At 46.9% G+C, this 71,453-nt stretch overlaps 1 protein-coding gene across 4 annotated transcripts; it reads left to right on the top strand.

Moving 5' to 3' along the window:
• Window positions 1-29,338: 29,338 nt before the first annotated feature.
• CXCL12 (C-X-C motif chemokine ligand 12) lies at window positions 29,339-57,492 on the top strand. Of its 4 annotated transcripts, none has more exons than XM_081560367.1 (4): window positions 29,339-29,471; window positions 33,478-33,595; window positions 35,699-35,785; window positions 57,164-57,492. In XM_081560367.1, the coding sequence occupies exons 1-4, from the start codon at window positions 29,411-29,413 to the stop codon at window positions 57,246-57,248; spliced, it is 351 nt and encodes a 116-aa protein (XP_081416493.1). In that variant the 5' UTR covers window positions 29,339-29,410; the 3' UTR covers window positions 57,249-57,492. The 4 variants fall into 4 exon arrangements, with proteins under 4 accessions (XP_081416493.1, XP_081416497.1, XP_081416484.1 ...); XM_081560371.1 differs by lacking the exon at window positions 57,164-57,492 and adding an exon at window positions 41,046-44,272; XM_081560358.1 differs by lacking the exon at window positions 57,164-57,492 and adding an exon at window positions 38,400-44,272.
• Window positions 57,493-71,453: the final 13,961 nt, after the last annotated feature.

The raw sequence follows: 71,453 nt of genomic DNA, 5'->3' as shown, positions 1-71,453 counted from the left end.
GGTCAGTAGGTGCCCAATATGCTACTGGAGATCAGTGGAGAAACAACTCCAGAAAGAATGATGGGATGGGGCCAAAGCAAAAAAGATACCCAGCTGTGGATGTGACTGGTGATAGAAGCAAAGTCCGATGCTGTAAAGAGCAATATTGTATAGGAACCTGGAATGTTAGGTCCATGAATCAAGGCAAATTGGAAGTGGTCAAACAGGAGATGGCAAGAGTGAACGTTCACATTCTAGGAATCAGCGAACTAAGATGGACTGGAATGGGTGAACTTAACTCAGATGACCATTATATCTACTACTGTGGGCAGAAATCCCATAGGGATGGTATGGGCTCCCCACCCCAGCATTCTGATCAGCCCCGAATCAAAACACCAGTAGGACATAGAAAACTCTAAAGATAGTATCAGAAAATTACTAGAGCTAATCAGTGAATTTAGCAAAGTTGCAGGATACAAAATCAATACACAGAAAGCACTTGCATTTCTATATACTAACAATGAAAATTCAGAAATAGAAATTAAGGAGTCAATCCCATTCACCATTGCAACAAAAAGAATTAATTATCTAGGAATAAACTTACCTAAGGAGACAAAAGAACTGTACACAGAAAATTATAAGACACTAATGAAAGAAATCAAAGATGACCTAAACAGATGGAGAGATATTCCATGTTCCTGGATAGGAAGAATCAATATTGTGAAAATAACTATACTACCAAATGCAATCTACAGATTCAATGTGGTCCCTATCAAATTACCAGTGGCATTTTACACAGAACTAGAACGAAAAAATTCACAATTCATATGGAAACACAAAAGACCCTGAATAGCTAAAGTAGTCTTGAGAAAGAAGAATGGAGCTGGAGGAATCAAGCTTCCTGACTTCAGATTATACTACAAAGCTCAGTCATCAAGACAGTATGGTACTGGCACAAAAAGAGAAATATAGACCAACGGAACAAGATAGAAAGCCCAGAAATAAACCCATGCACCTATGGGTACCTTATTTTTGACAAAGGAGGCAAGAATATACAATGGGGCAAAGACAGCCTCTTCAATAAATGGTGCTGGGAAAACTGAACAGCTACATGTCAAAGAATGAAATTAGAATGCTTCCTAACACCATACACCAAGATAAACTCAAAATGGATTAAAGACCTAAATGTAAGACCAGAAACTATAAAACTCTTAAAGGAAAACATAGGCAGACCACTCGATAACATAAATCAAAGCAAGATCCTCTCTGACCCACCTCCTAGAGTAATGGAAATAAAAGCCAAAGTAAACAAGTGGGACCTGATTAAATTTAAAAGCTTTTGCACAGCAAAGGAAAGTATAAACAAGGTGAAAAGACAGCCCTCAGAATGGGAGAAAATGATAACAAATGAAACAACTGACAAAGGATTAATTTCCAAAATATACAAGCAGCTCATACAACTCAATATCAGAAAAACAAACAACCCAATCAAAAAGTGGGAAAAAGACCTAAAGAGACATTTCTCCAAAGAAGACGTACAGATGGCTAACAAACACATGAAAAGATGCTCAACAACACTCATTATTAGAGAAATGCAAATCAAAACTATGGTGAGATTATCACCTCACACCAGTCAGGATGGCCCTCATCAAAAAGTCTACAAACAATAAATGCTGGAGCGGGTGTGGAGAAAAGGGAATGCTCTTGCACTGTTGGTGGGAATGTAAACTGATACAGCCACTATGGAAGACGGTATGGAGATTCCTTTAAAAACTAAGAATAAAACTACCATATGACCCAGCAATCCCACCCCTAGGCATATACCCTGAGGAACCAAAATTGAAAAAGACACACGTATCCCATTGTTCATTGCAGCACTATGTACAACAGCTAGAACACAGAAGCAACCTAGATGTCCGTCAACAGATGAATGGATAAAGCAGATGTGGTATACATACACAATTGAATATTACTCAACCATAAAAAGAAATGAATTTGAATCAGTTCTGATGAGGTGGATGAACCTAGAGTCTATTATACAGAGTGACGTGAGTCAGAAACTAAAAGATAAATATTGTATTCTAATGCATATATATATACAGAATCTAGAAAAATGGCACTGAGGAATTTATTTACAGGGCAGTAATGGAGAAACAGACATAGAGAATAGACTTATGGACATGGGGAGAGTGGAGGAGAGGGTGAGATGTATGGAAGGAGTAGCATGGAAACTTACATTACCATGTGTAAAATAGATGACCAAAGGTAATTTGCTGTATGGCTCAGGAATCTCAAACAGGGCTCTGTGTCAATCTGGAGGGTTGGGATGGGGCGAGAGATATGAGGGAAGTTCAGGGGGAAGAGGATATGTGTATACCTGTGGTTGATTCTTGTTGAGGTTTGACAGAAAACAACAAAATTCTGTAAAGCAATTATCCTTCAATAAAAAAAATAAATAATATTCAAAATGATGACTAATATGTAAAAGGTTCTAGTGGAACAAGTACAACATACAAAAACAGATGGGCAATATCAGAAAGGAGATAGACATTTTAAGAAAAAATTCAATAGAGATGCTAGAAATGCAAAATACAGTAAAACATGAAGAATGCCTTCAGTGGGAGTATGATACCAGTGGATATGAGATAACTGAAGAATTAATCAATGAATTTGGAGATAAGCTGATAGAAGTCAGCTAACCTTAAATACAAAGAGAAAGAAAGAATAAAAAACAAAACAAAACACAAACACAGTATATTAGAGTGCTGTCATACAATATCAAATATTTTAAGACACACACAGTTGCAATGCCAGGAGAAGAGAGGCAATGGAGTAGAAGAAATATTTGAAGAAATAGTATCAAGAACAAGAATTTTCCCAAATTAATGGCAGACACCAAACAACAGATCCAGGAAGCTCACAGAACACCAAACAGGATAAACATCAAAACAACGCACAAGAAACAAACAAACAAAAAACACATAAACTTATATGCAGATCACTAAAAACCAAATACAGAGAGAAAATCTTAAAGGTTATCAGAATAAAAGTCATTTTACTTACAGAAGAGCAAGAATAAAAATTAAAACAAACTTCTCATTAGAAACTGTTGCCATGAAGTGATATTTTTAAAACCCTTCTAGAAAATGAAAGCTCTTCACTAAGGAGGAATATGACATTGGTTAGAAAACAGAATCTACACAAGAAATGAAGAGCATTAGAAATAGAATAAATGAGAGATAAAATTCATTAGTTTTAATTGTGCTAAAGGATAATGGAATATCTCTAAAGTAATATGTATAGTGTATTTATAGCTTATGAAAAAGTAAATTATATGACAATAATAGCACTAAAGATGGGAGGGAAATTGGGAATAAAGATCCTTATACAACATGTGAGGTAGCATATTATTGGAAAGTGAACTCAGGTTATTTTAAATGAACTCTAATGCAACTACTAGGATCCCGGGTGGCACTAGTGGTAAAGAACCTGCCTGCCAATGCAGGAGACAGATGAGACAAGGGTTTGATCTCTGGGTAGGGAAGATCCTCTGGAGAAGGAAATGGCAGCCCACTCCAGTATTCTTGACTGGAGAATCCCATAGACAGAGGAGCCTGGCTATAGACTATAGTCCAAAGGGTCACAAACAGTCGGACACAACTGGAGTGATTTAGCATTGCAATGCAATGACTAATCAATTTTTAAAGGGTATGGATGTAGATGTACTTAGATCAAAAACATGAACTAGAAACAGATTAGGTGAGGATTTCTTTCAACTGAGTTAGGCACGGAGGGAACTAGAGTTGGAAGGAGGTGGAGTCGTGGGTAGAGGGATGATCATTTGGTTAAAAACAAGCATAATGCTTGAAACCTAGTGTCCACAACTGCCATTTTCCCCTTAGTTTATGCAAAAATGAGTACTTCCTTTTGTTACTAGACAAGTTTTCCATTCACAGAATGATTGTACTGAATAATTTTCTTTATCTTTCAGTTTTGTATCTAGTCCTGTATGTTAAAAATGGCCAAGGGATTACAACAAAAATGAGACATGTTTGACAAAACTTTATTGATAAAAACAAAACCCATATAATGTGGCATACTTATTAATAGCAAGATACACTGTTTCTAATATTCTATGTTAGACTGGTAGTTTTTATATTTTTATCTATCTTTCACTTCTAAACAATGAAAAATTACCAAATAGGGACAAAGCCATGTACCCAATTATCTTGTTACTCCTACAACATCAAATCCTTTAAATTGAGTAATTCATGGATCACTCATGACCACAAAAACAGAGAGACGAGAGGGAAGAAGAAGGGACGAGGGAAAAGAAGGAAAGTGATTTCTATACCAGCATTTGTCCATGCTATTGAAATAGAATCTGGAAATAGTCAATTTAATTTGACTACTTTAGAACAGCAATTTACTTTAGAAAAAATAGACATCCATTTTCAGATTAAATTCCATCAAAAGAAGGGAAAACTACATATAGACAAGGCATTGACTCTCTTATAATGAGAATCTAAAACTATGGCCATCACGCAAGCCATATCAAAATTCAAATAACGTCACCAAAAGGAAATTTCTCAAGAGAAGCCAAACTAAAAGCACTAAAATGTAATCAAGCAACTGTAAATTTTTACATGGAAACCACTTCTCCAGATGGTTAAGACTCTTGAGGACAGCATTGTTGCTCCAGAGGCTAATTTACTGCCTATATGAACTTGATAATGGTTCTTCTTCAATGAAAGTTAAACTTTCCATTAACTTTGGCTGTTAATTATTTTTCCCAAGGAATTTCTGGACTTTTTTTTTTTATAACAAATCAAGATCATGAGAAAAAGCAGCCTAAAATTTTTTTAATGCTTGTTTAAACAGTAGATCTTTCCTTTTCAAAAAAGAAAGCTTTCTTTTTTCTGGTGTATTTGGAATTCTCTAGTTATTTTAAAATTTAAAAAAATGTATATGTTTAAGGTCTAATATGTGATATTTTGATATACCTATACATAGTGAAATGATACAGTCAAGCTAATTAACATATCCAACTTCCTCGTCTAGTTATCATTTTTTATGTGCGTGGTAAGAACACCTGAGATCTACTGTCTTAGCAAACTTCAAGTATCCATCACTATATTATTAACCAGTCACCATAGTATGAGTTATAGCTCTAGCATCTATGCATCCCTCAAAACTGAAACTTTGTACTCTTTGACCAACATCTCCGCATTCTCCCCACCTCCCCAGCTTATGGCAGCTACCATTTTCCCTTCTACTTTCATGAATTTGACTTAAAAAAAAATTCCACATATGGTATTTGTCCTTGTGCCTGGCTTATTTCACTTAATATAATGCACTTGAGTTCTTATCTCAAAACAGTACAATTAGCTACAATAAAGATAAGAGTGAGACAAAGGGTCACATTGTCCAAATTGGGAAATTGGGTTTTTATAACAAAGGGAGGGCATATGGCCTGGCTGGTAGCAACTGTGGTGGGAATCAACCTGACCATCAGTTGTCTGTGCAGCAGACTAGAAGCTTGTGTTGGCCAGTCCAACCTACACACCACCAAGGTACAGGCTCCACAAACACTCCTCGAGCCCTGCGTGCCAGGAGCTAAATGAGGTGCTAGAATCCCAAATGTGATAAAGATATTTCCTTTCTCTAAGAGTCACAGCCTAGAGAAGAAGACAGATGGACTTAGATGGCATTAAAAAGGCATTTCAAGAAAATGTAGCCAAGCCTCCTGCTCAGTAACTTCTCAAATGAACCAAAAGAACTCAATCTAGGTAAAAGGAAAAATAATCTTCAATACGAAACCAGTTAATCCTGCCTCATTCCACATTCTCTGCAAATTAGCCTCAGTCTTGTTGAGTCAGTTCAGTCCCTCAGTCATGTCCGACTCTTTGCGACCCCATGGACTGCAGCATACCAGGCCTACCTGTCCATCACCAACTTCCGGAGTTTACTTAAACTCATGTCCATTGAGTCGATGATGCCATCCAACCATCTCATCCTCTGTCATCTCCTTCTCCTCCTGCCTTCAATCTTTCCCAGCATCAGGGTCTTTTCAAATGAGTCAGCTCTTTGCATCAGGTGGCCAAACTATTGGAGTTTCAGCTTCAGCATCAGTCTTTTCAATGACTGATTTCCTGACTGATTTCCTTTAGAATGGACTGGTTTGATCTCCTTGCAGTCCAAGGGACTCTCAAGAGTCTTCTCCAACACCACAGTTCAAAAGCATCAATTCTTTGGCGCTCAGCTTTTTTTAATAGTCCAACTCTCACATCCATACATGACTACTGAAAAAGCCATAGCCTTGACTAGACCAACTTTTGTTGGCAAAGTAATGGCTCTGCTTTTTAATATGCTGTCTAGGTTGGTCACAACTTTCCTTTCAAAGAGTAAGCGTCTTTTAATTTCATGGCTTCAGTCATCATCTGCAGTCTGCCACTGTTTCCCCATCTATTTGCCATGAAGTGATGGGACAGGATGCCATGATCTTAGTTTTCTGAATACTGAGTTTTAAGCTAACTTTTTCACTATCCTCTTTTTTTTCTGGAACTCTCTTGTTTTTTTCGATGATCCAGCGGATGTTGGCAATTTGATCTCTGGTTCCTCTGCCTTTTCTAAATCCAGCTTGAACGTCTGGAAGTTCATGGTTCATGTATTGTTGAAACCTGGATTGGAGAATTTTGAGCATTATTGTACCAGCTTGTGAGATGAGTGCAATTGTGCAGTAGTTTGAGCATTCTTTGGCCTTGCCTTTCTTTGGGATTGGAATGAAAACTGACCTTTTCCAGTCCTGTGGCCACTGCTGAGTTTTCCAAATTTGCTGGCATATTGAGTGCAGCACTTTCACAGCATCAACTTTTAGGATTTGAAATAGCTCAACTGGAATTCCATCACCTCCACTAGCTTTGTTCATAGTGATGCTTCCTAAGGCCCACTTGACTTCACATTCCAGGATATCTGACTCTAGGTGAGTGATCACACCATCGTGATCATCTGGGTCATGAAGATCTTTTTTGTACAGGTCTTCTGTGTATTCTTGCTACCTCTTCTTAATATCTTCTGCTTCTGTTAGGTCCATACCATTTCTGTCCTTTATCGAGCCCATCTTTGCATGAAATTTTCCCTTGGTATCTCTAATTTTCTGGAAGAGATCTCTAGTCTTTCCCATTCTGTTGTTTTCCTCTATTTCTTTGCGTTGATAGCTGAGGAAGGCTTTCTTATCTCTCCTTGCTATTCTTTGGAACTCTGCATTCAGATGGGAATATTTTTCCTTTTCTCCTTTGCTTTTCGTTTCTCTTCTTTTCACAGCTATTTGTAAGGCCTCCTCAGACAGCCATTTTGCTTTTTTTGCATTTCTTTTCCATGGGGTTAGTCTTGATCCCTGTCTCCTGTACAATGTCACGAACCTCTGTCCATAGTTCATCAGGTATTCTGTCGGTCAAATCTAGTCCCTTAAATCTATTTCTCACTTCCACTGTATAATCATAAGGGATTTGATTTAGGTCATACCTGAATGGTCTAGTGGTTTTCTCCACTTTCTTCAATTTAAGTCTGAATTTGGCAATAAGGAGTTAATGATCTGAGCCACAGTCAGCTCCTGGTGTTGTTTTTGCTGACTGTATAGAGCTTCTCCATCTTTGCCTGCAAAGAATATAATCAATCTGATTTCGGTGTTAATCATCTGATGATGTCCATGTGTAGAGTCTTCTCTTGTGTTGTTGGAAGAGGGTGTGTGCTATGCTCAGTGTGTTCTCTTGGCAAAACTCTATTAGCCTTTGCTGTGCTTCATTCTGTACTCCAAGGCCAAATTTGCCTGTTACGCCAGGTGTTTCTTGACTTTCTACTTTTGCATTCTAGTTCACTATAATGAAAAGGACATCTTTTTTAGGTGTTAATTCTAAAAGGTCTTGTAGGTCTTCATAGAACCATTCAACTTCAGCTTCTTCAGCATTACTTATTGGGGCATAGATTTGGATTACTGTGATATTGAATGGTTTGCCTTGGAAATGAACAGAGATCATTCTGTCGTTTTTGAGATTGCATCCAAGTACTGCATTTCAGACTCTTTTGTTGACTATGATGGCTACTCCATTTCTTCTAAGGGATTCTTGCCCACAGTAGTAGATATAATGGTCATCTGTGTTAAATTCACTCATTCCAGGAGATTTTAGTTTGCTGATTCCTAAAATGTCGACATTCACTTTTGCCATCTCCTATTTGACCACTTCCAATTTGCCTTGATTCATGGACCTAACATTCCAGGTTCCTATGCAATATTGTTCTTTACAGCATTGGACCTTGCTTCCATCACCAGTCACATCCACAACTGGGTGTTGTTTTTGTTTTTGCTCTATCTCTTCATTCTTTCTGGAGTTATTTCTCCACTGATTTCCAGTAGCATATTGGGCACCTACCGATCTGGGGAGTTCATCTTTCAATGTCCTATCTTTTTGCCTTTTCATACTGTTCATGAGGTTCTCAAGGAAAGAATACTGAAGTGGTTTGCCATTCCCTTCTTCAGTGGACCACATTTTGTCAGAACTCTCCACTATGACCCGTCCTTCTTGGGTGTTCCTACATGGCATGGCTCATAGTTTCATTGAGTTAGACAAGGCTGTGGTCCATGTGATTAGATGCGGCAACCGTGTGGCACTGGAGTGGTGGCTGAATGGCGCTGGAGCAGCATAGAGGAGATACCCCATGTCCAAGGTGAGAAGCGGTAGCTGTGCTTGGCTAGACCAGCCATGAGGAAATACCCCACATCCAAGATCAGAGAAACCCAGTAAGATTGAGTGGCTGTGAGGAGATACCCTACATCCAAGGGCAAAGGAAAAGCCCCAGCAAGACGGTAGAAGGGTTGAATTTGTGTTTAGAATCAATCCCCGTTCCTGCCAGAGATGCTCAGAGGACTCAAACAAACCTTGTGTGCACCAGGACCCTGGGATCCCACAGAGACTGAGACAGAACTGTGTTTGAGCATCTCCTATGGAGGTACAGGTCAGCAGTGGACTGCCACAGGACAGGGGCTCTGGGTGCAGCAGACTTGGGTATGGCATAAGCCCTCTTGGAGGAGGTCACCGTTAACCCCACCATAGAGCTTCCAGAACTTGACAGGACTGGGAAATAGACTCTTGGAGGGCACAAACAGAACCTTGTGCACCAGGACCCAGGAGAAAGGAGCAGTGACCCCCACAAGAGACTGACCCAGACTTGCCTGTGAGTGTCCAGGAGTCTCCAGCAGAGGTGTGGGGTGGTGGTGGCCTGCTGTAGGGTTGGAGGCACTGAGTGTAGCAATACGTGCATGGGATTTTTTGAAGGAGGTCACCTTTATCTTCATTCACTTGAGTTCAGTTCACTCAGTCGTGTCCGACTCTTTGCGACCTCATGAACTGAAGCATGCCAGGCCTCCCTGTCCATCACCAACTCCCGGAGTTCACCCAAACTCATGTCCATTGCGGAGAAGGCAATGGCACCCCACAACAGTACTCTTGCCTGGAAAATCCCACGGACAGAGGAGCCGGGTAGGCTGCAGTCCATGAGGTTGCTAAAAGTCAGACACAACTGAGCGACTTCACTTTCACTTATCACTTTCATGCACTGGAAAAGGAAATGGCAACCCACTCCAGGGTTCTTGCCTGGAGAATCCTGGGGAAGGGGGAGCCTGGTAGGCTGCCGTCTATGGGGTCGCACAGAGTCGGACACGACTGAAGTGACTTAGCAGCAGCAGCAGCATGTCCATTGAGTCGGTGATGCCATCCAACCATCTCATCCTCTGTCGTCCCCTTCTCCTCCTGCCCTCAACCTTTCCCAGCATCAGGGTCTTTTCAAATGAGTCAGCTCTTTGCATCAGGTGGCCAAATTATTGGAGTTTCAGCTTCAGCATCAGTCCTTTCAATGAATAATCAGGACTGATTTCCTTTAGAATGGACTGGTTTGATCTCCTTGCAGTCCAAGGGACTCTCAAGAGTCTTCTCCAACACCACAGTTCAAAAGCATCAATTCTTTAGTGCTCAGCTTTCTTATGGTCAAACTCTCGCATCCATACATGACCACTGGAAAAACCATAGCCTTGACTAGACAGACCTTTGTTGATAAAGTAATGTCTCTACTTTTTAATATGCTGTCTAGGTTGGTCATAACTTTGCTTTCAAAGATTAAGTGTCTTTTAATTTTATGGCTGCAGTCACCAACTGCAGTGATTTTGGAGTCCCAAAAAATAAAGTCAGCCACTGTTTCCATTGTTTCCTCATCTATTTGCCATGAAGTGATAGGACTGGATGGGATCTTAGTTTTCTGAATGTTGAGCTTTAAGACAGCGTTTTCACTCTCCTCTTTCACTTTCATCAAGAGGCTCTTTAGTTCTTCACTTTCTGCCATAAGGGTGGTGTCATCTGCATATCTGAAGTTATTGATATTTCTCCTGGCAATCTTGATTCCAGCTTGTGCTTCTTCCAGCCCAGCATTTCTCATGATGTACTCTGCATATAAGTTAAATAAGCAGGGTGACAATATACAGCCTTGATGTACTCCTTTCCCAATTTGGAACCAGTCTGTTGTTCCATGTCCAGTTCTAACTGTTGCTTCTTGACATGCATACAGATTTCTCAAGAGGCAGGTAAGGTGATATGGTATTCCCATCTCTTTCAGAATTTTCCACAGTTTGTTGTGATCCACACAGTCAAAGGCTTTGGCATAGTCAATAAAGCAGAAATAGATGTTTTTCTGGAACTCTCTTGTTTTTTCAATGATCCAGCAGATGTTGTCAATTTGATCTCTGGTTCCTCTGCCTTTTCTAAGACCAGCTTGAACGTTTGGATGTTCATGGTTCATGTATTCCTGAAGCCTGGATTGAAGAATTTTGAGCATTACTTTACTAGCGTGTGAGATGAGTGCAATTGTGCAGTAGTTTGAGCATTCTTTGGCATTGCCTTTCTTTGGGATTGGAATGAAAACTGACCTTTTCCAGTCCTGTGGCCACTGCTGAGTTTTCCAAATTTCTTATTATCTTCATTCTTATTCTTATTAGTCTTCATTTCTTAATATCTTATTTCTCATTATTTTCATTACCTCCACCATAGTTTGGCCCCAGGTAAATAGCAGGGAGGGGACACAGTCCCACCCATCAGCAGAAAAGATTTACTGAGCATGGTCCTGCCCATCAGAACAAGACCCATTTTCTCCCTAAGTCAGTCTCTCCCATCAGGAAGCTCCCATAAGCCTCTTACCCTTCTCCATCAGAGGGCAGACAGACTGAAAACTAGCCTCAGACACACCGCAATTGAGACTGAGCTCAGAGACAGAGGGTGTCACATCACAAGATGAGCAACCCCAGGACAGTGCTGTCTGGCTGAGGGAGTGTCCCAGTGCCCTCCAGTGAGGAGGGTGAAGGCCAGTGGCTGGTGTGCCCTTGAGACTAGAGGGTCAACCCTAATTAGCTTTTCCCAACCAGGGCTGGTGAGCATGGGCAGAAGGACTAGAGAAGCATGTTACCAAATAGGGTTTTTACTGTCTGTGACCATGTTTCACAGGAGGTGTGAGGTGAGAAGATGAGAAGACATCTGACTTTATAACAAGAAACTCTGTAGAGAAAAAAGCAAACAAAACACTGAAGTCAAATCATGGAAAGTTCTCTAGCCAAAGTACGTTTTTCCAAACTGACTTTGTACTAACATATCAAGTCTTACAATAGGGTAATTTATCTAATTTTTTTTTTATTTTTAAGTTATACAATAAAACTAAAAATCAACTATATCCCTTCCAAATTCCTGACGATGATTTTGGAGGTGGAAGAAAAGCCAGAGCTCAAAGGACAGAAAAGAATTAAAAACACCAAGGAAGCATTAAAATGGAACCCCAAAGTCATGTCTTACAGCATCTATCTTCAGCAATAAATACAAATGTATAAACCTAACTCATAAAAGAAAGGCTTATCTCAGTCAGGACCAAAAGAAATCTCAGGCATTCTAGAAAAATATGCAATTAAAATAAAGAAAATTAGGAAGGTTGAAAGTAAAGAGAAGAGCAAAAATATCCTAGTCCACTGTACATAAATAGAAGCCTGGCTGTTAGTATTATACATAGTTAACATTAAAGGCCAAAAAAGAGGACTATGTCATAATAATATTAAACTCTATTCAATATAAAAATATTGTACTCAGCATAAATATTCACATAAAAATATTTTTGTTAATATTTATAATGATTTTTATTAAATAGCATAGCACTAATAAACACAGCAAAAGCCAGAGTAAACAGAAGTATAAATTTGACAAAACACAAAATCTTTAGAAGATTTTAATATAGCTCTCTCTTTCAAACCACAAAGTCAAGAAGTTAAGGATGAGTAAAATACTAAGAATCTAAATAATATAACTAATTAGATTGATCATACACATAACACAGACATATATTTATATAAACATATGTTTATTTCCCTGGAGGAGTGCATGGCCACCCACTCCAGTATTCTTGCCTGGAAAACTCCATGGACAGAGTGGGCCTGGCAGGCTATACAGTCCACGGGGTCGCAGAGTCAGACACGACTGAAGTGACTGAGCACACACATGTGTTCATCTATGTGAATGGGTCTCCATGCATTGCAGACAGAAAGTTTACATCCTTTTCTATAGTCCATTTTTTTATATTATTTCATGAAGATCTCAGATTAAAAAATAAAATGAAAAAATAGCAGAAATTATTTCTATAACATCAATAGAGTCAAACTAGAAATACATAACAAAGGTTAGTCATTGCCAATAATAACAAGGAACAATTTTGCAATTTCAGAAACACTTTCCCAAACAATACTTTGGTCAAGAAAACTTAAGATAGCTCACAGAACTTTCTTAAAACAAAACTCCTTATAAAATTTTTGGGATTTTGTTTATAACTGTAATCTTGAGAAAATGGACAGCCATTAATATTTTAGTAATAAATAGGACAAAACAAAAACAAGTGAATTGAGAATTCTATTCAATAATTTTAAAAAATTAAATTTGCTAAAAAAAGATATTAAACAAAGTATAAGCAAATTGAGAAGTTAACACAGAAAAGCACCATACAATTAGTTAATCATGATACAAAAGGTGTTTCTTTGGGAGAGGAAGGAGAATAGAACAGACTAGAATAGAATATTTATTAGTCTAGTCAAGAAAAACAAAAATAAATTAATAAAAGAGAAAAACAAAGAAGAAAGGAAGGTGGGGTAAAAATAGAGTAAGAGAAAGTACAAGTATCCAAACTTGAGTATTAAAAAGAAGAAACAGAATTATGCCAACATATTAATGACTCTGAAAGCCTGACTAAAAATGTCCTCTTTTCTAGGAAAATACAAATGATCAAAATAGACTCAAGAAGAGATAGGAAAGCCTAAAGAGAAAACACAGTTTTCAAAGCACTACACCCTGTAAAACATCTGATCCAAACTTTTTTCTAGATGAACTTTTTTCAAACACTGAATTTAAGCTGATCCAGAGTTCAGAAATGGCAGGCGGGGAAGTCTCTCAATTATTGTTTGGAAAGCTAACACAATTCTGACACAGAAACTAAAAGAGATAGCACAGAAAAAAGAAAAGTACAGAAAACTCTCCCAGATACTGATGCACAAATCCTGTTAAATATTAGCTTAAGTAAGGATGCATAAATGAGAAGTGGGGCAACGTGGCAAGGGTGGTCAATTTGTGAGTACCTTGCTTGGTCACTGGGATCCAAATATGTTTCTGAGGCTGAAAGCTGGGTCTCATCTAAAGGGAATGGAAGGTCCCACTCAGCGTCATGAAGCAGGAGTGAATATGGGACAGAGCACTTGGACCCAGGTCCTTCGGTGTGTGGCCAAGCTAGGGATGTTTGTAGAGGACCGGGCTGGAGCAAGATGCAAGTGCCAGGCAGAGACTCTAGACGGGTCTGAGACTGAGAGGAACCTGCAGCTTCTCTGTGAACTGTTCTAGGACTGCTGGAAAGTAGCGGGGAGACACCTGGTCTCAGAGGCTTGGTGGGGAATGAGGGTTGGGCTTCCACTCCAGGACAGAGGTGCAGGAGTGCGGCATGCCCACGGTGGCCTCTGGGAGATAGAACTCTCCTCCAAGTGGGAACAGGGTCTCATGTAAGACAGGAACCTGGAGCCCAGAGCCAGGGGACTCACAGTTTCTGGGCACACAGGAGATTAATCTCAGATGGCAGGGAGGAACTTTGAGAAAAATAAAAGTATAAAAAGTGAAAACATCAAAGTAGCATCAAAAGACAAAGAGAACTGAGCCATGTTTCACAGCTTACCAAGCCTCTTTGCAGCTTTTAGCCTGTTGCTTATCAAGGTATGGGCAATGATCATTCCCAGCCAGGCTGAGAAGTTAGGAAGAATATCCCTCCTCTCCAACTATGATGAGTCACAAAATAAGCCACAAGTCAGCCCCAGCCACCCATCCAGTCCAAGTCCTCCCCACTGTTGGGGCTTTCCAGTCTGAAGTCCAGCCCAGCTTGGAACACCCCAGGGTCTTCTGAACCCATGAAGCTTATCCCTCTGCCCTTTGCCACGTTTAACTCCATGGATTCCACATCCTCCTTGAGGCCCTGGAGAAAGTGATGTGTGTGAATGATGAGGTAAAGTGAGAAGGTTACATGGCAGAGCATGATTGATTCCCTGGAGCTTTGTTATAATAACTTTAATCTTCTGGAACTCATCTGGTACGAATTTAGGACCTGTGCGGCATTTCGCTGAAATTCCCCCTTTTAATGCAGCCCTCGCTCTGCTGGCCTCGGTGCTTATGGAGTTTGCCATGTTTATGATCTGGCCCCAGGCTTCTTATTAATAGGCCTTGAGAAGAGGGTGTGGAATGCATTGGCGCCTTTCATTGTGCTTTTCTTGGGGGAAGAAGCAAATAGAAATATCTACCCTGAAGCACGCCTGGGCTCTGCCTTCCTTGAACAAGAAGAGCTCCCCAGGCCACATTGAGGTGGAGGAACTTCGCGCACCTATGTCGTCTCTGAGAGCTTGGTGTTTGCAGATCAATGGGGAGAAGGAGTGGGCTTGCTGAGATCTTTGTAATAAGGAACTCAGGTCCTTTCACTGCTGGGCCCACCAGGATTAATTAAAAAAAAAAAAAAAACTGTTTGGGGGCTCAACTCCCTCTATTTTGACAGCTCTCCTGGTCAAACCTGCCCACATGGGCCATCAGGAGACTTGGGGTCAGATCCCCAGGCTTACTGATTTAGGACAGGTCACCTAACCTCTCTTCCCATCAATCTCTCAGTCCGTTTATCAAGCACTTCCTGGAACAGCCTCGCAGAAGGGTCCTCAGTGCTTTGCATCCACGGGGTATCAGGGTCCCAAGATCGGGAAAGCAGAGACTGATGATCTCAGTGACTTTGAGGCCTAGTGCACCTTCTGAGGTTCACATTTAGCCCCTGACTGCAGAAAACAACAGGCCGAGGACTTGAGTTAATGGAATGAGGAATCAGTGTTCCTGTTACCCTCTGAGGCTTTTGTAAATCAACAGAAAGCAAATAAACAGATGTGCCCTTGTAAACTTGATAGAGCTGTGTTGTGACCAGATGAGAGGGTAAGAATTGTGACATCTTGAGGTGCAATGTTCATACCACTTCACAGTTTACAAAGCACTTTCATATAAACTTATTCATTGCAGCCAAAGGCTTCGGTCAACCCTATTTGCAAGTGCGGATGCTAGCGTAGAGGCTCAGCACTGTGAAACTGCTGAAAGTGCTCAGCATTGTGAAAGTGACTTTCCCTAGAACACAGGAGAGTGTTGCCTGATACAGACAGGCAGTGTGGCCTTCCCAGGCTTCAATCAGACGGCCCGGATTTTAGTCCTGGCCACTCACTAGTTCTAGGGTTGGGAAAGTTATCCTATGTCTGTATTTTTCCTAGGTTAACAAATGGCAAAAGATGGCCTGTTTGTAGAATTTCTGTGTCAACTAAAAATCTGACATACGTCTATTTCCCAGGAACAGGGCAACATTTAGTAGATGCTCTCTAGACCTATGTTCACCTCCTTGCTTCTCTCACTACTGTGCTTCCTGAACTGGAGGTATTGCACAGATATTAACAGATAGTAACCAGAAGAGAATGGTCAATTCGTGCACTTGCTGGCACATCTGTTTGAATGCTAGCGATGCCCAGGCCCAGCTCTTGGGCCACCTGCTGGCTGGTGTCCTCCACGCTCTCCTTGTCTGGCACTATCTACTGTGAACTCAGGATCAAGGGACCTGTGCGGGCCAAACCCCTCAAAGCATCCTTGTGAGCCCCTACAATGTCGCTTCTCACCCACTTAGGGTCTTGCCAGGCCATAGGACTCAGAGGAAGGGTTATTATTGCCTCAGACCACATGTTCTGAGTATCCTACTAGAGTTTGAAAGAAACTCCAGCAGTAAGAAATAAAGAAGGAAAAAGCCAGCTGTAAGAGTCTAGTGGAATTCCAAGTCCTGCCAACCCCTGCTTCTAGCTCCTGCTAGTTCCCCATTCTGGGCCTGGCCTCATCTGTACCCCAGCAGCTGGGGAGGAAAGGGAGTGGAGGGGAGTTAAGACGCAAGAACCCTCCACCAGGATAGGACGGCAGCCACAAGCCCCAGATCTATGGCACCTCTGGCTGAACCGCTGGGGCTGGGCCACCTGGGCTCTCCAGGGAGCACTTCCAGGCCTCCTCTGCCCTGATCCTACCTCTCCCTGCTCAGGGCCCCACTGAGCCTCCCACCCCCACCCCTGCCCCAAGCCTCAGGACCAAGCCCAGGCGTGAAAGACTGGAGGGGCACTGCATCCACTTCTCTGGAGCAAATGCTCATTCTCCACTTTAAGTATGCAAAGGGGGAGAGAACCTGAGATCTAATCTTCCCAGAGGCAGGTCCACTCTTCCTTTCCTCTGCCTATTTATGAGAAATAGTAAATTTCCCCTCCCCGGCCTGAGTTTACTCAGTTGGGTTTTAGTCACTTGTGACTGTAAAAATTGGCTGATACAAGAACCCTTGCAGAAGGTTTGTAGACATTCTGTTCTTACAAGCTGGTGGAATTTTTATGTCTCTGCTGTTTCCATTATAAAAGTTTCTTAAAATTACACTTCATCTGAAACCAAGCCAAACCGCTACTCTGAAAGGTGACCCATGAAACTCCAATCAGGCACCCTGAGATTTCAGAGAACTTGTCCACCTGGCTTGTCCAAACAGACCACCCACACCCAAGAGCCTCCTGTATGTGTGGGTTCTTATCATTGTCTAAGTCTAGCACCTTAACTGGCCAGGTCCCCTTCTAACAGAAAACTCTCCCTGAAAGACAGGGCTTGGCAAGGCAAGGGATGGACTGTAGTAGATGCTGTGATGTGTGATGGGCCACCACATTGCCTTTCTGACCTGAAGCACTGTTTCTTCCAAATGCTGGGAGTGCCATTGGCTGAAGGCCACCCTGCAGCCACTCCATCAGAAGCTGTCCTCTACTGAGGGGAGCAGCTTCACCCACAGGCATACCCTTCCTTGGGCTGCAGCACCACCAACACCAAGGTGGGAGCATGAGGGACACTTTTTTTCAGAGTCAGGGCTCTTAACTGGAACCTTTTTAAGGCCATGTTGTTGGATGCATGCTCAGACGTGTTTGATTCTTTGTGACACCACAGAGGACCAGGCTCCTCTGTCCATGGGATTCTCCAGGCAAGAATACTGGAGTGGGTTGTCATTTCCTCCTCCAGGGGATCTTACTGACCCAGGGATTGAACCCATGTCTCCTGCATCTTTTGCATTGGCAGGTGGATTCTTTACCATCAAGCCACCTGGGAATCCTTTTAAGGCTACACCACAACCTAATGTCTTCCTCTGCTCAATCCTGCTTCCTTCCCTCCCCTTCCACAGGTATCAACCCTGGGAGCACTCCAGAATAAATTCGCTGTGTATTAATATAGTACACAGATAAAGACATCGACTCTGATCCCAATAGTTCTGAGCTCAAACGTTTTGGGGGACTCCCTTTATCCTCCAGAGCTCTGCAGTAATCCCAGCCATGGTTCGATGAGGCCACTCATGGGGTTCAGGTCATCCTGGGTGTGTCTTGCCAGGGATGGATAGGCTGGACTCAGATGGCTGAGAAGGCATCTGGAGAGAAAAACAGCGATGTGAAATTGTAGGTGGCAGGACAGGAGGGCATTCTGGCCCCTGGTCAAGTCCCCTGAGGAGGTCTGAGACGGTTGAGGATGGACTGTGGGCAGATGGGACCTCTGTGTGGTGGAGTGTGGTGCAGTGGACAAACAGGGGCTGCTGCAGCCAGCACAGAGAGGAGTACTGCCTTCACCTCGGCAGCCGGAGCTGGGGGCTCGCTCAGGCTCACTCAGTGGACCCACTGTGGCTTTAGGTCAGTCCCAGCAGTAGGGCCAATGTCAGCGTGTTCTCAAATAGCTGTGTGGGCTGGACATGAGATAACTGGCTGCAGTCATTTACTCTGGGAGCAGGGGCTTTGTGAGGGCAGGGGCTCCAGTGAAAGGGGGAAGAGTGACTTTTCCTGCCAATGAAGCCCATTTGTGCCCACAGGCTGGAAAAGGTGGGAAAACTTGGTTAGGCACTCGAGGTCTTTGTGACCTGGTCACAACCTGTCCTCCCTGTTTAGCCCTGTGATATCCTCTCACACACCTGATACCGCCCTCCCCCCATCATGCTCCCTGATGCCCTCTACATGCCCCCAGCATCCTCACCCTCTTTTTTGCTTGCCTAACCCTCTCCTTCCACCTGCCTCATCTTTAGTTTTTAGATCTCTTCAATCTTCAGCACTTAGCTCAAAAACCCCCTCCTTCATCCAACTTCTCAAATTTCCCCCACAACACGTTTCTCTTCTGCCCTCACCCCTCCTTGTTGTAGCTCAAGACCCCAGGCCTATCTTGATGAGATACCCCCTTCCTCCTGCCCCAAGAGGGTGTGTACAGCAAACAGGAAGGGAGAATCTGGGGTTTGTGGTTAAGTGTGAGTTCAGATCCCTTCTTTCCCATTTACTTGAGACCAATTCCCTGAGCCTCAGTTGCCTTGTTTGCAACGAGGGAAGAACAACAATGTGTAGGCACCTGGTAAGCCCCAAAGACTCCTCCTCCAGGCAGCAGAGGGCTTCTGGCGAGTTTGGGTTGCTCACTCAGTTTCTGCCTGAAGGCCATACCCTTGGGAATCAGCCTCCACCAGGCTCTCCAGTCTCCCCCTATGAAAGGGATGGAGGAAGAAGAGTCCAGGGGACCCCAGGGGAGGGGTCGCCCTCACCACTGCAGGGCAGGCTGGAAGCCAGGAATATCCACGGGCAGTGCTGGGTACCCAGGAGGGTGAGTGCCATGCTCAGGTGTGACTGTGGGTCTTGGAGGTGTGGCATTGCTGAGATGACTCGGTTTGTTGGTCACTTGGGAAAAGCAACTCAGGGTCATGCAGAGAGTGGGGAGACGGGCCAGGAGGCTGTTGAGCACCCAGGGACAGGAGTAGAGGTGCCTTTCCAGATTCTTTCCCCAAATGGATCCCAGGAGGCAGGGGGCTTATTGGGCAGGAACACAGAGCCTTCATGGCTGCTGGCTAGCGTTCTTAACATTAACTCACCCTCCCTGAGCCGACCTGCCAGAGGCGGAAAGTGTGGGGCTCACACCCATGCTAAGCTGCAAAGCATCCCAATCTGCAGCTACCCAAGCCAAATGGGTTCTGTCCAAGGTGCCTGGGTGTGGGTGGAGACTCCGGCTGCCTGCAGTGTTGAATGCATCTCTTCCCTCCTCCGCTGTGATCTGAGTTGAACTTAGCCTTGGCTGAGCAGTTCACAGGGTCCTATGGTGGACTTTGCGGGTGGGGCTGGGAAGGTGGATGGGCCAGGTTAGGGAGGTTAAGGCTCTTTCCTGGGACACATTGGATCATTCCACCTACTGGTGCCCCTCCTTACTGGGCACAGACTAAGGGGAGCCTGAAGTGGGCAACAGGCCACAGAGAAGCCTGACAGATAATTCTCCATCCAGTCCAGTTTCTGCCTTTATCTTATCTGCAAACTAAACACATCTACCATCTGGCAACCTGGAGAGGGGAGATGGAGGTTAAATTTTACACACACAAAGCATTTCCGCCTAAATAAACAAGTTTTTTTCCCCCCCTCTTGGTCTAGGGTCATTCTCAGAATCGATCCAGCTGTTCTCAGCCTGGGCCACTTCCTGGCCCCAGAAGTACTCTGGGTAAGGACACACCTGGCCTGGACACACCTGAATGAGAGGAGGGAAAAAGCAGGTCTTAACTCTGTTGCCTGGGCGGAAAATGCCTGCTCTTGTTCAGGGTGGAGGGTAGACAGGTGGGTGGCAGCCCACCCCAGCCTGGCCCTGTGCTCACTGCTCTTTCTGGGATCCTGGAACTGGAGGCTTGCTCCAGAGAGGATGACTGACAGGTCCACATGGGCACCCTCTTCCTCCCACCAAGATGCCACTCCTGGGAAGTGCCCTCTCTCCTGGGACCTCAGTACAGCTCTCTTTTCCCGCCTTCCTTCTGTTTCCTTCCACCTCCCCCTCCCCTTCCCCAATGCTGATGGGGAGCTGGCCCTGGGTAAAGGGATCAATTTATCTTCACTCCCATTTCCTATCAGTTCCTAGGCTGCAGCCAACTGGTTTTCCCAGAAACCACGATTGCCCAAATTCCAGGGGCTGGAGCTTGCAGAAAATAAGCTCCCACTTAAGAGCGTGTTTAGGACCAGGATGAAAGCAGCAAGGGGGCAGGGATTAGGGGTGGGAGCTTAAAACCTGTTTTTCTTGCTACCAGGTCTGATCCAGGAAGCAGTCCTGTGCAGATACCTGCCTGAGAAGCCTCCTGTTAGGACTGCGGTGGCGGTAGTAACTATGGGCAATGAATTGTTTTCCCAACATCTTGCTAAGGTCAAATCTGCTGAAGCAGGTGTACCTTCACCCTGCATGAGCTGCTTCTGCCTGACAGCGCTTCCCAATCATCCTTAAGCGTGCTGCAGCTGAGGGCATGGCACCCCCCGGGAATCTGCATCTCTACCCATCACCTGAGCGACCTCCCTCAAGTGTTTAAATCCTGGATTCATTCCTTGTTAGCAAAATGGGGATGAGAACCGCTAGTTTGGTGGGAGAGATAAATGCATGTGAGAACTGCCTCATAAAACAAGAGATGTAAACTGGGAAGATATAAATAAGATTATGTGCTGGCACTCCCTGCACATACAGAATGGAAGAGCGTCACTCTCCCAGCTTCCGGCTGCACCGGAAGGGAAGAGCAGATCCCACCCCCTCTTCCAGCCCCGGTAACAGCTGCTCTGTCCTAAGAAGCTGGTTCCTGGGCATGACCTTAGTCATGAGGATTTCAGATCTGCTAGGGCAGGGATGAGGGGGCGCCTCTTCAGGACCCCTTGAGTCCCCCGGGAGGAGTCAGTGGGGTATGAAACAGGGGACCCCATGGCCCACACTGGGGCTCCCAGCCAGCGTGGGCCTCTGAGGCTCTGGAGACCCCATGGCAGGTGTCAGACACAGACCAAAGACATCATTCTGGTCTTCGACGTCAGCTATTGTTAGATTTATTAAGCTGCATCCTCTTGGCTGTAGGGTAGAGCCTAACTGTGAGGCTTCAGAACCTACTGCACACCAGTCAGTGCTCCCTGAAAGGGGCTTTAGGTCAGGGGGAAGCTGATCTTCTAAGTCCAAAGTGACCAAAGGCTGGGCACCTCCACACCCAGACTGGAGCGTGATGGGAACACAGGGGCCATCACAGGAGCTCTGGGCAGAGTCTGGTCTTCACTGCCAGCTTGGCAGGTGGTGAGAAGTCCCTTTACTCTCTGGGCATTAGTGGTTACACCTGAAGTCCGGGACAAGCATGCTTACCCTGCCATGCTGCTGTCAGATGGCGTTGTGACCCATCTCTGGAATTGTCAGGATCTGTCTGACTCTCAGTTATACTGCAGTTGTCACCACACAAGACCTACAGGCTAAGTGCAGCCTCACAAGGCAGCTTGGTGCTTGGACCCTACGGTAGGATTCCTGTTCTTATAAGTTTAAGTTTTGCTTTGACTTCAGACTTTAAGATCTGCGCAAAGTCTAGTGGGATCTTTCTACCAAACCATGAGGTTGTTATACAGCTAAGACTGCCATCTCTGCATGATGGAACATCAGAAAAGCATGGGCCTTCTGAGCACACTGGGACAAAATACAGCTTTTGGTTTGGCAGACAAATGGTGCTATGGGACCAGGTACAAACTAAAGCCATCCAGCTCTGCACATCCATCCAGGGTGTGCAGAGACCCTCACCCCACCCAGCCAGGACAGTACAATGGGCTTTTCTTGGCATGTTCTGGGCGGGGGTGACTGAATCCTATTGAGTTATGAGTGCTCAGGGTTGGAGCTTCCTGCTCAAAACCTCAACTGCAGTCAACTGGTAGACAGAATTATACCCACATTGACCTGCGGAAGAAGCCGCAGAAGTAAATAGTGCCTCGGGTCAGAGCCCCTCCTGGAATCTCAGAACTTTGTTGAAAGCTGCCGAAGCAGGGGTAATACATCACCACCACCCGCCTCTGTTTACAACCGGGTAATGCCTTTTATGACTGCCTCTCTCTATCCTGAATATTTGTTTTATTGCCCCTGTAGGGAGATTTTTCCATTTGGCAAAAATCATCAGATGGTTTCAGTCATGTTAACAACTGCTCATTAAATGCAAAGGAGTAAACAGAGAAATAAAGGTTTGTTTCTTTGCTATTTTTTTCTTTGCTTTGCTCTTCTTTTTTTTTTGTAATTTATGGAAGAAAATCATGAGATGGGCAGTAAGGGTGAAGAGTACTCAGATGTTGTCCCTCCTTAGCTCCTGCCTGGGTGGGAAGCCAGGAAGCCCTCCCTGCTTTTCACAGAGGTTACTCCTTTGGTGAGGAGAGAGCAAAGGTTTTGATCTGTATCAAGGTGAGGGCTTACTGGGTGACCTCTGGGTTTCCAGCCTTTGATGCTTGATTCTTCTTCCCCCACAGTCCAGAAAGCAGGAGGTGCATCTTTCTTTTCCTGGTGCAAAAGGCATCTCAGGGCTAGAGTAGTACCTGGAGAGAATTGGTGGGGAGTGGTTGAAGGGAAGAGCCAGAAAGATGGATTGATAGGTGGATGGCTGGTTGAGTAGATAAATGGATGGATGGATGGATGGATGAGGGGACAAATGGGTTGATGTATTGGTGGGTGGGTGATGAACAGATGCGTGGATGAGTGGGTGTATGGAGGAATGGATGGATAGATGGAAGATTGGATTGCAGATTTATGAAGGAAGTGTAGCAACTCTTGGTGGCAAGCCTAGAGCTATGAGGCAAAACTTGGGTACTCCACAGAGACAAAGGGTGCATCAGGGATCAGTCAACTTGGCTGCAAACATAGGAACTTCATTCCTGGAACCTAAGAAGAGAAAGGCTGCTAGAAGCTGGAAGCCAGTGAGGTGTCATGGATAAGACCCAAATTCCCAGTCAAAATCTTGGATCTGGCTTGTCTAAAAACAACACTGCCATCCCTAATTTACAAAGTTTAATTGATAAATTATTCCCAAACAACAACAAAAATCTTTTAACGAACCATTTGTTTAATCTCCTCAGTCTGTTTCTGAGCAGGGGGGTGGGTGTTACATACCTTAGAGGTGCTGGCAAGTCACCCCACCCAAGTCCATCTCCCACTTATATCCCCTGGACCTGGCTGCCAGTGCAGCCTGCCTTTGCACTCAGCTTTGAAAGGCTCTCTGGGCAGCCTCCATGTGCGGTCTTGTCCAGCACATCTGTGAAGAAAGACTTCAGACTCTGGCCACGGGGATGTAAGGTGGAGAAAGATGTTCAAGTCCTTCCTCTGAACAGGGAGGGCCGGTGGGTCTGGGATCCTGGCTTCTCTGACTAGGGGACCAGCTGTGTGGGCAGTAGGCCCAGCTCCTCCTCCATGAACCGCAGCAGCCCTTGACCTCTTTCTTCATCTGCAAATCCCTCTAGATAGGATACTGCCTATGTGATGCTCATTCCTGGGATGATGGCTCCTCCTCCTCCCCCATACACAGCTCGGGCCATCTGAAACACAGAAAGGGTGTCGGTAACTGGGCTTCACATACATCTTCCCAGACCAGAGGAAGAGGAGGACAGGGGATGCTGGAGAGAAGAGGCCTGAAGCACAACCAGAACGATTTCTGGAAGGTCAGAGTTGGGGTTAGCATGTCATTAAACTATTCACAGCAGAAAGGAAAACAGAAAAGATCATTCCCATATTGCTTTAATGCACCACTTTCCAGCATAATAAAACTCTGTTGTAATAAAATTCAAGGAATCCCTTCACTGAGAAAGTGGATGATTTCAGAACTTGCCTTCCCAATACTCTTCCCACCCTCTGCCCACATGTCCTCAATTCCCAGGCAGGGAGCCCACCAAAAGGGGCTTCATGGTACTGAGAAGAGTGTAGACTCTGGAGCCGGGTTACCAGACTCAACAAATAAAAGTCCTGCACACCCAGTTAAACTTGAATTTCAGATGAACAAGCAATAATTCTTTTTAGTGTAAGTATGTCCCATGCAATATTTGGAACATATTTATACTAAAAAAAAAAAAGAGAGAGAGAGACATTGATCTGAAATTTAAATTTAATGGGGTGTCCTATATTTTATGTGACAAACCCACCCTTCTATCCTTCACCAAGAACAGCTCCTCCAGAGCCAGGCAGAGCTGATTTGAATCCTGGCTTTGCCAAAGAGCAGCTTTGTGATCTTAGTTCCCAAATCTTGGGAATAGAGGTTAACATTGAACCTGCCTCATAGGGAGATGTGAGGATAAAGGTATACAACACTGAGGAACTCCTGTGTAAGCATGTTTATCCCCCAGGGCTCACACTTTCTATCATTCAGGGGTTTATGGTAGAGGTTGGGGTATACTCCACTCCCAGAAACTTCATGGAACTCCAGATGCTGAGCCCTGTCTGCCCAGAGGCTACCCCTAGACACAGGAAGAAGAGGGGAAGCATTAGGATCAGCAGAGCAAATCTGGATTTGACTCCACTGATTTGGGCAATGCGTGCAGGCAGAGTTGTGTTGGCGGGTGTGGGCTGAGGGCATGAAGATGTCCCAGAAAATACCATCCCTGCTTTAGGAGTGTTCATCAAGGGAGAGTCTCTGGGTCCAGCGCCTTCCACAGGAGATCTGACTTGCTGGAGGTACACCTTCACCTGGAGTGAGCCCTGCTTGCATGTGGACCCCAAAGCCCGCCAGAACCCAGCGCTGAACGAGCCCCCCATACGGGAGCCCTGCCTCAGCCTCCCTGGGTCCTTCCCTCTGGGATAGACTGGGGCTCCTAGAACTGGCTCCTGAGGCCAATTTAGGATCCAGTCAAGGAAAACAGAGTCAGCCTGACAGATTCTGAGTATGGGCTTTGGGTATAGGACTACAAGAGGTTTCCCTAGACACTTGTCACAAAAGTGACCTGCATCCCCACATACGCTGATGTTCCAGAACCCAGAGACACGGGTCCAGAGAGTTGTGCCTTTGTCTTTGTCCAGCTCTGCCAGGTTGGCCAAGGCCTTGAACTGCTCTGAACTTTAGCCTCCTGTCTACAAAACTGAGGTATTAGGGTTTCTTCTGCAGGTGTCATCTTTGTAAGAACCAAATGTGACAAATTCAGAGAAAGCAAACTGAAGTCCTGTATAAATATCTTCCGAGGGCCTTCTCTGTGCCAAGTGCTTTCTTCCACACCTAGTAAATCCCAAAGCCAACAGGAGGGCTAATATACCCATTCCACAGATGACAGCAGGCTCTGAAGCTTTGTCTTTCTTCCTTGGCCTGCTGGTTCACAGAGTGGGACACACCCTGGTGAACCCCAATGCTAGATGTCAATGATGGAAGAGCTGGGGGGAGGCGGTGTGGGGTGTGTGTGCAGTACATGCAGTCGTCCCCTGGCTGAGCCCCTCAGGCCCACACTCAGAGATGTGTGAAGGGAGACTAACGACTGAAGCTGGAGGGCTGTGGGTCTCCAGGGCCAGAGTTTGGGATCTCATAGATTGCCAACCTGAGTGAGCACTCCTGGGTGAGCACCTTCTGGCCTCCTCTGGATGGCAAGAGTGAAGACGCCATATCTCCCTTGTATGATTTGGTTTTACCACTTTAAGACCAAACAGTTTGTTTTTAAAAAGGGTGCAAGTATCAAGTAATTTTAAAATGTTCTTTATTTATTTTCAAACTTCAGATCTTTTTGTATCACTGGTGTTTTGCTCTTTCCCCAACCACCTATACCATTGAATGCTTTGTTAGTTTAAATCTATTTTTTTTTAACTTAAATCATATATTTTAAAATGAAATGTCTTGAGCAATATCTGAAATGCCTGCTTTAAGGTGCTAGTTATACTGTTTTCTTATCACTTTAAAAAATAAATATATAAATCCATGGTTTTTAAAATAATGTTTTTAGAGTACCACCTAAAGTCACCTTGATGGTTTCACACTGGGAAACAATGATTGGGTGCCAACCTTCAACCCTGTGCTAAGGTCCTCCTCCAAAAACCCCGCCACTAAATTCTGAAGGTATGACTAGCCCAGGCTGGGCAGAGAGCCACAGAGAGGCTTAGACTCACCAGGGGTCCATAGCCCATAGCCTTGGAGATATATCTGTCTGTTAACTCAACAACCAAACCCCTGCCTCCTTCTCACCTTGAACTCCTCTTGACTGAGGTGTCTTTGAGGAGCTGCAGCTCTGAGTGCTGAGTGTGCGTGAGATCTCACAGGGAAGGTGGCATTGCTTTGGGCCTTGATAGGAAACCGATTTTCCCAGCACAGAAAGAAGGTGGACCCTTTTATGCAGAGATAGTGTCATAAGCAAAGGACAGAGAAAGGGTGGTGCACCCTGCTGCCTTGAATTTGGGAGTCATCCCTGGGACAGAGCACAGAGCCCAGGTTAAAAGGGTAGACAGTCTGATGTCCCTGGTCCCCGGAGTGTTAACTTGCCCAGAATTTTAAATTTAAATAGCTTGCCAACTTATAAACTGTGGACATTTTACAGATCCTTGGCTTCCCTATTTAAAATTCTAACTCACTCCCCTTCCTTCTGGTCCACTTTTTCACTTGATGATTTTCTATCACTTGATGATTTTCTATAGATAATGTGGTTAGTTACTTACCTGTAGTGCCCATTTTCTTTCCCCCACCTCCCAGGATGTAAACTCCAGGAGGACAGGGGTTTGGGTTGTTTTGTTTGTTTGTTTGTTTGTACCTCCTTTACTAACATATTTCAAACATTTATTCGTGTCTGGAACATAACAGGTGCTTAGGAAGAACTGTAATGAATTAATAGAGGAAGTGAAGGGTCAATGATGTCTGTCCACACTAATGTCTGTTCTGGGATAGCGGGAAGCGGCCAGGCAGAAGGCCCTGGTTTCCCACCAGTCCACGCGGATCCCTCCCAATGACTCCCTTAAACTCTGGGTGCAGCTATCGATTTTGTGACAAAAAGAAAACCAGCAAGAGGTTTTAACATTGGCTTTGGCCAGTCTTGCAGGTAAAACTCCACCCGTGCAACTCTAGCCGGGCTCTAGGCTCCAAGATGTGCCCCTAAGTCCCCGCCGCCTGATTAAGACTGAACCTTGCAGCTTTACCAGTCTGCTCGGGGATCTGGGGCTGGCCGGAGACTTGGTCCACTCGGACCCCAGGGGCATGGGGGAGGGGTAGAAGGGGAAATGAGAGACTTCGTCACCAGAGGGCGCCCAAGCTCGGCCGCTGCGCTCTAGCTTGTTCGCAGTTGGCTAGGGCTCGGGAACTTGGAGATTATCCGCTCCAGCTTTCCAGAGAGGAGGCGATGGCCTGATGGGGGATGCTCGAGGACTGTATTATCCATTGGATTGGTAAGTCTTTAAGGGCAGAGACCAAGTCAGTGAGATTCCCGGCTTAACGCCCAGTACCTAGAAGTGAGCTCGCAGGGAGTGAATGAATGAATAAATGAACATGGATTCACAAGGCATCAAATTGGGCGCAACAGTAGTTTGGATAAACAAAACAAAAGACACCCATCCCCACGACTGGAGTCCCGGAGCTTTCGCTGTTTCTTGCTGATTGCCCCTTCCCTTGGCCCCCAGTTTGAGCAATTGAGCCCAGGCCCGGCAGGCCCCGCCCACTCCCCAAGGCCAGAGATTCGGGACTCCAGAGACTTGTCCCCACCGAACAAGCGCCCCTTGGATGGACGCCGGGACAGAATCCACTCCACTGTCAGGTTACAAGGGAAAGAACAGAAGGACGTGGCCGGAGAGGCTTGTGATCACTAGAAAGGATCAAAAGGGCATTCTTCTCACCCCCGCGCCTTCCAGACCGCCTGCTTGCACCCCTGTCCACTTTGGGAACTTCTCATGTGTCCAGGTTGGGGCGCAGCAGCCTGCTGGGAGGGCTGGACACCGCCGAGGGACGACCCTATTGGTATAGTCTCTAAACCAAAAAGACCAACTCCAGGAGCACCGTCCTGGGTGTGGGGAGGAGAGGAGAGTTCTCATTGTTTCAGGTGGTAAGGACATCGGATGGGAAGAAGGAGAAAATACTGAAGTGTAGACAGTTATTTCTAGCTTACATTTCTTAAGTACTGACTATGTGTCAGACTGAATGCTGAGCCCTTCGCGGTGGTCTCAAGTCAATTCCCATAGTTCCCCTTCGCAGGGTGGGAACTAACCCATTTCGCAGTTGAAAAGCAGGTGCAAAGGGCTGAATAAATGCATGGTTACTGAAAGCCTCCGGGGTGAACTGCCATTATTTCCTTTTGACAGCACCGTATTCTATTTTAAAGCTTCAACTTCATACTTGAGGAAACTGAGACTTGGCTAATAGGTAAGTGATAGCTTTGGCTTGGAATCAGAGAAGCTCTGATGCAAAGATCAGTTTGGTTCCCTTGGTTCCAGTTTACCCGGCCGCAGAGCAGCAAGCCGAGGCCGGTGGTCACTTCCAGGTCCTACGCTCCCAAAATAGGACGCTATTAGCCTACTCAGGCTGCCGCTGGCCTAGCTGGCCCTTACCTCTAGGACCGACCTGTTTGTTTTCCCTTGGTTCTCATTCAGTTCTAGCTCCTGGGACTCAATCTCTCCATCTACATAATGGGAACAGTTACCAGCCCTGTCCCCAACCCTCCCTGGGTACTGGCTTCCTCGGTGCAGGTCAGATTTCCAAAGCAGGACCCAGCGCAACTGAGAGGTCAAAAACTGGAGCTCACCGCAGTCCCGGGAGCATCCAGCGCTGGGGCAGGGGTGAGAGGGGAGGGGACAGGGGGAGCGGCCGGCAGGGAGGGGACTCCGGTCCAAGCCCCCTGCCACAGCCCGGATTCAGCTCCAGGCCCGCCCCTCGCCGCGCGCCCGCCCCGCCCCGCTCTCGCCTCTAAAGTGCCGGGCGCGCGCCTCCTGCTGCCGCACTTTCACTCTCCGCCGCCGTATCCCCTCCGTGTCCGGCCTTCGTCCGCCCGCCGCCGGCTAGTGCCATGGATGCCAAGGTCTTCGTCGTACTGGCCCTCGTGCTGACTGCGCTGTGCCTCTGCGACGGTGAGTGCGCCCAGCGACCGAGGCGTGGGCAGGCGCTGGGCTCCGGGCTCGGTGCGGGGCCCCGGCTCTTCTGCCCCAGCCTGAGCCGTCCCGAGCGACCCCAGCCCGCGCCGCTTTGCACCCCAGAGGTTGAGGCAGCCCACTTCGCGGGGCGCACTCCCTTGGCGTGCGGTGTTCGAAGTCCCCCGCTCTGAGGCTTCGCACTCCGCGACGGGTTCCGGAACCCAGGAGCAGCCGCCCGACCTCGGGCGGGCTGCTGAGCGAGGTCGAGCAGGATAGTTGGGTGCGAGCGCGCCCTGGGCGCTTTCGGAGTCAGCTAGGGAGGGCGCAGAGGTGTTGAGCTGAACCGGGAGCCGCAGGTCCCCGGCCCTTGACCACCCCTACCTCCCAGATTAGTGCCTTCCCGAGCGCAGCTGGGTTTCCAGAGGCGAATGGGCTCCGAGGCTCCGCTGCGCATTGCACCGGACAGGCGATCTACGGTTCGTGTTGGAGAGAGCGCTTTGCAAAGCCTGTCTGGCACCGCGACTTGTTTGTGGTGGCGATGCGATCCGGTCAGCTGCGAGGCGTCCCATTTACGCGAAGCCTACCCTCTCTCTGCACCCACCAAAGTGGGGCTCCGCGGGAGTCTCGTTCCGAGTAGCTGTCGGGTTTGAGCCAAACGGCTGGCTGCGCTTCCGTACCCGTAGTGTGGTCCGCAGCCACGCAGCGAAGCTGGACGCGCACCCACCCAGTGCCTTCCCTGCCTCTTCCTGGGGTCACCCAAGAGAGACCCAGGCGCCAGCCGGGTCAGGCATGCTCCTACCCAGCCCCCCAAGCACACCTGCAGACAGGCGCCTTTGTCGCCAGCCGAGTGAGCTCTCTACCTCGAAGTGAGCTGAGCGCTGCTGCAAAATTCAATCCAATCGCCAAGGCCTTAGGCCACGGGGAAAGGTGGTGTCCCATTTCACTGTGAGAGGGAGAGAGCGTTTTTTCCTTTCGAGGCTTAAGAGAAAACTCACTGTCCTGTTACAGGACACCACTGGTGCAAACCAAAATAAACCGTTGCCTCTGAACACACAAAACAAAACCATGTCAGCCTGGTCAGGCCCTGCTGAGAGTTCTTGGCTGCCGAGTTTCTAACCAATCCTGCAGAGGGTTGAAGGACACTGAGAGCTCCCTGCAGCTGAGGTCTGTTTGGGGACTCAGACCCTGGAGCAGTCAGCTGGGTTCCCACAGAAGACCACAGGCTGCATTCTCAATGGCTGGTGACTGACCACCTGGGAAGTGTTCCTTAAAAGTGTAGCAAGTTGCTGGTTAAAGCTACAGTGGGACTGCCCCCAAAGGGAATTTAGATTGTTTTTTTTATTTTTTTCTGTAAGGTGTAAAAGTAACCTAGCCTTTTCTTTACACTCACAGTCCTGGCCCCAGGTCATGGGGAACACTCTGGTTTGAGGTTGTTAACAATTGAGTGGTTTGGTGAAACTGGAGGTGTTACCATCCAGCTTTTGGAGGAGGAAATGGTGCTTCCTCTGGCTGCCACCTCCCCTGGGGAACTGCAGAAATGACTGGAATGCAGGGACCCAGGTCTTGGAGTCCTGGGCTCAGCTGACCCTGGGGAACACAGAAGGAATGGGGGTCTCGTTCACAGGCTCCTCCTAACTCTGGGAAGTGTTGGTTGCTTGCCCATCTGAGTTGCCCTCTTGGCAGTTGAGTGGCCAGATCAGGATGGTCATGCTCTCCTTGCATGCATAGGTCAGGAGGCACTTTGTGACCACTGAGAGGCTGGGTGCTCACGCTGAGTCCCCATGTTCAGGCTCTGACTCTGGCTTCTACCCTCCTTCCATTGATTGACCTCAACCACAAAGCTGGGTCCCTGGATGCCCTGGGCTTCTAGGGGTTAAAGCCAGGCTGGGTCCCATTCCCAGGCCTGGTTGGAGGGGCTAACTCAGGGGCTCTTGTCTCTGCATTAGTGTGGAAGGACTGCTGTGGAGCAGAGCCCAGTTCACCAGATGCCAACTTCACCAGAAGCCAAGTTCACCCCAATCCTGGGTAACATCTGGGCCAGTCAGGGCTCTTGCCTATACATATGCAAAACAGTTGGAAAAGTTAGTAATATTGGTAAAAAGCTGGCAGGAAGGTCACCAGGTGGACACAGCACCTAGCTCTCTTGGTAAGAACACTTGGGGCTCTGTCACTTTAAAAAACCTGTTGAAATTCTTCACTTGATAGGCAGACAACTGGGTCCTGGGAGCAAGAATAAAAAATTGCCTTTGAAGGAAATGGATAATCCCAGGGGGGTGGAGAGGGGAGAGGAGAAAAAGAGAAAGCTTGTGTTTTGAGCTCAGAATGGGCTCTGATTTCTGGCCTGATCTCACTGCTTGGTTAATGGAGTCCAAGCCGCGTCTGGGGGGACAGGGGCGAGGAGCAGCCCCCACCATCCACAGCATCGCTCCAGCAGCTGTCACGCTATGCACCTTCCAGCTTGTTGCTCTGGGATTGGGACCAATCCTGCCTCACCACTGGGACCCACAGTCTGGTTCTGCTCAGTTGGGACCTGGTCACAAGACACTCAGTAGGGGGACTTCGACTCTTCCTTTACTCAGGCAGCCCAGCCCCCAGCTCCAGGCCGCTTTCCCAGGTGCTCTGGTTACAGAGCCCTGCAGACTTGTGCAGGGACCTGGTGCAGTTGCTAAAAGCCCAGCCCCAGCAGCACCTTTCTGGAGTCAGCCCAGGTGTAAACCTGAAGGCTGCTCCGAGCTCCCTAGCACCGCAGTCACTGAGCGCCTGGAAACCAGGCTTTCTTCTTGCTGGTTTTCAGGGAGTCGAGTTTGACCTTGGGAGGGGCCGGGTGGTCTGCTTCCCCCTTGACTTGGTGGCCATGCCCTCTCTCAACTAAATTCAGCCTTTAGAAGAAAAGAAAAAAAAAGTCCCTTGCTCATAAGCTTCCCCAGCTCTCTTGCCCCAAAGCACGGAACTTCAGAACCACCAGGAGGCTTCTGGGAGCTCTGTAAACAGGCAAACTTTAAACAAAAAAAAACAACTCTGGACTAAATATTCTCAGACATACATTTAATCCCTGATGAAAGGATCCACAAATTCAAATAATTTGGGGTATTAAGTAGGGCTTGGATAAAATCTGCAGAAAATGCGCACACAGACACACACAGAAATCCTAGGATCCACTCCCCCCAACCCTACCCGCCACCCCACCCGCACCCACCCCACCCCCACCCCCAGGCTGGCTATTCTAGACTTACAGGGTGAGCTGTGGGTTCTGCAGGAGCCCTTTGCTAATTTACACTAATGAGTGTCAATTATGGCATTTTGCAAATTGGTGGATTGGTAAACAAAGATGGAATACAACCCAGGAGGCTGGAGCATCCTTGTGCCTCAGCCCTGCAAGTGCAGGGGAGAAGGTGGGCCCTTGCCTGCCCTCTGGGGATTCCCAGGGAGGAAGTCAGTTGGGATTCTTTTGTGGTTTGCCTGAGCTTAAGGTAAAAGTGAGGGGAGAGAAGACTGCAGGTGGGGGAGGGCGGCATTCCCAGGGACGCTGCAGTGGCTTCTCGGGGGAGAAGGAGGAGAGTGCAATCCTGGAGCCTCCTTCTTCCCTCTTGCTTTTCCCTGAATGGGGAAGTCTTTCTCAGTAGGCCCTGGAGGAGTTGATTTTGCAAATAACTGGGAACCTCAGTGCCTTGGACTGAAACAGTCCTCTCCTGTAATTCACGCCCTTTTTATCTTGAGACACCCAAGCAGGAGGTTTCTTATGTTAGCTTCCCTACCCTCTTATGTCTAGCCTCCTCAGGTCCTTCTGGCCTCTTGCCTTGTCGAAGCCGAGCCCAAGCCCACTCAGAGCTCCCTGTGCGGCCCAAGGTGAAAGGTCTTGCCACGAGGAACCCATGACTCCTCCCATCGCTCCCCAGCAAACCACCACCTGATCCCTCGGCTGGGCTGCAGACTCAGACACCCTTGTATCCCCAAGGCCCAGCAGGAAAATAACAAGCTGCCTTGTTCTCATTTCCCTCTCCAGCGAAACCGGTCAGCCTGAGCTACAGATGCCCTTGCCGATTCTTTGAGAGCCATGTCGCCAAAGCCAACGTCAAGCACCTCAAGATCCTTAACACTCCAAACTGCGCCCTTCAGATCGTGTAAGTCTCAACATCATCCTCCAGAAATGGGCCTAGTGACACCTAACCCGCAGACATGTTAAAGCCAGAGAAATGACACACACCAAGTGTGCAGCCTCGAACCTGGCATGATTAGCAGCAGCTGATATTACCACCAGGAAGGGGTTTCAAAAGCTGCTCTTAGCCCTGGTGCCCTAAGCCTGGGTGCCGTGCTCCCACAGATCCTTGCCTCCTCTTTCCAAGCTTCCTCCCTTTAGTGTAAGAGATGGGAACACATGCAGATGTGCCCCTTAGACTGGAGGGACATGAGCTTCACCAAAGTTTCTTTCTGCTGAAGTACAGTAAATTAACCAGCCCCTTGCTAGTAATAGTTCTAGCAATTTCGGGGCTTTGGTGCCCTCATTTAATCCTTTATCACACAGCACAAAATCACAGACCCAAATGCAGCTGAAGCCATTATTGAACTGTTTGGTGAAACTCAAAATCACCAGCTCACTTAACTGCATTTTCTGAAACCCAACACACAAGGTTTTCGTTTTGCTGATGTTGTTGGCAGCTGCTAACATTTGATTTCATTCATGTGGGAAACGAGATGCACCAAAATCACATATGCAGAAGACACAGATCTCTCCTGGAGTGCGCGAGGCTGGGCCACGTCCACAAAGAAAGCTGCACATGGTTGTCCATTGCTCAGACCTCCAGTGCCCACGTGTCCCCGTGCTCACTTGCAGTGAGCTTGGTGGGGGACACAACAGGTGGGACAAAAGCTGCCTGACGGCTTTCCACCCAACAGCAACTGGTTTTAGGTTTGATTTTTCTTTGTCTTTTTTTCCTAGCCTTTGCTGCCTTGAATGTGTTTGTCATTTACACTATGTTTTAGGGCACTAGAAGATGAATTTTTTTCTTTGCTTGTAATAAAATACTGTCTCATTTGAGAAGTATTTAATCAGATATTGAATTCAGCGAGGATGGGCCACTTTGCAGTGGAGACTCTGCAGGTTTTCCTGCCTGGGACTGCATCTCTGAGTTCAAAGAAGCCAAATAGAGTCCTCAGGTCTGTTTGCACAAACACAACATTAAAAAACAGCAGTCCCCAGAACTGGACCTCAGTCCACCTTGCTCTGAGACAGGCCCTCTGCACAGCTCATTGGCTCAACAGGCAGGCTGTGTGAAGACTCCTGTGAGTGTCGCCGAGCCGCTGTGCTGGCCTCAGGTGTCCTCATAGATGCCGAGTGGCTGGGGGATAGTGGTGTCCTCAGGCTACTTGACGTTACCTGGTACCAGGGTTTTATGGAGAGGGATCCAGAGATAAGTCCAGGCCCTCCTCCAGGAGTCTTTAGGGAGGGAGGCTATGAATGGAGGTGATAGGGTGCAGACCAAACTTTCAGAGAACAAATGAGACCATGAACATTCAGTGAACTTGTAAAATCTCTCTGGAAACCATTTTCTGGCAAACTACCTGCACTTCCTCTCCTTCACTCCCTTCCCCATCCCTCCCACCCATATACTGTCCCTCCCCCCACTGCACTCTCACCTCTTCCATCCCCCAGACTATTGCTCATACTTCTCTGTAGGTCTCCAGCCCCCCAGGCTTACTCTTAAGTCTGTCTTCCATGTACTGTCAAGATGATCCATCAAAATAAAAATCTGCTTCTGCCACCCTCCAGTTCAAAGTCCCCACGAGTTCCCATCACAAACAAAATTGCAGATAAAGCCCCACTTCTTTGTTCCTTACATCTGGCCGCAGGCTTCTTCAGTGTCCTGTCTCTCCAGTTCCTCCATATCCTCTCTGCACTGTCACCTCCCTGGGGTATTTGCTCCTACTTTTCTTTCCCCCTTTACTTGCCCACTCCTACTTATCTTTCAAAAGCCAGCTCAAATGTTCCATGTGTGAATTCTCTCTGGACTCCTTAAAGACTTTCCTTCTCTTCCCAGTATCTCTGGGGTGAAACCTGCAGCATGGCTAGCATCGTCTCCCTAGCACATCTAGGGTTCCTTCCAAGCCTGAGCCGGCTGGGAGGCTCCAGTTGGGTCCAAACCTGGGTGTCAGATGAGCAGTGGCCCAGGTCACAGCCGTGCCCCCTTCCGTTCAGCTGCACACTGTCGCTTCTTCTGTTTTGACAGGGCAAGGCTGAAGAACAACAATAGGCAAGTGTGCATTGACCCGAAATTGAAGTGGATTCAGGAATACCTGGACAAAGCTTTAAACAAGTAAGCACAACAACCAAAAAGGACTTTCCACTAGATCCACCTGAGGAAAGCTAAACCTGAATGAGATGAAAGGGCAAAGGTATGGGGGGGAGGAAGAGCTGAATGGTGAGGACCAAGTATGCCTGGGGGGCAGTGCATTGACCTGGGGATGGACGAGAGGTTTGCCCAGTATGTAGACAACTGCATTTATAGCACATGGTACAATATTGCAGCGTGTATTCATCCATACTCTTCACATTGGCTGTTTTATAACTGGGGTTTTTCTAAGAAATTATATCATCCCATCAGCATTTCCCACCAGTCAGTTCCCTCATGATCATCACTCATTATCCTTTTTTAAATTGATAATTACTTCAAGCTCTGTATTTGGTTTGTTTTGGAGATTCTCCTTTTCTTCCCTGGGGAGTCTGAGCACAGTCAGGTGATGGCCAAACAGGGAGCTGAGAAAAGCATTCTTCCTCCAGACGCTGAGACTGGGAGGAAGACTGTGGGCAGCTCCGGCAGGGGGAACCACTACTAGAATGACAACCCAGATGCTGGCTGGTGCTCGGCAGTGGCCGCTACCTTACACCTCCTCGTTCAAGCTCAGTGATTAGAGGAGAGCTCCATGTAGAACTGCCATCACTGGGGACTGTGCTCAGAGACCCTCTCTGGATCATTCCCAGCCTCTCCCTGCTTCCCAGAGCATGCTTTCATCTTGCTTCTGCTTCTCATTTCTGTACACACCCAGCTGGAGGAGGGTGACTGCAGGGGCTCCAGCTCTGTGGCCCCCCTCCTCCCTTTGCCTACCCCTCTTCCGCAGGCCCTCTGTGAGATCCTTCTCTGGCCTTCTCCAGAATGGGGCTGGCCCTCTGCTGGGGGTATGAGATCATGTCTCCGCCTTCCCATGAAAGATAGTCTTTGCAGAATCAAATGCAATTTTCAATCTGAGGGTTTGCTTTGAGGAATTTGGTTTCTGTGATTGCCTCTGAAGCCTATGTAGGCCATGGAGGCTCTATAAATTCTGAGGTTTCTGAAATCAGAAGTGAAAAAATAGATGAATAAACGAGACTCTGACCACTAACTCCTCCTCCTGAAGCCACAGCACAGTTTCAGGTTCTAATCTGAAATGTTGGCAAGATGAAATTCCCGTGCATAAATGGGATCCACAGATGGGCCTGGTGGTGTTTGTATCTTTTTGCAAGGCATTTTTTTATATATATTTTCGTGCACAATTTTTTAAACGTTTCTTTAGTAGACAAATGTATTTCAAAATATATTTATAGTCAAACAATTCCTATATTTGAAGTGGAGCCATATGAATGTCAGTAGATTACATTTCTCTATTATCGTAAACTACTGGCAATTTGTAAAGAAATATATATGATATATAAGTGTGATTACAGCTTTTTAATGTTACCCACAGTGTATTTTTTCACTTGTACTAAAATTGTATCAAATGTGACATTATATGTACTAGCAATAAAATGCTCGTTGTTTCATGGTATAAACCTCCTACTGTATGTGGGAATTTATTTACCTGAGCTAAAATCCACTAATTATCAGACATGGGGCTCACACACATTTCTGGTATTTATAAACATAAGCTGGCCTGCTGGTCAGGTGCCTTGCATCCCTTCTGCTGAGTTCACATTGCAAGTGACAGTACATGGGCCTTGCTCAGGAGCAGGTTAGATCTGCAACTCAAGTTTTTGCGTTGTTTTTTTTTTTTAAAAACAGTGGAATCAGTGGTGCTAGTTTTCTGAAGAATAATATTTGACTCACTAATTCCTCTTCCCCTTCCTCCTCCACTCTGGTTCTCCTAACATCCCCATGTAATCTCCAGAGACTCAACCCTCATAATACCCAGCTTTCACATTTTCCCATGTAAAAATCCCATAATTCCAGCCCATGGTTAATATCAAGCTTTCTCAGGAACAGGTGGCCTTACCCCATAAATCATTAAATACCATTCAGCTTGAATCATGTTAATGTGACAGTCAAGAGCCAATTGCTCTAATAAAGTTGCTTTAATAAAATCCTGCTAACCAGCTCTCTCCCTTGCTCTCCAGAACAATCCCAGTCATTTCCAGGGGTGTCCACAGGCATCCAGAAAGAAGGTGGGATTGGGCTGCCTTCTTTTTTCTCCTGGATGGTCATTTAAACCTTGGTCCTCCAGCCTCCTTTATTCCATTTGAAATGCAGAGATGTTTAAGATAAAGCGGGGAGTTCAGCTCTGCATTGAGATGTAAAAGGGCCCTAGGAGAGCAGGTTGGGGTGACACAGTCTGGCCCTGGGCCTGCCTTCCCACCCTGATAGATATCAAGTCCTGGTCCCTGTAAGAAGCCTCAGGCAATAGCGGAAACCAGGGTCAAGCTGGCCAGTGGACTATGGCTATAACCAGTTCACAAGTATCGGTGTTCTGGAAGCCCGTGTAGTATTTTTTTGGAATTGGGGAAAATGTCCGATTTATTTTAATGAAATACTGACAGACAGTACTTTGCCCAGGGGCCTCTAGGCCTGAGACTAAAGACAGGGTTAAACAAATACACGGGCCAGTTTTAAATATTGCACAGACTGACATGTACTCTTGTTCATTTCAACATTATTAATGGTTCTACTAATTTTATCTAAGGGGGAACAGAGAAGAAAAAGTGGGGAAAAAAGAAAAGATAGGAAAAAAGAAGCGACAGAAGAAGAGAAAGGCTGCTCAGAAAAGGAAAAACTAGTTATCTGCCACTTCGAGATGGACCGCAGTGCACTCTGCTCCCGGCGCTTTGTAAATTTGCTCTCAGCCTCCTCCAGGGCAGACCCCCCCCACCGCCTCCCGGGGCAGGCTCGCAGACTTCTGTGGGGGAGCAGTGCTTTGCCGCCTCTGTGGCCACACTGGCTCCTGTATTTATGTGCTTTTCAGGGCCCTTTCTGGTTTGCTAAGTTAAGAAGAAAGTAGTTGTGCAGAGATGGGGTTTGGGTTCTGTGAGGCAGAGCCCGTGTGCTCAGGACTCTATCTAGAACAGCCTGGACTCTAGAATGGTTCAGGGCTCCATCTAGAGTGACCCGGCGTCTCTCTCCAGCATCACTCTGGGCTGATGAGTCTCCCACCTAGCCCTCCACTCCCTCTCTCCGAAGGCCCTTGGTCAGGATCGCTCAGAGCTGACACAGCTCCACAATCTTACGATCTGCATTCCTGTCTGAGGGCAGCATGAGGCCACCTGAACTCTGCACAGAGCAGTCTGCTAGCCCAGCAGGAGCATCTCAAGACAGCCAGTGAGAGGCATGTACCTTATACCCTCTTGTTTGCCCCCCTGCCTGGGGCATCCCTGCCTCTGTGGAGTAGAGCTGGCTGTGGTCATGACATTTGCAGGTGATAACTGAAACCTTGCCCCAAGTGCCTGTTGCCTGGTCCTCCACCACTCTGCCGTGTGAGGCAGGACATTTCCCCTGGGCCTGGGACTGTGTGAGTGGCTTTACCTCCAAGCTCAGGTGGGTTTCCTCAGACTATGTGGGGAAAATGGCTGGCAGCTCTGAATTTCCAGAGAGCAGCTGTGGAAATGCTTCTCAGGGAGCCTCTTTGCAGGGCAATTAATTCGCTTTGTAGATTCTTTCAACGGGTCCTGGAGTCCCTGATGCAGAGGAGTTGTGTGAAAGGCCTGTAGCTCTGGGGACTCCTAGTGTGTCCCCTCCCCCGCTTCTGCATGACCTTGAGTGATTAGGTTCCGGGACACAGCTGTCTCAGTCCTCATTCACCAGCCCCCAGTCCAACACATATACACACACAGATTTATGGCTGAGATTTCTTCCCAAGTCTCTAATTTGGACTGGGAGGAGGGGGGATCCCAGGGGAGAGAAAGACTGATTTCAGTGAAAGTTTGAAAAGGGAAACCTTGAATATATATACTGTCTTCCCTATCCCCCATCACACATGGACACACACACACCCTGCACCCCAGACCCCTGATCATAATTTCAGTGCACAGATCCAGAAAGATGACATGGTTGAAGGATGGAGCACATGGATTTCAAGTGAGGAAACTCAGGGTCCCTGCCTGTCACCTGGGTCACAGAGCACTGTGTCCTCCTCTTGTTTTTCAGCATAGGAATTACGGTCATTACTTTTCCCCATTGGAGGAGTGTGCCCGCTAGGGCACTGCGGCCAAGGACTTTTTACTTCCCACAGCATCCCTTGTATCTGGCTAACTCCCCCAGCCTGTACCCCTCTTGCAGGGGGTTGGGGGAATGGCAGGCCTGCTTCCGGGTGTGTGGGTTGCCCATCTACCTCGTCCTGCCCTCAGTGCCTCTGAAGGCCTCTGGATGGTTGCTGGACTGCCTAGGGTTGCAGTCCTTTCTGTGGAAACCAACAGCAGTGGTCAGGGAGACCTCAGCCAGAGTAGCACTACTATTACAAAAGTGTTTTGAAAAAGTGGGCCAGACACGTGCCTCCATGCTCCCTTCTTCACACTTCAGGAACAGGATATCTTTGTGCCAAAGAGGGTGACAGGTCTGTTCTGGGAGAGGTGTTTGTTCTGTAGCAACTGTGGGTCAAGCTGTTGCTTCCCTGAGGTGGCAAACTGCTTTCTGCAATGCTGGGGAAGACAGCACCTGCCACCCATCCCGGGGGCAGCTCAGGCTATGGGGACTCAGAGAGTTGCCCTCCACCCCCCATTAAGAAACATAGGCAAGCCTCTGTCTGCCCTTAGATTACCCCACTGGCCCTGGGGCCCACACGGTATCTGAACAGCGGGCACAGCCCCAGGCCCACTGAAGACAGGGTCTCCGTGGAAGAGCCGAAGAGCCGGACCTCCATTCCATTGTGGGTTGAAACTTTTCTAGGCGGCACTCATGCATCTGCCACCAGGTGCGCATGCGCAGTCCCAGCGCTGCCCGGCTGCGGGAGCGCGGAGCTCCAGGACCAACGCGCCGCGCCAGCCCAGAGGTCCTGGGGCTGGGCGCTGTGTGACCCGGGCTGATGCCTGTTGGGCTAAGGCATCGCGCCTCGTCCTGTCGTGTGACCGCTGTGCCATGCCCTCGTTTGTCCTTCCGCCCTGTGCTTGCTGTGCCCACCTGCCCTCTCCGCTTCCCGCCTTCCATCCGTCCCTCCCTCTTCCATCTGTCTCTCTCACTCCAGTCTCCTCGCTCAGGGTCTCGGAAGGGAGAAGCACCTCAGCGATTTGGAAATCAAGAGGGGGGTCCCCGGCTGGAGCTGGTCTCGGCGTCTCAAACGTGCTGCCCCACCACTGCGGGAACCCGCCTTAATGGTGTCTCCCTCTGTTCTTGTTAACAGGAGGTTCAAGATGTGAAAGGCGCAGGTTGGGTCAGACGCCTGAGGAAACCTTACAGTAGGAGCCCAGGTCTGAAACCAGTGTTAGGAAGGGCTTATAGCCACCCCCCTGCACCCGGGCAGGGTTGAGTGCATTTCCAAGGGCCTTGTCTCGCACAGTTTGCCTTACTTCACCATTTGATTATGTAGCAGAATATATGGTGTTTATTTCTCATTTAGTTTGATTATCCAATGTCACTGGTAACAGATAGGAACTTAGATTAAGACCATTCTATTACCTGCTTTGTTGTATCTTTCCCACGGAACCCCTTATCTGGCCAGAGGTTCCTGAGCTGTGCAGGCTAAAACCCCAGAACCTCAGAGGGAGGGAGACTTGCCCACATCACCATGTCCAGGGTGGAGAGCCACCAGGAGGGGTCCACACCAACCAGCCTGGGCAGATTCTAGTGAAGGATGCCCTGTGCGAGTGGTGGAGGAGATAGGTTCTAGGGGGCCAGGAAGGAGGCTCACCGTTCTCTGGGGTGAGAGCAGGGGTGGGCCTTTTTGGTGAGCACCGCAGGGCTTCCCTGAGCTGAGCAGGCAGGAGTGTGAGGCCAGGGTAGGGTGAGATGCACCCTTCATCCCGAGCTCTCCTCTACATTCCATCACGTCCTTCTCATCATTCTCTCTCTCATCCATCGTCATGTGTATGCAAGACTGTCTCCGTGACTCCAGAAAAGGACTCTCTCAAGACCAAAGCTTTGCTTTAAACTGGGCACCAAGAAGCAACCCAAAATGTCTCGTGTTACCTGGTCCTGAAATCACTGTGCACATCCATGTCTTGTTTGGAATACTGTCCAGTGTCCAATCCTGTGTTTTTGTTCAAAGCCAATGTCCTTGGTGCATGCACTGTCAGTTCCTCGTATGCAAAGGCTGAGAGTGAGGAGGTGCCCCTTGCAGCCTTTGACTAGGTTTCTGATTAGGGTTGTGATCCGTTTGGGTGAGACCTTGATTTCCCCATGATCACAAACCCCTGGTTGTATCAACAGAGCCCAAGGGAACTCAGTTTGCAGCAGTATGGTCCTCTGAGGATGTAGACCCTCTAGGCTTCTATAATTGTTGATATCTCAGAACTACAGAGAATTTTCCCACCGTGGTGTCAGCACTCGTTGGTGAATAACAAAAAACTTTTTTTCAACTTTTTCTGGTTTTGAAAGCCCGACCCATAAAATAATCAAAGCTGAACATGAAAATTCCTTCCCAATTAAAATCTAACCTGACGTTTTCCACCATTTGATGATTCTATCATCTTTTACCTTGCACAGTGGTCCCTGGACCTTCTCTGCTGCCACTGTCATTTTGTGCTTATAGGATGTCCAGCAGGGCATTCATCTTAGAAAACGATGGACTGGTTAGGAAAGTAGCTTCCAAATGCTAACATTTAGGGTGTTTCCCTTTACTGAGAGCAGTTTGTAGGGTTGCATTACATGGTTAAAAAAATCTCACTTTCTGGAAAGTTAGGCACTTGAAAGGGTTTTGCTTGTTTTGTTTTTCATTTGGTCTCACTGATACTTTTCCTCTCTGGTTAAAGTTCCCAGTAAAGTTTTTTAAGTTGAGAAAGTAGAAAGAAAAGAAGGGCAAAACCAGGAAATGTATCAATTGACAGGAACTGTAAATAACATGCAGAAAGTATATAGTTGTAAAATAATCTTGAATTGTAGGTGTTATCAGATTTGATAATCTTTGAGTTATCAGTAACATGTGTTAGGTATTTCCATAAATATTCCTTTAAATTAGATCTTCACGGTATATAGCAAATCCATCAACCAAACAAAAATTCACCTCGTCAAACCAGCTTTGTTATATTGATAAAATAGAGTATGGAGGGGCCTTTATTAGTTACAAGGGACACAGAACTGGTTTCAAAACCCTCTTCTGAAATTAACCTGTCACTACAGGGCTCCTGAATTATACATGAAATGATCGAATTGTCAGTGGGAGAGTCATTTTCTGAGTAATTCAAGATATTTTAAAATCTCATGGAAAATTTAGAAGCATCTTCCCCTGGAACCCATGAACCAGAACCATTAAATCTCTTTCTCTTAGAAAATTAACATGGCCCTAAATAAATCTTGACTGCAGTTAAATAAAGAATAATTTTTGCTTCTCCCCTATAGGGGGGAAAATAGATAAGAGGAGATGCCTGGAAAAGGATTTGTGTGACAATTCCTCTCCTTGCAGTCACTCCTAAGTGAAGACTGCCCAGCTAAAGCAAATATGCATTGAAATAGTCCATTTGCACAGGAAAAGACTCTCTTGATCCCCTTTTGCTTTCAAAATACAAATCCTGAGCATCACTTTGATTAGGGAATACCCAGCTGTTCCTCCTGGTCCAGTGCTGCTCCTATCTGACCTTCCCTTGTGCTCCGTGTAACCTCCAGGGTGGTCCTCCACCACCAGCCTTTGCATCAGGACCGGGGCAGGGAAGACTGGGGGGACTGAGCTCACACATGTGCTGCGTGTTGGAATCTGAATCTGTGCCTTGTGTTGTTTGCACTGTTCTTTGCCCCACTCCGGCCAGGTGCTAAGACCCCAGCGAGGCTCAGGAGGGGCCCTCTGCTTATCTGCCGGTCCTCCAGAGAAAGGAGGGCCAGCTTTGAGGAGAGGGCCTGAGTAACAAAAGGTTGTAGTCCCCCCTGTGTGAAGTCCAGAGAACTTAAGCCTTGTCACTGGATCCAGTCTGACCTTCCTTTTCTGACTGCTGCCTGGTGTAATCACTATGAGATCTCTCACTGGGAGTTTATCACCTTTCCCAGATGGTACACCCTTTTGTAGCTGGATGAGAATTGTGGGGTCCTAATCCCTCTATGCATCTTCTCTGGGAAATTTCCCATCCCTTGGAAATATCCCTTAGAAAAATCTTCATGGCCCCTAAGGAGACCACTGACAGTGCCAAGTTGAAAAATCCCGTCGATTGTAATCCTGCAACCTCGCTGGACTCTCAGTCTCTGAGCAGTGATGGGTTCAGTGTTAAATGTGATAAATACTGTATTTTGTATTGTTTAAATGGCATCTCCCACAAAATGTGAAAATGGTCCCGGAGAAGGCAGCTTCCTGTATGCAGTGTGCTTTTTTTTTTAAACAAGTAACAACTCCTTTTGAGAAACAACAACTTCTACTTTGAAATCATATCAATGAAAAAATGTATATGCACTTATAATTTTCCTAATAAAGACATGTACTCAAATGTAGCAGCCAACGGTTTGAAATTAGTGTTACCGTGTGGAACTCTCCAGACTTGTTTTTTCTTCCTCAAACCCAACACACGGAGGGGTTATATAATCCTTGCTGCAACAGTTGGTGGAAAACAAGCTATAGTAATAACACTCATCATAGGCAAGAATTGGGTGGCAGACTTTCATCCTTTAGTCTGCATCCTTAGCAGGGGAGAAAGGCACTCCCTCTTCCCTGAATGTCCTTGGTTTTGCTAGAAGCCCTTCTTTAAGGCCAGTTGGCTCTCTGCTCCCAAAGGGATAGTTTTGTGTAAGGGCTTGAGTGTTTGCGTATCAGCGATGGGGAGGGAAACCTCCACTCTGTACTTCTCAGGCTTAGTAGAAGGCAACAGAGCCTCTGTCCCAGATGGCAGGGCCAAACAGCCAGTACTTTCTTATTTTCTGTCCTGCTCCAGGGCCCCTGATGGGTGCCAGATGCTGATTCAGCCAGCACTGGACTGGACACTGAGAACAGGGACCGAGCCCGACAGATAATGGGTTCTGTCCACACAGAGATCGGTCAGCCTTCCACACTTTCCACCACCTTCTCTCAACCATGCTGGAAAGGAGAGGTCAGCACAAAGGCCCCCAAATGCCTGAGTTCAGAGTGTTCTGTCCTCCAGACTCTCCTGCCCATGGGCCCACATGTGACTGTGTCACACCTGTGCTCGATACATCCTGGTCATTTATAGAGTGACTGTGATACGGTTACCAAGTTGTAGATGGGCTGGAGGAAGAAGGAAGGATTTGAGGCCATGTCAAGTGGCACCGTGGGAACCTGGGACAGGCCAGTTCTTGAATCCTGGTCTTCTCTCTGCTCACTCTGTGATTTGAGACCCTTGTCTGAGTCTCAGCCTCCCCACATAACTCTGGAGCTTAGCATCACCCACACTTGCGTGGATCAGACAGGGCTGGTGTGCATGGAAGCCATCCTGCTCCCTCTCTCGCCCTGATGCTTCCTGGGGTCTACAGAGTTGGGAAGAGATCCTGCCTGCCTTTGCTTAGACTCTGAGCAAAGCTTGGATACCAGCTGGAGCTGAAAGCGATCTTAAAAGTTGAGTTTCTCCCTCTTAGCCACCTGATGGGGAAAAGCCTTTTGGGTCGGTGTTGTCGGTGCCCTGGGGACTGTGCAGTGCTGGTCCGGAATGCTCCACCACCAGGGAGGGACCCACAGCCTAACCCCTGGGTTCATTCTGAAGAATGATATTGACTCTTCAGAATGATGTTGCATTTAAAAAAAAAAGTCCATGGCCTACCATGTTTTACACAGCTGGTGGCCCTCTTTTAGCCAGCCAACAATGGCCATGTCAGGCTCATTACTAGGTGGTATGAATACTGTGGGGAGCTAAGGCAATGGCACCCCACTCCAGTACTCTTGCCTGGAAAATCCCACGGACAGAGGAGCCTGGTAGGCTGCAGTCCATGGAGTCGCTAAGAGTCAGACACGAGTGAGCGACTTCCCTTTCACTTTTCACTTTCATGCATTGGAGAAGGAAATGGCAACCCACTCCAATGTTCTTGCCTGGAGAATCCCAGGGACGGGGGAGCCTGGTGGGCTGCCGTCTATGGGGTCGCACAGAGTCAGACACGACTGAAGCGACTTAGCAGCCAGCTTGTCCCCTGACTTCATGGAACCTACAGTCAAGGGTTGGGGGGGGAGAGATGACTTGCAATGAAGTGAGCATTTTTGTAAAACATGATAAGTGTAGGTCAGAATGCATCCAGGGATCAGGGAAACTTAGAGCACCATCAGGGATTCCCTAAAAGCAGTGCTGGTGAAGCTGAGACTTGAGAGAGGTAGATTATTTCTCTACTTCTCTCAGGTAGGGGATGATCTACTGACCCCTGAGGACTGCCATTGGGAGCCCATGTGGTGTCCTGCTGTGAGTTAGAAATGGTAGCTTATTCTGCCCAGGGCTAAGGAATCCAGGGATCTCTCTCCCAGACCCCCACCTCCTCCTCTGCAATGCACCATATGCAAAACAAAATTCCCAATTCCCACTTTCCCCCTACCTGCCATCCTCATTTATGCAAATAACAACTCCATGTCTTCCCATGGCTCAGGCCAAAACCTTTTAGTTATCTTTGATTTATTGTATTATTTCACAGCCCTCAGCTAAACCATTAACAAACCCAATTTGTTACCTTCAAAATACATCCAAAACCCAAACACCCCTCATGCTCCCATTTTGATCCAAGCCACAGCCATCTCCTATCTGAACCGCCTACACCAGGCCCCTAGCTGGCTCACCGTCATGTCCTGCTGCTGCTTCTCACAGCAGCAAGAGTGGCTGGTCATCATGCCCTGCCGTGTTACCCCTACCCAGATCCTCCAGTGGCCAACAGAGGTTTACACCTGCGGCCCCTGTCACCTCTCTGAACTCACCCATCTATACTCCAGCCACACTGGCCTTTTTGACTTTGAATAGGCCAGGGCTGCCCCTGTAGAGGACTTTTGCACTCGGTGGTCTCTGCCTAGAAATCACATAGTTTACCCCTCCTTTCCTTCCATCTCTGATTGCCATCACCTTGTCAGAAATGGCTTTGCAGACCCCTGACCCTGTACAACAGCCCCTCACCTGCATGTGCCCTGGCCACCTTATGCTGCTTGTTCCCATCCACTGCGCCACCTTCCCTGTTCACTTGCTTGCTGACCGCATCCCTGAAGGAGAAGATTAATACCACCACACAGGAAGAGAGGGGCCTGGCCTCTTTCACTCACTATTTATTCTTTGTGGCTGGTCCATAGAAGATACTCAAGAAAAATTTTTAGAATGACTGCCTGATAAATCAACAAGATGCTAACACATTGGACTCTTTCTTTGCTCATCTCTAAAATAAAGACAGCAGTGCTCACAAGACTGTGTATTCATTCGTGCACCTGAGGCCACACTGGTTAAGTCATGATTTGGACCCAAATTTATCTCACTCTAATGTCTGTATATGAGTGCTCACACACATTGTCTCTTCTCTAGAGTCCTCCTTCCCCCAGAATCTCCACCACATGACCAACTATAGTGGTTCATTCCCTGTGAGTCCAGACTAAAGAGTCACCCCTCTCCTCAGAGGTCCCTCCATCCTCCCCACTGTAGGGACCAGCACACATTCCCTGTGTCACAGTCAGTGTGGGTCCCTGGGGATGAGATCTCTGCTGCTGGTGCTTCATCATAGGCAGTGGATGGCAGGCTACACCTTAGGACACAGCCAGGCCCTTAGAAGAGCGTGATTCCTGAAATACCAAGCAGAAAAGGACAATCATCAGGGATCAGCTCCAGGGAAATGAGGCTGTGTCCTTCCGCAGATGGACACAAGTGAATAACAGACTGGAGAAGGTCTGAGCTCCATGACCACTGGGATTCCCTGACTCACCTATAGGAGTCCCAATGCCTTTCCTGGCAGCAGCTGGATGCTGCTGGCTTGGCCTCAAGGCAGATACTGGCAGCCAAATCTAGGCGGGATGGCCTACCCTCTGTGGAGGAGGTGAGGCCAGGGGCTGAGGGCTCAGGAAGGTTGGCACCCAGTGTTCAGCCCCCCTGAACACAGCCAAGCCCTGCCCTGCAGCTGTGGGAGTCCCTTGGGAAGGAGAGACTGGTCTTGGTTAGTCTAGAAGGCCCCAGATGCAGCTGTGGGGTTTTCACCTTGCCCTGGCCTCTTCTTAGGCATTTTCCTGAACGTGGGAACGTCAGCCTGGGTCATGGGGGCTTGTAGGGCCGTGAGGAAACAACCATTCTGGGCATTCCTGAGCTTTGGGGGAGGTGACCGTCCTTCCGGCTGCTGTGGGAACCCCCAGAGCCATGCCGGGGCCTTGGCACCTGGGAACAAGGCCTGCGAGAGACCAGCTCTTTCCAGTTCTTCCACTGATAGATCACCTGCTCAGGAGGCCAAGGCGGAACTGGAGGCTAATGCATTCACCGCGTGTTTCCTTATGTGGGCAGGACAAGATTCCCAGTGGGAACAAACAAGCGCCTTGTTCAGGCGCTTTCCATCCCGCTGATATTTCCAGGGCAGCCTGCGCCTACAAGGGCCCTGACAGTACTTTCTAGACACAATCTTCTTGTCCTTACAACAATCCCTCGAGAGATCAGCCCTCTCACGCTTGATGGACAAGGCACTAGGGTCCAGCATGGGCATGGAGCCTTTGTGTCTCAGAGTTGGGACTTGGGGAGGCCTGATCTGATCCTGGGCCGTTTGGCTCCAGACAAGTCATCCTTGCCTTCTGCAGAGAGGAGCCCCAGGCAAGAGGCGGTGGGCAGAGGCTGCTGGGCTTCAGATCCAGTTCTGCCCTGTATGACTGGGGTATTTTCAGATCTCAATTGAGAAACCATTTGGAAGAAATGCTGGGCAAACTCTGGCTGTAATGTCAGTACAGCCTGTCAGAAACAGCAGTTTCTAAAAATGAAATGGCATCAAATAGAAAAAAAAAAAGATAAACTGGAAAACACAGGCAGGCATACATCACACTTACTAAAGGGAAGAACAATTTGCACGTATGTGTGTTTGTCTGTGTTTCACAATGTCAAATGCAATTTTTCTTGTAGATAGTGGTCACAAGTCTACTTACTGGTCCTGTGTACATAAAACCCAGTTAATGGGTCTCACCCTCCCTGAGTACAAGAAAGAAGTTAGAGGATAGCAGGAGAGTTCATTGATTGAATAAGAGTTAAAAAAAAAACAAACCTTGTGTTTCTAAAATCAGGATACATTGACAATAACAGTATACAGCAAATGGCTACTCTTGTTTCCTTTCTTAAAGAGCTGTAGGCTTTTATAACCAAATCAGTTCTAACCCACAAGGTACTTTCCTGGCCCATGTTCTCAAGTGGCAGGAGGACAGGAGCTAGAATCCTGTCCTTAAACCTTTCCGGGGAGTCCAGTTCCAAAAGGGTGGGGCTCATGGAGCCCCCAACTGACCTCCTAAAGCCTGATCTGCACTCGGGAAGACACGAGGAGCAAGAACCTGGAGTCTGGGTCCCAGAAAAGAGATGGCCTGAACCCAAAGATTCTCAAAGAGGGAAATCAAAGGGAATATCCCCTGGGCAATCAAGGACATCAATGATGCTATAAAGATGTCCTTTCAAAGTTCTTAAACATGGAGTCACAGTACAGCTGGATATGCCCAAACAGTCCCAGTGTCTGCCTGTTGTCCCAGCAAAATCACTAACAGAGTCCTTTCTCTCTCAAAATGTCCTAGGTTGAATGATAAATTACCAAAGAATGAATGAGTGTGTGAACTCTGCTAAGCTCACCCTTGCTTCTCCCAGCCCTTTTTCTCCTCTGTCTCCTCCTCTCCCTTCAGAAAAGCTGAACAAGGCTCAGGTCCCTGTCCCATGTCCTCCCCTGGCCTTCATCTCTGTTCACCCAAACCAGAGCTGCTTTCTGGGGCTGGTGACTCCCTGGCCCAGGGTTGGGCTCCTCATTCTCCCCAGAGGCCAAGTTCAAGACAGGGCAGCTGGCCTAGGAAGAGGAGAGATCAGAATCCACAGAAATTTGAAGAATCACTGGACCCCTAGTGAATGCCCACCTGCCACAGACCACACTGGGGACCCAGGGAAGCCTGTGTACCTCCCTGAGCCCCAATCTCCTTGTCTGTGGTTCCTTGTCTAGACTCACAGAGTAGGGTAAAGGGACTGCCCTGGATTGCCCTGGAGGTGGGCAGGGCTGGCGCCTTAGTGCAGGGAAAGGTACAGACCTAGCATTCATTGCATCCTTCCTCGTGCCGAACACACAATACACACTAACAGACGGTCACTGCAAGGGAGATGATGTTCTTCTTTTGCATATGAGAAAAGTCAAGTTCAGCACTTTGCTAAGCCATGTGTGTAAAAGTAGCAGAACCTTGAATCTCTACATGTTTTATTGCACATCTGTGTCACCAGTTAGTCCTTCATCCTGTGTGTCTCAGAAGTAACTATCAGCCGTGGAGGGATGGAAGGGAGGTGTTGGGATGGGGAGGGGCTATGGTGACAGGAGGGAGTCACTTTGAGCCTAAAAGGCACTAGACACTCCTTCACCATCCACTGGGCTGGGTGCTGTGACTCTCACGGGGCCTGCACATGTGAGGTATGCAGAAGTGTCTCCTGCACGTGAGCCTGTGACTGACATGCCCCCACCCAGCCACGTGAAGCCATGGGCTCAGGAGTGTGGGTGAAAGACATACATTCTTGTGTTGGAAAAATGAAGGATTAGACCTTGCCCTGAGCAGTCGGCATGGAGGGAGCCAGGGCTATTGTTGTTGTTTAATAGCTCAGTTGTGTCCTACTCTTGGTGACCCCATGGACTATAACCTGCCAGGCTCCTCTGTCCATGTGATTCTCCAGGCAAGAATACTGGAGTGTGTTGCCATTTCCTCCTCCAAGAGCCAGGACAGAGGCTGATAAAGAAGAACAGGAATATCAATAACGAGGACAAAATGGATGCTAGTTAATGTTATCCATGTGCTGATTAGGTGCCAGACTCAGGGCTGGCTGCTCTAGATTAGGGACCTCATTTGACCTGACATACCAAGGAGGAAGGGACACTCAGAATCAGTAGCAGAGGAGGACCGGATCTGTCCCATCTCTGCATGGTAGGGGTTTGCAGGCTCATGTTGGGGTTTTGCAGCTCGATATATTGGGTTCCAGAGAGCCTAGCTTTGCCCCTCAAAACTGCCATCATGAGGCTCTTTCGTTTTTCAGGGATGTTTCCTATGTCTTCCGTTTGTAATCAAACCCGTGTTTTAGTGAAGTGCCAGGCACTCTTGGTGATATTTGTTTCTCAGTTATCTGTGTTGAAATTGTTCCTTTGCAGAAGACCAGGCTGGAATAAAGGGTTGAAGCCCCCGTACTTCAGCTTTTCCTAAGGCCTGTCTCCAGTGTGCTCCTGCTGGGCTGTTTGAAGTATCCAGGGCAGGATGTTCTCATGTAGCCTTGGTTCAGAAATTGTTCCAGATTCATATGTTCGGGCTTTGTCCTTGGCCTTAGGGTACACAGGCCTGTAGTCCACCTACCCTGGGCTCAGCCCGTTGCTTCCTTTCTCCCTTCCTCATCTCCATGCTGCTCTCTGTCTGTAGTCTCAGACCCATACTCAGGGACCCCAGCTCCTAGCTCAGCTCTCCTCCAAGATTTCCTATGCACAGGGGCTTTGGCCCCTGTTCCCCTGGGTTCATCACCAAGAGTCACCAGCAACTGCCCAGTTTCATGGAAATTTCCAACTCCTCAATTTCCATCTTGGGGCCACCACTCACTCATCACGCGAAATTTTAATTATTTGTTGAACAGAATATTTAAACAAAAACACCCGAGGTTATGTAATTGCCACTGGCTGCAGCTCCCTGACTTGCACCTCCAGAAGGGTTGGGACAATTGAGTTCTGTGCTGGACCTAGAAGCTCCCTGTGACATCTCAGCACTCACGGGGCACATCTGATTATAAGGCTGCTGACGAAGGTGTGGTTTGAAAATAATTTTTGTTCCTTTATCTGTGAACTGAAAATTTTTTCATCTGGATTTCACCGTTTCTTAATTTTGCTGAGAGATCACAAACCACAGATCTCCACAGTTTGAAATATGTGTTCTTGGGGGTTCAAATTTCCTATTTTCATCCTTCATCCCAATTGTTCCAGCCTCAACAATTTCATTTCACCAGCTGTCCTGCCAGGGGGCCCCAGCATCACCTCATGCCAGTGTAACAAAGACAGATAGACCCCTTTCAGTGCAGCCAGATGGCCTCCTGTGCAAAAGATATTTTTTTTTTAATTTTAAATAAGATTCCCAAGTTAAATAAGACAAATAGAGCCCTCTGCCTGGTTCCCTCAACCTAAACACCCCACCACACAACCTGGTCCCCACTCAGGGGCTGCTTAGCAGGATGTCCAAGGCAACTTGAAAATGACTTGAACCTCCTCTTCTCCCAACACACACTGTGGGCTTTTTTACAAGAATCATATCGAAATGGAACAAAGTGTAAAGTTTCCAGCAGTGAAATGCACCTATCCCATTGTTTTTTTTCCTCACATGCTCACACAATTCAGCATCAAACTGAAACAAAACAAGACAGAAAAAAGCATCTTTGGCAGGTGTGGGCTTGGAATTGTGGCAGGAACTAAAGACACTGATGAGAAATTGCATCTCAGGGATCCAGCCAAAGCCAACCTGAATAAGTCAGGACCAGCCTTTGAGAGCAGTTCTGGCCTGATCTATGACTCTTTGGGTATGTCCCTAATGCTTAGGACAAGGGAAGGCAGGTTCTCAGAACTTTGTACTTCCCATCCAGAAAGAGAAACAAAGAAATTCCCTGATTCCCTGGACGTGGGCCAAGGAGGTCATCCATAGTAAGAAAAGATATGCAGTGATTTAAGATGAACCTGAAGAGAAAAACCAAACAAAAATTGAAATGGATGGAAGAAAAACATGATTTATAAAGTAATATTATTAAATATTTAGTTTTAAACAATATGAGGATAACCTTTGCAATGGTCTTGAACATTTTTGGGTTTTGGATTCAACTGTCTTTCCTCACAGAAGAATGAGAAGTAGCTCAAAGGTAGGAACGTGTTAGATGCTGGAGCAGAAAGATCAGCTTCACCTTGCTTTGGGGTTCCCTATGTGCTCAGTAAAATTGCCAACATCAGTTGCATCATAGAAAAAGCAAGAGAATTCTAGAAAAACATCTACTTCTGCTTCATTGACCATGCTAAAGCCTTTGACTGTGTGGATCACAACAAACTGTGGAAAATTCTTAAAGAGATAGGAATACCAGACCACCTGACCTGCCTCTTGAGAAATCTGTGTGCAGGTCAAGAAGCAACAGTTGGAACCGGACATGGAACAATGGACTGGTTCCAAATTGGGAAAGGAGTACATCAAGGCAGTATATTGTCCCCCTAGTTATTTAACTTGTATGCAGAGTACATCATGCAAATGCCAGGTTGGATGAAGCACAAGCTGGAATCAAGATTTCCAGGAGGAATATCAATAATCTCAGATAGGCAGATGACATCACCCTTAAGGCAGAAAGCGAAGAGAAACTAAAGAGCCTCTTGATAAAGGTCAGAGAAATAGCTGACTTAAAACCCCACACTCATGCTGGGAAAAGTGGTCAACCACCTGTAAAAGAATGAAACTAGAACACTTTCTAACACCATACACAAAAATAAACCCAAAATGGATTAAAGATCTAAATGTAAGACCATAAACTATAAAACTGCTAGAGGAAAACATAGGCAGAACACTCTCTGATATAAATCATAGCAAGATCCTCTAATGACCCACCTTCCAGAGTAATGGAAATAAAAGCAAAAATAGACAAATGAGACCTAATTAAACTTAAAAGCTTTTGCATAGCAAAGGAAACTATAAGCAAGGTGAAAGACAGCCTTCAGAATGGGAGAAAATAACAGCAAACAAAACAACTGACAAAGAATTAATCTTCAAAATATACAAGCAGCTCATGCACCTCAATACCAGAAACATAAAAGACTCAGTCAAAAAATGGGCCAAAGAACTAAACAGACATTTCTCCAAAGAAGTGATACAGATGGCTAACAAAAACACATGAAAATATGCTCATCATCACTCATTATCAGAGAAATGCAAATCAAAACCTCAATGAGGTACCAACTCATGCCAGTCAGAATGGCTGCCATCAAAAAGTCTACAAACAATAAATGCTGGAGAGAGTATGGAGGTAAGGGAACCCTCTTACACTGTTGGTGGGAATGCAAACTAGTACAGCCACTATGGAGAACAGTGTAGAGATTCCTTAAAAACCCAGAACTAGAACTGCCATACGACCCAGCAATCCCACTGCTGGGCATACACACCGAGGAAACCAGAATTGAAAGAGACACGTGTACCCCAATATTCATTGAAGCACTATTTACAATAGCTAGGACTTGGAGGCAAACTAGATGTCCATCGGCAGATGAATGGATAAGAAAGCAGTGGTACATATACACAATGGAATATTACACAGCTGTGAAAAAGAACACATTCGTGTCAGTTCTAATGAGGTAGATGAAACTGAAGCCTATTATACAGAGTGAAGTAAGTCAGAAATAAAAACACCAATACAGTATATTAATGCATATATATGGAATTTAGAAAGATGGTAACAACGACCCTATATGCAAGAAAACAAAAGAGACACAGATGCAAAAAACAGACTTTTAGACTCTGTGAGAGGAGGCAAGGGTGGGATGATTTGAGAGAATAGTATTGGAACTTGTATATTACCATACATGAAATAGATGACCAGTCCAAGTTCAGACGCTGAAACAGGGCACTCAAAGCCAGCACACCGGGACAACCTAGAGGGATGTGATGGGAGGTGAGGAGGGAGAGGGGTTCAGGACGGGGGGACACATGTACCCCCGTGGCTGATTCATGTCAATGTATGGCAAAAACCACTACAATATTGTAAAGTAATCAGCCCCCAATTAAAATAAATTAATTAATTTAAAAAAAACCAACTCCACACTAAGATCATGACATTTGATCCCATCACATTGTGGTAAATAGATGGGGAAACAATGGAAACAGTGAGGGAATTAATTTAGCCCAAGGATATTATCTTGGGCTCCAAAATCACTGCAGACGGTGCTTGCAGCCATGACACTAAAAGACGCTTGCTCCTTGGAAGAAAAGCTATGACCAAACTAGACAGCATATTAAAAAGCAGAGACATTACTTTACCAACAAAGGTCCATCTAGTCAAAGCTATGGTTTTTCCAGTAGTCATGTATGGATGTGAGAGTTGGACTATAAAGAAAACTGAGCGCCAAAAAATTGATGCTTTTGAACTGTAATGTTGGAGAAGACTCTTGAGAGTCCTTTGGACTGCAATGAGATCCAACCAGTCAATCCTAAAGGAAATCGGTCCTGGATATTCATTGGAAGGACTGATGCTGAAGCTGAAGCTCCAATACTTCAGCCACCTGATGCAAAGAAGTGACTCTTTGGAAAAGACCCTCATGGTGGGAAAGACAGAAGACGGGAGGAGAAGAGGACAACAGAGGATGAGATGGTTGAATGGCATCATCAACTCGATGGACATGAGTTTGAGCAAGCTCTGGGAGTTGGTGATGTATAGGGAGGTCTGGTGTACTGCAGTTCATGGGGTCAAAAATAGTTGGGCACGACTGAGCGTCTGAACTGAACTGCACTGACTCCTCCACAAAGAGGCCTCCCTGAGAACCATTTCTGCTCCATCCTTTCCCTCACAACTCACAGATCTCCGCACCATCTTCACTCCCGTGCTCACCTATCTGTGTCTGTATCTGGGGTCTGTCCTCCCCCTGCTTGCCAGCTCCACCAGACTCTCTCCTCCACACCACCCCCCAGCTGTCCCTGCTGGGACACCCTCGGAGGGCAGCTGCCATTCTTCATTCTTGTCTCTCTGGAAGTTTTCTCCCATCATGCAGCCAAGTCCAAGTTTGTTTATCTACTCTTTGGCCAAAGCCTAATCTACTCTCCCAAGAAGGAAGGCAGCAAAACTCTCTGTCACCTGTTAACTATTTACAAAGCAGTACTTTTTTTTTGCTGTTGCTCATTGCCCTGAGGGCTTTGCTTTGGTCAATTTGACATAATTTGAATAATGTGCCAAGTTAATATTTCTCTAAACACTTTCATGTGGTTACATTTGCAATGCATGTTACTATATTAACATAAGCCATAGTATTCATTTTATTTAAAAAATATCATTTGGCAGGTTTCATATGGACCACAGTAAGTCCCCAAGGTTGTAGGCTGAAGCACTAGGAAAAATGGAACACACTATTTTTAACATACTTGTGCAAAATCCCCAGACAGAGGCTTTGCTCACAATAATCTATCTTGTTGAGGCACTTTTTTTTTTTTTGTCTCAGTAAATGTTTGGAAAGAAGATTATCACCCTAACTCATTTTCAGTGAGTAGATGAAAAAAAAAAAGAGACAGAAGGCAAATCCAAGAGGAGGATTTAGTAAAATATAGGAATGTAAAGAGCTAGGAAGTCTAGAGACAGCAGAGGCCTCGTGAGGGAAGGCCCAGGCGAGGAGCTCAGTCTGGGTTCCCAGACTGTGACCAACAAAATCAGAGACTGGGGGTAGGGTCCCCATGGCAGTACGTTTTGCTCTGTGGGGACCCTCACAGGGGGAAATCGCTGCTCTAGACCACAGGTGCTCAAGTTTGAGAGGTGAGCAGAAGGCTTCTTAGCACACGTTTCTTGGCTGCAGCACAGAGTTTCTGACTCAGCAGGCCTGGGTGGCACCTAAACAGGTGCATCTCTAATGGGTTCCAGAAGCTGTGATGCTGCAGGCCCAGGACACAGGACGACAGTGAGCCTGGACTCTGGACTTGGGATGCTTAGCCTTGGAGAAAAGACAAAGCTGCAGGGACTGTTTGAAAGCTAAATCAGATTCCCTAATAGCTTACTGCAGGCCCTGGGATTCCCAGGCTCATTACACCTGCTTCCAGGCTGCACAGGAAGCTTTCAGGGCACGTGGAGTTGGGAGGGGTGTCAGGAGGCGGAGGCAGGGCCAGTCTAGGAGTCTCACTGAAGCAGGTGCCCTGCCCATTTGCTGCCTTAAGCCCTGGACATCCTCCTCCTCCACATCTCAGCCTGTCACCATGGACCCAGCCTCCGTGTGGCTGCTTCTCTTACTCCTCATTAATTTCTGTGGCTCTCACTCTGTTAGTAGGATTCTTGGAGTGTATACGGCAGACCTCTCCTCACTCACCCAGTGCCCTGCAGAACTTAAGGGCTAAGCGAGACGCGGGAAGAACAATCCAGGTTTAGTCAATGTCTTGAGGACTCAGTTTCTAAAGTGGTTTTCAGAGACTCCATTGCCAATAGAGGTTACTTTATAGGATGGGATTCTGGGGGACTGTTTGGAATATATTCTGTCACCTTCCAGACCCAGTCCCACTCTCTCGGGCCTGACCTCTGCCCTGGGAACCAACCCGGCCAGCACTACTGTCAGCATCACCAGCGGGAGCTGAGGACGACGGGATGTTTATTCCCTGGAACCTTGAGCCAAGTCATTCCACACACACCCCCTGCCCCTGCCCTGCTCCTGCTTCTGCTGATGGAAGTTTGGAACTCCGACCCTCTTCCAGGGTTACTCCCTGACTTTGTATCTGGTGACTGACTGCTCCCTCCCAGCCCCCTCTCCAGGGAGGTGACTCTGTGTCCTGCCTGCACTTTTGTAACTAGTTCCTTTAATAAACTCTTCTGAGCTGACGCTAACTGGAGTGTGCCGTCTCTTCTCTGCTGGGACCCTGACTCCTACATTCACTTTCATATTTTCAGATTATATTTTCCCATGATGTTTGCATTTCTTATAACAAGCCCATGTTACTTCTACAGTAAAAGTGAACAGCAAAGAGAAGAATCAGGAAAGGTAGCATTCAGCGTGCTGCAGGGGCAGGGAACTGCTCCCTGACCTGGCTCACTCTGGGCCCAGGTTTCTATCCCTAAGGGGACACAGAGCTGACCCAGGTCCCTGCATCTGTGCATAAGATACCCAGGGGAAGATTTTAATTCAGCAAATTATGATGGTGCAGAAGGATTTGCCATTAACGACTCAATTCACACTCTGGAAACAGAATGTTATAACTTCAATCTGCACTAATTTCACGGTCTGCATCAAGTTCAGAGGCTACAGATCTCTGGGGTTAGGCAGACCTGGGCTCCAGTCCAGGTCTGTGTGATCTCAGAGAAGTCACTTAACCTCTCTGAAAAACGACCTTGTCATCGGCAGAACCTTGTCAGTTCTCTGCGGGGATAATTGAGATAATATATTTTCAACTTTTAGCACAATAAGCACTCAGCAAGTCCTCGAAACACAGAGATAATTCTCATATAATTATTATAAATGTATTCATAACTTAGCAATCGTGAGTACAGTAGGGTGGGCAATGATCTACCCGCTTCTACTTTTCTATAAGACGTGTATGGAAACAAGGTAATTTTGGTCCCAGTCTGGCCTGAGCTCCTTCAAGGTCTTCAACCCCTAGTCTGTCCTTTCTAAGTTGTGGGTCCCAAATTACCTGAGGCCCAACTGGCTCTGCTTTGGGGTAGCAAGCCCTCCTCCTAGTTGGCAGAAGGTGTGCAATCATTAGAAGGTCACTTCATGCATGCACAGATGTGTTACCACCTGGTGTCTGAGAAAGGAAACTTCCCTCCAACCAGTTTTCTAGGACTCTGGCTGCCGGCCTGGGTGGTCCGTTGGGACAAGCATCTTGCTGTCAGTCACTGAGAGCTTTGCAATTGACTCACTGCAGTGCTGGGGCTGCCATCTTAAATGTTTGCTGTTCAGTAAGAATCTTTTCCTAAATGGGATTCAAACTCAGTGCCTGCAAGAGGACACGGGACAATTCCCCTATTAAGGCACCCCATCCTTCCTGACCACCCAACCACTCTGCCACAGAGGGCCCATCCACACCTTTGCAGAAAAAGCACAATGCGTTTGATGCTGTTCATCAGGGGGCCGTCTTATGTGAAGGTAGGAGAGTCACTCTGAAGCTATATGTCTCCAGGTCTGAAAGAGCAAAGCCAGTTCCTTGTCCAGCTTCATGGACTGGGAGCAAAGGCTAGCAACGGAGGCTTTCAGGGTGGCATGGGAAGGACCGTTGGTCTCCATGGACTGTGCCACACTCTTACTTCATCCTTCCCTGACCACTCTCCCTCTGCTCATCTATAGCCCAGGTTTGCAAGAGAATCATGGAGATCACAGGTGTAGCATTCATGTGGCTTGGGGCTTAGCTCTTGGTGTCCAGTACGCAGTTCCCAGCTCCAGTTAGAGGACATGTGTCTGCCAGTGGGGTTCTCTATGGTATCAGACCCTCCACTGGGTACCCAATGGCTCCCAGCTGCCAGATTGATTTTTAAAATGTAAATTTATTCACATCCTTCTCCAGGAGTAAAATTCATCAGTTTTTTTTTTTTTTTTTCTGTGTTGTTATAATAACATTCAAGCATCTCTCTAGAACTCACAGGCCCAAGAAGCTCAGCCTCTGGTTACCTTCCACTGCTCATGAAAAAAACACCCTGTCACCTGTTTCCTGTGATCCACTCTCCCCACCACTTCCCTGTTCCTTGACCAAGCTCCCCTTGCTCCATTTTCAGTACCAGGATGTTTGCACAGAGGGTCCCCTTGCCTGGCCCCTTTATCTTCCCACACTGTTCCTGCTTCACCCTCAACTTAAAGAAACCCTCCCATCTCTGGGCCTCTTCTGATCCCCCAAGCAGACCACCCTCTCCTCCTCAGTCTTGCCTCTGCATCCCACCCCATTTATCAGTTGACATTTTCTCCCTCATCGTCTTTCTGTGAATGTAAGTGTGTAAAGGCAGAGCTTGTACTTGTGCTCAATCACTACGTCGTGTCTGATTCTTCTGTGACCCCGTGGACTATAGCCTGCCAGGCTTCTCTCTCCATGGGATCTCCCAGGCAAGAATACAGAAGCAGGTTGCCATTTCCTCCTCCAGGGGATCTTCCTGATCTAGGGATCAAACCCATGTCTCCTGCATTATCAGGTGGATTCTGTACCACTGAGCCACCTGGGAAGCCCCATAAAAGCAGAGAGCCTTGTCTATTTCCATCTGTCACCAGGGCCCTAGAACACTGCAGAGAACATAGTAGGGATTTAATAAATACGTGAGGGCAGATAATGATTTCCCAGATGCCTTCCCGTTTAGAGCCTGGTCCTGGCGCCAGGCCAGGGGGCCCAGGAGAAGCCCAGGCAGCCTTGCCAGCTGTGGATGGGCTGTACTGCAGGGAAATGGAGGCAGGAGATGCCCCAGCCTGGTTTGTGAAGAGTGCACCCTCCCCACCATGCACCTGATGGAGAGAGGCTGAGGATATGGGAGGAGACGGAGGGTGTTGACAAACCGAGGACGTTCAAGTGTGCGGAGCACTCGGCCGCAGGTGTGGACACCGTGGGTTTCCAGCGCTCCTGGGCCCGACACCAACTGGTGGGATGCTGGGCTTCTGCACTAGGCGGCTTGCCCAGGCCACAGCTGGCCAGGCTCAGCTGAGCCTCCCTGGAGGAGGAGAGCTGTATAAACAGGAAGTCGCTGCCGCTGCTGCCCAGATGCTGATGTGCTTTGATAAGTGTCAAGTCCTCAAGTCCTCAGAGGTCTCTTTCTCCCAAACAGTTTCTCTATCGGTTTGAAGCCGCAGCCCCGGTGCAGGAAAACAAACTGGAAAGTGTAGATGCTTTCCTGCTTCCTGACTCAATCACTGTGGGCGGGACAGGGGTGGGCAGGGGGCTCGGAGAGAGGATGACTGAAAAGAGGAGAGGGGAGGGAGGGACAAGGAATACATGAGAAAAAGGGTGAAAGGGGGAAGAAAATAAGAGGAGAAAAATGAAGGGGAGGGTGACACACAGAGGAAGAAGCAAAGGAAGAGCTGAGTGATCATATAATTTCTCTAAAGTAAAATCAGCTAAACAAAATGGAACCTTTAAAAAGCTAGAGGTATTTTGAAGGGATCGATGTATGAAGTTTCATAGGTTAGAACTTCTGTGGATGCCTTACTTGCAAACACCGAGTCAGAAGCACTCTTCTTTGAGAAACAGGTCTCTTCAGAAATTCTGTTTTTAGTGTGTGCTCTCTGTGGGGAAGAGACAAAGCAGTTTAGCGCCATCCTTGATGGGTCTCTCCAGCACTCTTCTCCCTGCTTCCTACACTGTCTCCATTACAGAGCTCGTCTGGCCCAACTGTTCAGGTAAATCGCTCCCAAATCTCCATTCTGTCTTCGTTTCATTTCCAACAGTCAGTCTCACATAATCTATTATCATCTCCAGCCTGGTGCCCTGTGGATACCTCAGACTCACCAAAATCTGGCCTCTGAGCATCAAGTAATGTACAGAGACAGAATACATCTAAAATAAGAAGTAGGAGAATTGCTTTGGAGGAGAAGTTTTGTAATTCTGAGGCATTCCTCCACCTTCCCACATATTGCTAGGTTCTTCAGTGCAGTAGGAGATCAATGGCTGTTCACTGAGTGAATGAACTGATAAAAGACATCACCACCCACCTAAATGGAAATCACTCCATGGTGAAGCCCAGTGAGCCCCACCCCCGCCATCCTCCCAGTTCCTCCTCTGCTACCCTCATCCAAGTCTTCTTCTTTGAACCGTGCCATGTAGTATCTTCATCTGTCCCCCTCTTCAGCTTCTCCACTCCAATACATTTTGCTGGCTAAATCTTTCTCAAGCGAAGCTTTAATATTTGACATGTATGCATATGTCCTACTGTGTGCCTGGCTCTGTGCTAAACATCTCACATGCATGGGCGAACCTTCGCATCAAAGTCACCATATTTGGCAGGTGCCGCTCTCTCTCCCCCATCCCTATGTACCAGAGGAAAACTGAAACCCTCGTGCAATATTAGTGAGATTGTCATTGGTACAGCTATGGAAAACAGCACAGAGATTCCTCAAAATACTAAAAATAGAACTGTCATATGATCCAACAATTTTGCTTCTATGTATTTACCCAAAGAAAACAAAGACACTAATTTGAAAAGATATATGAGCTCCAGGGTTCTTTGTAGCATTACTTACAATAGCCAAGATATGGAAGCAACCTAACTGTCCATCAATAGACAAATGGATAGAGAAGATGTAGTATATACATACACACAACCTGGATTATTATTCATTCATGAGAAATGAAATATTGCCATTGTGGCAACATGGATGGACCTAGTAGATATTAAGCTAAGTGAAATATATCAAACAGAGAAAGACAAAGAAATCCACAGGATTTCACTTATACGTGGAGTCTTAAAAACAAAATTAACAAATGGGGAAAAACAAGAACAGATTCATAGATACAGAGGGCCAAGGCATGAGTGTCAAAGGGGAGGGGGCGATAAAATAGGTGAAGGGGATTAAGAGGTACAAACCTTCAATCATATAACAAATACATCACTGGGATGTAATACACAGCATAAGAAATAAGGTCAATGATATTGTAACTTCTTATGGGGACAGATGGTAACTAAACTTATGTTGGGGATCATTTCATAATGTATGCAAATGTCAAATTATTGTGTAGTACACCTGAAACTAATAAAATATTGTACATCTACTTTATTTCAATTAAAAAAATTAATAGCAAGTAAGTCAGAGGAAAATCGAGCTTAGAGGTGGTACAGCTCACCAGGGTGAAGCAGGAAGCGTGTGATGACTTCACAGCTGATCACTGCATTGCTCTCTTGGGCTCTTACTTAAACACTGCTCCTCAAAACTGGAGAACGTGATAGTAACTCCTTCCCTTGGACATTCCAGGAATTTTCCAGTCTGTGCCTTGCTCCATTTCCAGGCTGCCTTCTCCTGGAGATCTCCCAGTTTGGCTCCTCTGAGCTCCTCCCCCACATGCCTACCTTTGCTCTTTCCCTTGCCTGAAGGGTCATTTCTCAACATATTCAAACCCTATCCCTTGTTGAGGGCCAAGATCATATAAATACAAGACATCTCCTTTTGGAGGTATTTCCATGTGACTTTCCTGTGTACCTAGTATCTAGCCCTCTTTCACCACCCCAACCTCCTGAAGAAGTTGTCCTGGCAGCACCATGGTGCCTCTCCCAGGCCCCGGGGGCTGAAGGAATGCCCACCCTCTAGTGGTCAAATGCAGTATATCTCCCAACTATCCCTTCTGTCTTCTGCCCAGCATCCAGACTAAGAAGGAAGTTATTCCTCAGAGCTCACTATGAGCATGCCTTAAAGAGATATTGTCTCTGGGGAACTCTATCTCACCAGCCTGCACCCAGGGAGGTCAGTATGTCCAAAGCCTTCATGAATTCAAAAGCAGAAATACATAGTTGCTCTTCAAATACCCACTCTTACTTTATTGCCAGTTAAGTAATTTGAGGATTTTTAAACTTTGGATTCATTGCTCCAGGTCATTAAAAATAACTGTGAGTTTCAACATGCAATACACTAATTAAGAGTTCACTGGTTGATTCCTATCATTTCCTTTAATTCCTGAAATCCAAGTTCTCTCTTTCACCAGTTTGTTGAAATTCAAACATACATTCTATGTTTACTCAAGTTCCAGGAGACATTGTTAAAAAAAAAAACACCTACTTTTCAGATGAGATAAGTAGTTGGTATGAATCTATAAGAACAAATTGATAAAAACTTAAAAGTATTGGACAAGTAAAATTTTAACCTTTTAGAGTACCCCCACACCCTCAGGAAAAAGAGCCCTAGGGACAACTTAATAATGTGCAGGAAATTCAGAGGAATCTGTGTTAGTCTGATGCTCCTAAGCCCCACCTTGGAGGAAAGTACAGAAAGTTAAATGCAAGAAAATTTAGGACCTGAAGCTATGCTAGTTTAACTAAGAAACAAGAGGTGGCAGATTGGGTTGGGAAGCTACATCTGGGCGGCTTCAACTCCCAGCTGCACACGTGGTTGGCACCCTACATGGAGACACTCTTAACTGCCCATGCACCCAGGGCTGCTCTGTTCTCTGCTCCTGGGTCTCTGCCCTTTCAGCAAAATATGGGGTGAAAGGGCTGGTCCCTGAACCGTGCAGAGTAGAAGCATGCATGCATTCTGAGGGCTGCAGCTGAACTACACGCCCCAAGGTCTCAGTAACCTTCAAGGCAGCCCTAAGAGGCATGATTGCTGGATGTCCATGGCTTTCAAGTTCTCACCAGTCTTCTTCTCTGCAGTAGGGTTTGGGAGGCATGCTCAAAACCAAAGATTCTCCTTTTGAACTTTCATTCTGATAAGTTGTATACATATCTCTGGGATGCTAAGTTAATTTTGGATCTTGGTTCTCTCATCCAAGGCATCTGAAATTCCTCCAAGCTATATACAAAGTCTTGATCAGAGCTTCTACAGTGGACCAACATCTTAAATGCCCTTCTGGCAGCTTGCCCTTCTTCTCCTAGTCTGCAGGTGATGAGAGAGACCTGGGAAACAGGTCATGTTGAGGAATAACTGCATTTTGAACCCTTCTTTTCTTTTACTGTTGTGGTTCAGTCCCTAAGTTGTGTCTGAATCAAACTCATGTCTATTGAGTCGTGAACAGCATGTCATGGTTGGAGGGCATCACTGACTTTAGGACCTGTCTTTTAATTCCTTCGCTATTACCATGGATTTCTTCCATGCTGTACACGTTTTTAGATGCCTTTTAAAAAATGGCACCAGAATTGAGTTTGGACTGGAAAGCAGGATGATGCTTCCCTCCCCCCAAGGGAAAAGGCACAATCAGGGGTTCTCCTTTGTCTAATCCATTTGACAGTCATCCTTGGCTCTTTCAGCTGGCTTGTGGCTCATTTACACTCACTGTGGAAAGGATGCCTCATGTTGCCCACTGCAACCCCATTTTCATATGTTAGAGATACACCAAGGTGACAGACTTTATTTTCTTGGGCTTCAAAATCACTGAGGATGGTGACTGCAGTCATGAAATTAAAAGATGCTTCCTCCTTGGAAGAAAAGTGATGACAAATCCAGACAGTATATTAAAAAGCAGAGATACCTATGAAGGTCCATATAGTCAAAGCTATGGTTTTGCCAATAGTCATGTACAGATGTGAGAGTTGGACCATAATGAAGGCTGCGTGCCGAAGAATTGATGCTTTTGAACTGTGGTGTTGGAGAAGACTCTTGAGAGTCCCCTGGACTGCAAGATCAAACCAGTGAATCCTAAAGGAATCAGTCCTGAATATTCATTAGAAGGACTAATGCTGAGGCTGAAGCTCCAATACTTTGGTCACCTGATGCAAAGAGCCAACACGTTGGAAAAGACCTTGATGCTGGAAAGACTGAGGGCAAGAGGAGAAGGCGGAAACAGAGAATGAGATAGTTGGATGGCATCATCAATTCAATGGACATGAGTTTAAGCAAACTCAGGGAGATGGTGAAGGACAGGGAAGCCTGGCGTGCTGCAGTTCATGGGTTGCAAAGAGTCTGACACGACTGAGCTACTAAACAACAACAAAAGGTTATAATGACACTTTCCCAAATATTCTTTCTCAGAAAAAATTTGAAGAGAGGGGAGGGGCCTAGAGTCCTCCTGAAGTCGAGATATGGAGAGTCAGATTTTCCATCCCCTTGTTCCCTCCCCTCCACACAAGTGGTCATGGCTCTTCACATGAGTCTGAGAGGTGGAGACCAGGAAACAAATAGCCTGTTCCTTTCTCTTCTCTTCCTAAAAAAATGCATCTCCCTCCAAAGCAATCTTATTATTTGTGTATGTTCCCAGTGTCCTTCATTACAGGTGGCTGGCAGCCAGCTCAAGGAAAACTGTGAAATTCACAAGAGAGCCCTTGTAGATGGAAAGAATCACTCACTAACTCTAGTAATTATGTTTTTTCTTTTTATTAATAGATTAACCCTCCAATGTATCCTCAGCTAAGTAATTTATCAAATATAAATTCCAGAGCCTATACATAATTGGATTCCTTTTTAAGCTTTAAATGGATCCATCCTATAAGACCTGGTTTGTTGAGGGTTCAGTGGAACATGAGAAGATGAAATGAGGGGGACTGGGGAGTTAATGCTTTAAAATTGAGACTTCTTGGGTTGGTTCAGAGAAGGCTGTATTTCTGGGGAAGGAAAATAAAGAAAGATGAGACAGGAAGAGGTGAGAAATCTTAGGATTTTGTACAATGAGCACTGTTTGGGGAGTTATAGATTTTCAGCCAGGCCAGCAAAGATCCCCCTCAGCAACATGAGAGGGCTATGTAGGAATATTTCTCCTCAAGATGTCAGTAGTTCAGTTATGCATTCAGTTGGCAAAAAAGTTAGATTGGGTTTTTCTGTAAAATGGTATGGGAAAACATGAACGAATGTTTTGGCGAACCCAATATTACTGTCTATCAGAGCAAGCCAAACACAGTGACATAAAGCCACTTCACCACCATTTGACTGTGCCCACAGAGTCTGTGGATGATGAGTTTGAACAGGAAAGAAAGGGGTAATTTATCTCTGCTCCATGCACTTGGGGGCCTCAGCTAGAAAAAAAAAGAATGGTCAGGAGTGATGCTTACAGCTGAGGGTTGAACTGGGGTCATCTGGAGGTGCCTTCTCTGAATATCAGGCACCCGGGCTAGATGGTCTGCTGGTTAGGCTCCACTGTGACTACTGACCACAGCACAAAGGCCTCGCCTTTCCGTATTGCCTTTGTTGGCTGCTAGATTTCAAGTGGAAGGGCCTGTGTTGGTTACTTTTATGTGTTAACTTGACAAGGCCATAGACTCACGTAGCATACTTCTACTGCATTCTATCTGTTACGAGCATCACTGAGGTCAGACCATATTCAAGATGAGGAGTATTAAAGCACTTTCAGACATGGCTGAAAACCATCCCAGGCAGCCTTTTTCCCCCTTCTTTAACAGATGAGGAAACTGCAATCTGAAGAGGCTAAATTGAGCTAGGAGGTTCACACAGCTAGTAAGTAGCAGAGAGGAGACCTAAAACCAGCTCAGCCAGACTCCAAAGCCCGTGCTGGACCCTATCTCTATGTGGCCCATGTTCCAGCAGGGCACACAAAACACAGATGTACAGGACCAGAAACTGATAAGCACTAGAGGAAAGGAACTGACAAATTATTCTAAGAGCAAAGAAGGAACGAAGTGTTCTGCTCAGAGAGGTAAGGAAAGGCTTCCTGAAGCAGGTGGCTTGGAGCAGAGGGGAAGGATCTGTGTAAGATACCAATGTGCAGAGAAGCTGGGGGAGGGTGGGGAAGGTGGAAGGGCACAGGCTTTCCTGGCTGAGACACAGACTGAGCAGATATGCACAGGCAGGAACACATATGACAGCTCTAACTATTAACAGCTGAATGCACATAAGGATTTCATGGAAGAAGATGCAGGACATGAGAAATGCCACCTGATGATGAAAACAGCTTAAACACTGGGTTGAAAGCTTTGGCTTTTATTTAAAGCTGTGCTTCTCAAAGCGTGATCCCTGAACCAGAAGCATGGGCAGCACCAGCATCATCTGGGAACAAGAAATGCAAGTTCTCAGTCCCACCCCAGACCTAATAAGTGAGAAACCCTGGGGAGGAGGACTAACAACCTCAAAGGTAAGTTCTGGCTAGAGACCCTCTGCTCCCAGGTGTTGGGGAATCCCTCAGAGAGTGCTGTGAGCTGAGATGGTCTTAAAGCAGAGGACCCTGGTTGTGGTGTGTTGGGCAGACTGAAACGAGAGAGCAGACACATGTCTCTGTGAAAGAGATTGTGCACAATTGGACAAGTGCAGGAAGAGGGGAGGATGGGGCAGACGTGATGGGAGAGGCACTGGGGCAGGCAAAACTACTTGGAAATCAGTGAGACTGTGAGCCCTTCTTCACAGCATCCCCTCTAAGGACAAATAGCCTTGTTGGGCTATTAAGAATTTCTCTACATATTTGAATCACATGGCCCAGGAATTTGGATACATCCTGAGGACCCAGGGGTTAGGTTACAGACGCCGTTTCCTGTTACACAGTCAAGCTACTCTCCGCAGGTTGCCTGGGGGAAAGCACTGCTTGGTCCAGCGTTTTCTTCTTCATGCTTCATTACAACGTCTGTTGGCTCCACCAAGCTGTTGCAGAATGAGCTTAATGATATGACCTACCACACACAGTTGAAAATTAAATAATTTCTGCAAACTCAATATATATTAGATATTTTAATTATCATTTTCCTTGTTGTCGTCATCATTATTCATTTATCAAAGATATACTCCCCGTGCAGCCATAGTGTGCAAAGCGCTGAGAATGTAGTGGTCCATTCTCTGGGTCTGTCTATGCTTTGCTGAGAGCTCATTGGTAAGATGGAAAATAAATGTGGATCTTAAATGCTAAAGAATTGGATTTGAGCTCTAAGTTTTTTAAAGTCTAACTTTAATCTTGGAAAACCACAGCTCTAGGCCTCTTTATTCATCTGCAAATGAAATTAAAAGACTCGTCTTGTTTCACAAGTCTGTATAAGGATAAAATGAGAAAAAAGATGGGAAGATGATTCTTTACTATTTGATCATGGTCAAGGCCATGAACCCTCAGAGAGGTGCTGCAGAACCAATGCTCCTCACTCCTTCCTTCCCCATCCCCACCCCCCTCAACTCCCGGACAGCATCCATTCTTGGTGCCTCCCTCTCTCTTATGTTTCCCACTGGAGTGGCACAGATTTCATTGTCTCTTTCTCTGGGCTGCCCCCAGCCATCCTTCCAACTCAATGAAAGTCAATTAAGTCACAAATTATTCGGTTAAATGACTAATTCAGTGACTATATCAAATAGATTTGCCAACAACTTGTTCCTTTTGATTTTCTTTATTGAGAATTTGGCAATCTTACTGGATGTGACGATTTTATCAGCTTATTAATGTTTAAAGGGACGTTTCCTTTGTGCTGCTCTCGGAGTCCTGGAGGGCACCAGGACCAAGAGGAACTCTCTGATGGAGGACAGGCAAAGGTAGTCAGCACACAGACCACCACCCCCCGCCCCTGCCCCAGCTACCTGACTCAGAGAGGAAGGAGATGTGGGTACTCGGAGAGCATGGAATATGGGATATGAAGGCCCCGGAGCCCCAACTCCTCTAACAGTTCTCTTAGGCCTGACAATCCATCAAATACAAGTAATTGGAGACATTAATAAATATTTTGGTAAATCTGCCAAGTTTGCAGATTTGAAACATTAAATGTTTTAAATTTAATACACTGAATTAGCCCTCCAGTGCCGAATGGTCCAGTCACCAATCAGTGAGTGGTCAACTGGTTTTTGAGGACTTGTTGAGGCCCAGAAAGATCCTGCCAAGTGGACTTTCAGCCACTCATGAGCACATGGAGCCGAGTCTGGTCTTCAACACACTATGATCAGCCTTGTCTCTGACAGTCACCGGGTTCTGACTTGAGCCCACAGCCCTGAGCATTGACCAGTGTCTCAGCAGAGGCCACAGAAGCAAAGGCAGGGGAACTGGTCTCCAGTCCCCCACACCAGGGTGGGATTTAGCACCATGTGGAAAATTCTGGCCTGGAAATATCTTAGGTAACATCTCTGCTCTTCCTCTGTCTGAACCTTCCCAAAGCTATCATTTTTCCCACCTGTTTCAACAAGATTTCTATTTCAAGTCAAGAATGAAGGTCAGAGAACTTTCTCCATTAGCAAGTGTCCTCTGAGTACACTCGGCTTCCAGGCGGGGCCCAGAGCGGCTGGAGAGCTGACCTCCACCTCCCTTTCTGTCTGCATCTGTGATTGTGTCTGCCCTGCCAGGGGCCTGTGCCTGCCTATGTGATCCATCAGCTGCGGTTCCACCCAGCGTATGTGTGTGATGGCTGTAGCATGTCTCATCTGGAATAAGGTGAGGCTCCCAGAGTGGAGACGGGACTGGAACCACTCCACCCTCCCCAGCATTTCTTTAGGAGGAGGAGGAGCAGGAGTGTCTGATAGAAAGGATGACTTCTGAGGTCCTGTCTTCAAATTCTGTACAGTGAACTCCCTGGGAGGACACTACCAGGGTGGTGGGCGGTGAAGGTGACACCCTATGGTTTCCGCTATTGTTTACTTTTGGGGAAACTGAGGGCTGTAGGCCAGGAGGAACATGGTGAAGACACGTGTCAGCAGGAGATGAAGCGGAAACTGAACAGCAGGATTCTGAGCAGCTCCATCAACTGCACTGGGTCTCTCTGCTGGGGCTCAGAGCTTGCTTACCTCCCATTCTACCCAGCAGAGGAATTGGCAAAAACTCCAAACTGATCGGATGTCTCAGGCCCCATCTCGCCTCCCAGCACCCCTTTGTTCTTGAGGACAATTTATGAACTAGAACTCACTGATGCTGGTCTACTGCAGATGAGCAGACTGAGGTACTGGGAGGGAGGTGACCTCCTCGAGGACACAGACCAGGCATGACCCACTGAAATTCACATCCACCAGCCCTCTCACAACCACAGTTTCACTCTTAAAGTCTGTGCTCCACTCTTAACTGAAATTTAAACAGAAACACTCAAACTGGGAGTTTTCACACACACACACCTACAGGACGGAGCACCTTGGGCCTGTGCAGCATCGGCAGGCGCTGTGTGTGCCAGGTTGGGAGCTGCTGCCCAAGCATGGGCCAACTTCATCCTTCCCCTTGGCCTTCCCTCCCTGTCCACCCTCCTCTCCTCCCCACATTGTCCCTCTGCTCCATGGTCACAGTGGCCTCACTGCAGCCTATTTTATTTTTTTAACCACAGCAGTGGTCAGGGCCACGGATTTCGTGGGCAGTCAATCCTTAATTGTATCCTGTGAATCACAATCATCTACCGGCTAATAATAACTTTGGCTACTCCTGCAAAAGACCTGGCAAATCTCAGAGCTCTTTCACCCCGGGACAGTCCAGGGGATCCTTCTCAAGGCTTCATCAGGAAAGCAGGTGGCAGTGCTGACTCTCCTCTTCTAGGTCATCCAGGGCCCAGGAAAGGGACAGAGGGGGTGGCTTCTTTGCCCTGTGCTTGAAACCTGATGCCGGCTTCAGAGTGGGGTGGAGCCTGTGGAATCTGAGATTGCGGCTGACTGCGCACTTTTAGAGACCACACAGATGGGACAGACATTTTGCTCCCAATATGCATCATTGCACAAGGCACAGAACGTGGTCTATGCAAAAGAATCCATAAAGAGACTGAGAGGAAGAAGAAAAAAAGAAAAAAAGTGCAGAAAGGAGGCGGCCTTTCTCAGCAGGCACGTGGAAGTGATTGGAGCTGTAGGGGGATCACCTTACACCTCTGGGAAATCAAACAGGTGGTGATGCTGGGGATCTAAGGGAGTTTGAAAATAATTATCCCTGGTTTATTATTCAGAACAGCATCATTTATAGCTGAGCAAGAAGAAAGCAAATCCACCTTTCCTGAACTTTGGTCTCCTTGCTTCCACGACGTCCGGACCTGGACTGTAAACCGGGCTGTGGGGACATCTGGACTTGACAGCTGGATCTGGGAGAAAGGCATGCCTGTGTCAAGGAAGGATGCAAGCCTCTGTTATCCAGGAGAATCTCACAGCTGGAGACAGCGAGAGAGCCTCTCAGTGTCTCCTTTAGTGGGGACTGGAAGGGAGAGAGGGGTCTTGAAGGATTAGGAAAAGGCTCCCTGACACCCAGATGCAGGAGCAGGGCTGAGCCTGGGACCAGAGGCCGGCCTCCCAGCCGGTGAGTGCCTGCCAGGACCCTGCAGACCAGAACGGCCCCTCACTTTGAAATGCTCCCTGGCTTCGAGCATCTGAG

This window comes from Giraffa tippelskirchi, chromosome 2 (assembly GCF_054371585.1).
Source record: "Giraffa tippelskirchi isolate mGirTip1 chromosome 2, T2T-mGirTip1v1.2.pri, whole genome shotgun sequence".
NCBI classification, from domain to species: Eukaryota; Metazoa; Chordata; class Mammalia; order Artiodactyla; family Giraffidae; genus Giraffa; species Giraffa tippelskirchi.
Note: the sequence above shows the minus strand (reverse complement) of the source record. Positions and strands in the feature narration are given on the sequence as shown.

Excerpts from the sequence above, each read along its gene's own strand:
- CXCL12 (XM_081560358.1), top strand. The coding sequence starts at position 29,411 with ATGGATGCCAAGGTCTTCGTCGTACTGGCCCTCGTGCTGACTGCGCTG. Across the intron at positions 29,472-33,477 it reads TGCGCTGTGCCTCTGCGACG|CGAAACCGGTCAGCCTGAGC; the intron begins GTGAGTGCGCCC and ends TTCCCTCTCCAG. Across the intron at positions 33,596-35,698 it reads AACTGCGCCCTTCAGATCGT|GGCAAGGCTGAAGAACAACA; the intron begins GTAAGTCTCAAC and ends CTGTTTTGACAG.